At 36.6% G+C, this 60,015-nt stretch overlaps 3 protein-coding genes and 1 long non-coding RNA gene across 5 annotated transcripts; all 4 read left to right on the top strand.

The window, feature by feature from the left end:
- The first annotated feature begins 3,221 nt into the window (after positions 1–3,221).
- On the top strand, positions 3,222–19,638 carry LOC139130223 (sterile alpha motif domain-containing protein 9-like). Of its 2 annotated transcripts, none has more exons than XM_070695973.1 (7): positions 3,222–3,287; positions 6,476–6,569; positions 7,589–7,879; positions 10,451–10,837; positions 11,428–16,494; positions 16,674–16,795; positions 17,157–19,638. In XM_070695973.1, exons 3-5 carry the CDS (start codon positions 7,621–7,623, stop codon positions 13,665–13,667), a joined length of 2,886 nt encoding a protein of 961 aa, XP_070552074.1. In that variant the 5' UTR covers positions 3,222–3,287; positions 6,476–6,569; positions 7,589–7,620; the 3' UTR covers positions 13,668–16,494; positions 16,674–16,795; positions 17,157–19,638. The 2 variants fall into 2 exon arrangements, with proteins under 2 accessions (XP_070552074.1, XP_070552073.1); XM_070695972.1 differs by having other exon boundaries at positions 3,223–3,361.
- LOC139129378 (sterile alpha motif domain-containing protein 9-like) lies at positions 14,185–16,775 on the top strand. The gene is made up of 2 exons (XM_070695012.1): positions 14,185–16,494; positions 16,674–16,775. The coding sequence occupies exons 1-2, from the start codon at positions 14,185–14,187 to the stop codon at positions 16,773–16,775; spliced, it is 2,412 nt and encodes an 803-aa protein (XP_070551113.1).
- Positions 19,639–22,196: 2,558 nt separating the features above from the next.
- On the top strand, positions 22,197–30,543 carry LOC139130222 (uncharacterized). The gene is made up of 3 exons (XM_070695971.1): positions 22,197–22,330; positions 25,546–25,731; positions 28,126–30,543. Exons 1-3 carry the CDS (start codon positions 22,315–22,317, stop codon positions 29,151–29,153), a joined length of 1,230 nt encoding a protein of 409 aa, XP_070552072.1. The 5' UTR covers positions 22,197–22,314; the 3' UTR covers positions 29,154–30,543.
- Positions 30,544–34,554: 4,011 nt separating this feature from the next.
- Positions 34,555–39,023, top strand: LOC139130221 (uncharacterized). The gene is made up of 4 exons (XR_011551820.1): positions 34,555–34,653; positions 35,967–36,003; positions 36,306–36,402; positions 36,823–39,023. It is a non-coding gene; the product is annotated as an uncharacterized lncRNA (long non-coding RNA).
- The last annotated feature ends 20,992 nt before the right edge of the window (positions 39,024–60,015 follow it).

The raw sequence follows: 60,015 nt of genomic DNA, 5'->3' as shown, positions 1-60,015 counted from the left end.
ATAAATGTCTCAGGATTTGAATAAGAGTCTTCAATTTTGCTTATGTTGATTTTAATCATATTTTTGTAATGTCAGTCTTTCAACCCCTGTCATTTAAGGATGAGAATAGATAATACAAAACTAAATTTTAGTTTTTTTCCTTCATATACTCTATCAAGATTAAAAGATTGGTTGGGTTCACCTTTTAGCCTGACAATCAGTCTTAAGTTTGGTGAAGAAGACATGCACATTTTGTAAATGTGTACAAATCAATGAAATTCCAGGCTTCTTTTCTCCAGTTTCCGACTTTTCCAAAAGAGCAATTAACTCAACTTTTCACATTACATTTTTAAATACTACATAACAAATTGAAAATTTATTTCGCAATAAATGTCTCAGGATTTGAATAAGAGTCTTCAATTTTGCTTATGTTGATTTTAATCATATTTTTGTAATGTCAGTCTTTCAACCCCTGTCATTTAAGGATGAGAATAGATAATACAAAACTAAATTTTAGTTTTTTTCCTTCATATACTCTAGTTTCAATGAGATATTTACACCTTTTATCCTTCATTCCTCTACCATACTAAAAAATTGTCTGCATTTTGAATATATAAGTATGAGGGAATTTTCATGTCACGTTTGATTAGGAATATTGCTTCAAAAAAGATGTGTGCTTGTTGAGTAAAACACCGCCTTTAAATTGATCATACTGCTGACATGTGACATAATTTTCATCACCTTTTAATGCCAGAATCAATAAACATTTGCATCATGTCAATAGCCCAGTGCAAGAGGGGCGTAACTCATTTTTGGTCAAAATTGAGTTTTTGATATTTTTTTTGTTCAGGAATGTGAAATGCATCTTTTGTGACAATTTTGAGTAAAAAAAGTAATATCAGTCATGTTGCCATCGGGATGTAACTTGAGTTACGACCCTTTTGCATGAGAAAGTCAGTGCAGTAAGAGCATTACTCTGCACTTACGCCTGTTTTCCACTGTCAAATTGTAAAAATATCAAAATGTAAGGAGCGTAAGTCATGATGAGGTACCGGTACTTCCGTTTTTTGCTAAAAATGCTTGTGCAAGATAGGCATAACTCCAAATTTATTTTCAATTCATATAAAAATTATTTCATAATAATAATCCATTATGACATTTTATATATCTATGACATTACCCTTTACCGATAAAACAAACTTGAACTTTAGGGCATTTAAAACCTTTACTCCACACCTACTCAGTTTGTCAAAAAAATTGAAGTACACCCCTATTGCACTGGGCCATCGACACAATGACTGATTGGAAAGTGATTGATTAAGGAGCAATTTTTCAGTTTCATAATTAAAACAGGATAAGGTCTATACTAGTAATGATCATTTTGTTTGTGCATTCATGTTTTTTCAGTAATTATTTTTCCTTTTTTCAATAAATCAGGTCAGAAATCATTGATCCAACATCTTTCATTGAATTCTTGGAACATTTACGGTGCAGTGACACAACCACACATTTTAATTGCTGATGACAAATTAATTGTTATCATTCAAGATAATATGTCAGAAAATAAAAAAATTAGGCTTTATTCACAAATACTTGGTTTGAATAGAGGAATCAAAATTGAAGTTTTCGTTCGTTTTTAATTCCCCCTCAATACCTGTTAAAAATTTCATATCCCACTCCTCTATATCACCAACAATGTTCAAATTTAGCCTCCCCCCTCCCAATCAGGCAAAAATATTCAACCCCCCACAATTATGACAAACCATTTATTAAGTCAACAATATTGAACTAAAATTTTGAGATCATTTTACCAGTGTTTTGGTTCTTTGAATCAGCTCCAGTTTTTTGTTCCACACACTGTCTTATTGAATATTCGGTATTCACCGTATCAATACAACATTGCTGGCAGTCATTTCGCGATAGGATTCGATATTGCCACTTGACAGCAATTTTGTTGTTTTCGCCGACCCGTTACTCTTTTGTACGGAAATCTTTTTGTCGGATAGTACTAGTTCGTTTGTTTGGGATTGTTGTCAGCTCAGGTATTTATCAAAGAAGCTGAAAATTTGTTGAAGTTGACAGTGCGTATTTGGTAATGATCAAGATGAGGTCGTGACTTGAACGTTATGACGCTTGCACAAATTACATAAAACACCTTTGTTTTTGCCAGTTCGAGCTATTTTGAAACTTTATTTTTTTAAATGTGATTTTTAAAATACGCTCGGTATAAGCAAAGGTCGGTGCCAGAGGAAAGAATGTGTAGCGACATTTCGTCCAACCTACGACTCAGCCCAAAATCAGCTTTCACCGCATTTCTAGTTACGCAAAATATCGAGCCAAAATCAAACCTAGCGTGAAAATAGAAACTGCATCTAGATTCTTCGCTTTCCCTGGTCTTTTGTTGCAATGAAGTGTTTGCTTTTTGCAGTTAGTATAGCTAGGATAATGTCCACTTTCAAAACCCAATCCCATGCATTCCCTGCACACCATACCTTGCAAGGTCTACCAAAATAAAAACCATGCAAATAGCAGGGCTGTATTTATCCCTGTGTACGCTGCAATAACTTATTGGTATTGGTCATGTCTGATTCTCGCTAGTATGAAGTTTGAAATTGGGCTTCGTTCACTTTTTAGCCAACAACAGGATTGGAACTACTTTGGGATTGGATCTTCATATTTTTCAAATTTCTCAAAATCTTAAGTGCCCTATAGCTGAAAGTCTCAATATTACAAAGTACTCATAAAACAAGTGTGCAGCGTAAAATAAAATTAGTTCCAATCGTGTTCAACTTGAAGATGGAATTTTGCCAAGATGAATTGGTTTCTGTGCGAGCGGACAAAGGACGAGAAGTTTAAGACCTGGAAAGAAATATCATAATTATATAAGTACCTTAATTATGGAAACTTGTCCCGTAGTTTTCTTTTAAGTTAAAACTTTTTTGAAGTGACGTCTTCGTTTCCATGTGAAATCAAAGGGACATTTTATTGATTCAGCAAAATCAAAAGTTCAGGATATTAATTAATCGTTTTTTTTCAACTTGTTATATGAGTTACTTTGTGACATGACATCCACCCAAAGGGAAACTAGTGTTCGATTAAGATTTTATAGTTTTGAAATCAAATATTTCTCTCTGTTAAACATTAAAATACATTGCAACGTCCTAGTGTTGTATTTGCTAGCACTAGCTCTGTACCAGGTGACTCCTGGCGACGTTAGTCGTTGACGTCATAACATCGTCGAACGTTGACCCAGGCTCCAGCTGTGATAAATGGAGATGTAATCAGGGGAAGCTTGTCCGACAGCAAAGGTAATAATTCGAGTCGTTTTGCAGGGAGTGATGCGTGTTACAGCATGAATCGGACAACGGAGGCTACAAGTGAGGTAGGTTTGCAAACGTCGAACACCTATTAGACAGGGTTATCAAAAATGTTCAGCTTTAACAAATCACAGCGAAATCACCTGGAGGCCTGCCAAATCAAACCAAAGCCAGCGCCATATTGGAAAACAAGTCTTGTTGCCACTTCCGTCACTTATTCATATCGATATCTACCATGTTACAACTGTATTAATTAAACCAATCGTCACTGATCCATGTCATCTGTGATATGATAGGCACGTTTGGGAATATGAAAATGATTGCCAGTGGACATTCTCTATACAACGAAAAAATAGCTGTTTGTTAACGCATGCGCATATGCTATAGGTATGAAGCTATTTTCTACGAAGACAAAGTGAAAGTTCGTAAAGCACAAAGTAATAACACCACACAAGTATGTATGTATGTATGTATGTATGTATGTATGTATGTATGCATGTACATGCATAGATACAGGTATTATAGTCAAAAGGGTCATAAGACCCGACAGTTGGTGCAAATCAATCGTAACCTATGCACACGTTAACCTTATATTTATATAGATTCATTTTGTGTAACTCCAAAATTGCATTATCAAAAACTGATACATTTACCCTTTCCTGATACACAAACTTTTGAAACTTTGATGACAGTGAAAGAATTATGTGATTTGGTGATACTTAGAACAACTGTCACACGTGAATTTTGCATAACTCCTATTTTATGTTTTTATACACCCCAATTTGTTTATCAGTTTTGGAGTGATCCCCTTTTCGTCGAACCCGCCGCAGATAGTTATGATGGCTTCCCAAAGGCGATAATCTGAGTCAGCAAAGCCAGCTTATGAGAAATGTTGTGTCATATATTTATATATTTAAGAGTAAACATAAAGGAAACAATCATATGCCAAATATCTAGCTATATCAAACTCATCGATATATAAAGGAACCATTTTGGAAAGTGCGAGCTAAGTGAGCAGTCGAAGACTGCCATTTGCAGGATATGAAAGAACGCTTGGATTATTTAAGTATTCTGCCATTTTCAACCAAAACAAAATGCAAATATGTAGGGCGAATTGCCACCATTTTGTCGCTAGAAAAATATTTCTTTCTCAAGCAGCTAACTTTTGTGAAAGGCACTCGGATGGAGGCACTTGGATTATATTTCTAAATGGGACAGTCAGGGTCACCGAATATATCCCGTGAGAAATTGGATTTATAAATATTGTGACCCATAAGCTTATTAAATGATAAGCATGAGGGGTCAATCGAATGTCAAACATCAAACTACCATGATACATGTTATTGTATCAGAATGTGCTGTCAGTGAAAGAGGTCATCAGTTGAAGACAGCCACATGCAGTGTATCTGTGTATTATTAACTAGCCGTCTCAGTGACAGCGTCCTCGTTTGAACTCTGGCAACAACACTTTTTTTCATATTTTGCGCCAGTGTGTTTTCTTCACACCGCCTTAATCGGCTACGTTTCGCCATTTCAAATCGAAGTCATGTCATGAATCATATTTTTCAGTTCATTGAGATGAACGGTAACAGAAATGACATCAAGCACTAAAAGTGTTGCCTAGTGTCAGTGCATTATTTTGTTTCGCACTCAATAAGCGTACCGACTTCTATCGCAGAATGTGATCCATAATTGATAAGCTCTTCTCTTACCGTTTTGAACATGATTTACCGAGTACAAGTGCAATCAGCAAGTCACATTTTACTATTGTTAACATCAATCATTGTGGATGTCGTTTCCTTCTATCACTTATAGGCTTAGCTCGTGGGATTCTGTAAATTAGGCGAATCATTTCTGAAATTCCCACGTTGCTTATGGCAGACTACAATTTGACTAATTTATGTTCATTCTGAAGGGAGAAACTCAAGGCCTAAATTGCGAATTTTGCACCAACACAGGCAATTCTACCCGAAAACAATGACGACAGAATAAACAAATGCCTTCCTGTGCATTGATATCTTGCTCGATGTACACCAATGAACTTCTGTAACCACCAGTTTTCGGTGCTACAAATTGGCACTCTTGCTGCTTTCCGGATAGGTTAATGCAGACCTGTCGGGTTCGGCCTCTGCTATTTTGTCCTCCAGTCAAATTTTTGTGATTCTTTGAATAGAGTACGAGGGCTACATAGTTTATGCGCAGTTCTTATTATAGCTCGTCTCGCGTCGGCAGCGCTTGCTTGTGAACACATGCGGGTCAAAGGTGTCACGATACCTTTTGAAAAGGTCCAGGCCTTTACAATAGTCCAACCACTTGAATGACAACTTAAAACATATGCTCTGGTATAAGCGGCGAAAAGGTCAATGAACTAACCTGTAAACACGGTCCCTCCTCCTTTGTGGAGGGACCGACCGTGCTGTCAATAAGCAGCGTAAACTCACTTGATTTACCTTCCCTCCACAAGGAAAGGTTAATTCAAAGTTGGGAGATAAGATAGCCACCGGGTAGGTATTTACAGAGAGAACTGCATTTTTCAGGAGTGCTTCTCATTTGTTCTAAAGTGGCAGGTTCGGGTAATGCAGTCCACCAGCTCTGATAATGATATTTGGCAGTAGGAGCTTTCGTGAGATGTAACGATTCAAAGCACCACAATGCTTGTAGTAACCCAACACACTCTCTCAACACACGAGCGTTTTATCTATATCTGCACCAATCACACACCTTTAAGCCATGATGTAGGTGGGATAGCCAACGTTAAAGCTGGACTTTGGCTTGACTTACAAACATAGAAACGACTCCAACTATGAAATATATTGAGTTGAACAAAGCTAATGTGGCCCATAAATTTTGCACCTCATAAAAATTATAACTCATTTGTAATATTATGAACCTCACTTTGAAAATAGAAACTCATATTTTTGCTAAGATTAAGGATGTGCATGTGTTGGAATACAATAAAAAACAGCAACATTATCATTAATTCGTAAGTTCCCATGTTTAAATATAACAATGAGTTCTCTCTGCTTTCAGCTGTTGTGTGTATTAAGGCCGAACAAGCAACATGCGTATTACTACGCATGCGTACAACTCAGTGTACTTTGACTCACGTAAGGTCTTGTATTGCTAAAGTTCACCTCATTGGGTATGGGTTACCTTACATGTAACGTCATATTTTACAGATTGACCCAGTTTCTACAGGAAATACTGAAAGTTCGGATGACGTCAGTACCCAACATGAAACCGTCGACAGCGGCACAAGTCTGGCTAAAAAGGGTGAGCTTAAGTATATAGTAACTCACTTCCGAATATTTTAATCCAACATATCATGATTTTAGTGTCATTGGAAGGTTTGATATTATTTTGTCATACTCTATAACTTTGTACTACTTTTCACAGCACATACTTTTAAGACATAGATTTGACATCTTGGGTTGAGGTAGAGTGCGCCTTGGGCTTAAATCTTTACAATACTTTCTGGTTAACTGCATGTAGAAGCAAACTTTGGCATGTGACCCATGATTTCAATAGTAGCTTTGTGGAAAAAATAATTGCAAAGGTTGGAAGTTTCGCCGGGGAATTTTTTTAATTAGTAAAAACATCTGTCGATTTCGAGGTTATTACGGCCTCAGAGGACGAGGAGAGTAGTCCATATCTCGATTGGAAACATCTATATATGCAGAAATATTTTACAGGGAACTCTTTAAGGAAATTGCAGTCAGCAACTGCATTCGGTGGCATATTATTTTTTAATTATCTGAGAAGAGAAATTATTGTTTATAATTTGTATGTGGCCCGAAAAGTCTAGTTGTTATAAAAAACAAAACAGAACAAAACAAAAAGCCGCACCTTTTTGTTTTCCCCAACACGTTGACCATCACACACATAAAAATGAGGGAAAAGTATCCCCAAAATATGACAATGATTATCTTTCAAAACAGTAATTCACAATTTACACATCTCCATTGACTTGCTCAGAGAATCTTTATGCGATTTTTCAATCTTTTGTGAATAGATTATTTCAATTAACATAAATTGCTTTTGCACTTCCTATTAATTTTATGAAAGATGCAACAATCATTTGCTTCATTTGATACACTGAAATGCTAAAATCCGCCCAAAAGTAACATTTTACAATCTTTAGACCGAAAAAGCCTGCTCAAAGCCAACTTTCTCTGGGTCGCGAATATACCAAATCATTTGCTCGTTATTGTGGAGATAATGATTACCAATACAACAGTTTGGTGCCTGACATTCTTGTACTTGCACTTGTCGATTTTACATCTATGCAACAGATCAGCCAATATCTTATTCTGATCGGTCTATCATGGTAGAGAGCACACAATCGCATGGAACCAGTGTAGAGAGTGACAACACATCACCATCTCCACCACAGATGTCTGTAGAATCCAGCACTCTTCAATCGGAAAAGCAGCATAGTCTAACGGAGCCAACATCACTGGACAGTGGAGCCAGTGTGCCTATCGCTGGACCACAACTAGCAACGACTGGTACAACAAACATATACCAAATCCATAAGTCAAATGTCCAAATTGGCGATAAATGCCAGCAGATCAATAACTATGGTAAGTCGCTTCATTTATAATGCTAGGTAGGCCTTGCTGGAATGCACCAATGCAAGAGAACATATTTTTCTAACCGCAAAATTGTACAATTACCGGTAGTTGTACGGTTTTTGTGGATATTTCGATAAATCCAGTCTATTATCTCTAGTCTAAAGTTTAACCAGTCAGTGCCTGAAATATTGGAATACTTGTGATTTTTAGTGACTCATACCCTGTTCTTTGTTTAACATAATTGGAGCTAATGTGGGATAATTCGATCTTCACATTTTTCAATTTTTAAAAAAATATCAGGTGCCCTTTAGCTGCACGTTGCAATATTACAGAGTACTCAAAAACAAGTGTATAACTTAAACAGAAAAAGCAGGTGAGCTTACATTATCAGATTCCAAAGGAATTACTTCAGTAACCAATTATTCCACAGTAGTTCCGATCGTGTTGTTTTAATACTGATTTTAATACTGATTTCTCCTTTGATGAGAGAGCGCCATTATTGAGTCGTCACTGGTAGGTCTTCACATTGTTATGAAGGCTCATATCTACCTTCATGGATTGTGTAGACACGTGCCAACACTATTTATTGTTATATGTTTCATGACATTATTAATGAACACAAAATATGTTCACATTGGTGTTCTTTGAAAACAGTTTTCCATGTTTGGAAATCAAATTTATATCAAGATAGGATAATAATGCCCTCTGTGAGCTATATAAGGTCCCAAAATTGACAGAGTGTCAAAGTGCTCAATCGTGCACTTTGCGGGAATTGGCAAAGTCAGCTTTCAGCGATCTCTTGTGTGTAACATTAAGTCATTGACATTAATGAAATATTCAGAATTTCACTCCTGTAAGTTAAAAACTTTAAAGTCTGCTTCGGAACATTTTATTCCAGAACGATTTTATCACGCAAATGGATTTCACCGCAATGTTAAGTATCGAAAAAATATTCGAGAACTTTTGTTGACATGCAATTTGATTATTTCCAATGACGTAGAATATGCCGCTAGGAGCGCTGGACGTTTACTTCATGATTTGGAGTCAAAACTCGGACATAATTACAATTTCTTACTTCGCCTCGGCTCTTACGCATGATGGATACGATGCTGATACAGTCGATTTGCGATAAGATATGCAGGTCGACCTGCCGGGTATGCAGGCCAAGTAATATGTTATGTGACAATTGTTCAGTATAACTTAGTTGATAGGCTACGCATTCCACTGTATCTATAGCTGGTTAGCTTTTTGTTTTACACCCGACCATCACTTGGATAAGGCAATATACCTCCCTCGGACACTTCGCCTGTAAACGGTCATTTTATGACATGTGATCGTGGTCAAAGTCGAATGTCGATCGTTTGTTAATATGTTGCCCTTCTCGTTCGAAACAGCATAATGAACATAAGCTTTTCTAAGACTAAATATAGACGAGTTCGTAGTGGTTCAGAAGTTGTCAAAAGTTTCTGACAAACATGCCTCGCAAAGCGTGTACGTAATGGTACTTGCAGCATCATATTAAGCACCAGCCCCATAGGTACTTGGAATTGCCGATGTGGTTCATCCTGGTCTTTCTCTTCCATTATTTTACGGTGAACACTTGCCGCACCTGTACTCACTTTTTGCGTTCATTTTGTCATTTTTTCATTATCGCCGCTCACGTTATCATTTTCAACGCTCATTTTGACGCTTAGTTTATCGATTTTGGGGCCCTTACATACTTGCCCCGGTTGCGATTTCATTCCCAGGCTGTCTTCCAGAGGACCGGAACCTGTGGTTGTGATAAACTACGCCCTCTACGTCCATAAACACTAATCACCATTCGTTTTAGTTACCGAAGTGGCGAGGCAATCCAATGTTTACGTTATCGTTATATAACTAACTCACACCAAAATATGTTGCTCTTATCTTCTTAAAAAGTTACACTGTTCGAAATTAGTAGTAGTCATAATTAAAACTATTGGACTGGTGATCTCCTGTGAAATAGCCCCCCCCCCGGTTCATCTTCTTGAAAAAGTAAGATTTCACCGACCTGTTATCCAACTTCATCAAAACCCTTTTCAAATCGGTTATAATTTTGTCCCCTTAAGTAGAAACCAAAGTCACAACATTGTGAAAAGTATGAAACAAAGCATGTATCCTTTTATGACAACGGGAATTAGCTCATATCTGCACATGTGTTTAATATCATATGAATTATTGCACAGTTACAAGTGCTGAAAAACAGAATTTCTTTATGAAGAATATTTTCATAGACATTTGATAACACAACTGTACTTCACAAAATATCTCTCCTGGTATTTCACTCAGCTAATGATTAATGCAGGGGAAATACATTTTTTGATGCGGTTCACTTACACTGGCAGCTCTTTTGGTTGTTTTCTGTTATCTTTTTAATGTAACTTTGTGTTACTGACGTCTGCAAATTTTCCGTGAGTCTGAATGTGAATTCCACAAACGTAATAGGAACACCTTTTAGCCTGTGGTTCTCCTTTTATAGATTCTGACTATTTATGCGCTGCTTCCCAATTGCATCACTGATGTCAACGCATTTAGCTTTTACATCCCTTCATTTTGCAGAAATGCCCCTGAAAGCTGAGCTGAAGTACAAGCATGACAAACAAGCTTCGGACATAATGCTAAGCCGCGCCCAAAAATGGTTTGATGATGCTGCAGACATCAAAAAATACCCTGAGAAATATGAGAAAATCTTAAAAATATTTGAGGGCCTAGGAGCCGTTCTCAAAGACATTGCCCCTGGGTGCCTCGAATTTAAACTTAGCCTTCCAACAGCTACATCGCTCGTATTACTCTGGGATCGGCACCAGGAATTCCTTCCAAGACAACTGGAAACAGTGATGATTACTGAGGAAATCATTAAATCTGTGAATGGTCGACCACTGCAAATATGTATTATCATGGATCAGATAAAGTATAACAGGGGCTTACAATTTTTTGCCACTCAAGGTAAGATGTCTCGAGAGAAATCATCAAATGATAGAACAAATCGAGCTTATTGGCTTATTTTATGAATCACTTTAATAACTGCCATGATCGAACACCTATGTAAGTGTCCTTTATTTTAAATGTTTATTTCTCTAGGATCTGTCAGGATGTAATATCTGACATAATTGCATTTTCGGAATTCCTGTTTTAGCTGGACTTGTATCATTCTAGAAAATAGCATATAAATATAATCCTGAATGAATACTGACACTAAACTATTCAATGAGTAAAGCTCTTTCCATCTTAAATAAATTTTGATATGCATTTGAAAATGTAAGTATTGAGTCATTGGAAGTGCACCATCCGACAGAGGAGCAACAACTGAGACACAACAATTGGGCATAAGCTCACATAATATATAACCTGAAAAATAGGATGAGAGGAAAATTTTTGATTGAGTTTCCATTTTGGGACTCTTTGCATTGTCACTCATAAAGAAGCTTTTGTTTCATTTGAATTGACCTCAGTTTTCAAGCAATGTTGCAGTATTCAATTATTTCCGGTTACTTCATGTATATTCATGCCTTTTGTGCTTCTCTTTCAATAATAAGACAATTTGGCAAAACTGTCTTCAAGAAGGCCAAAGAAGATGAAAGATTGGAATGCTAAAGATGTACGCGATTGGTTGAACGAAATTGGTATTGACACAAAATATGTCAAACGAATATATGAAGAGGAGGTCACTGGCCCAGTACTCATGATGTATAGAGAGAAAGACCTTGAAACAGATTTCGACCTTAAGAAGGGAGCCCTGCGAAACATCATGTATTCAAGGGAAAATCAAATCGAAAATGAGGCCAGACAAAGTCTTCAGGAAACGTCGATAGATAAATCGTGTGAGCAGAGTGTTGTTTCTTTGTCCACCCATGACAAAAAGCACTCCGAAGGCATATGGTCGATTCCATCTGCTGGCGATAGGGAGTTATCATCTGCAGAAGGTGGAGGTGCATTGAAACCTTCAAAATCATTGCCATATAAGGAACATCGTTACCTTTTGCAAGAGGCCACACCCCATTCTTCGACAATTGAAGAGGAAGATCAAAATAAGGCCAGAGATGTCGTAAAGAGAGGGAAAATGACGGCCATATTTGGGAGAGATGAGCAAAGAACTGAACAGTCCGAAAAGCATGACATGGATGTTCAAGAGAAGCATTATGATAAAGGAATTTTAGCCAGTTCTACGAAAGAAAAAGACATGAAAAGTAGCTCCCTTGAAAGCCAAATGGAGGTTCTTGAACTCACTGAGGGAGTAACAGAGATAAGGTCGCCGACGCAATATTCAACAGAGGATAGAAAACTAAAAGAATATGCAACACAGGAAAAGAGACAAGATAACAAATTTCATAGACAAGGAAGAAGCGAGCAAGATCCGACACATGTGCAACCGTTAGATCAAGAAACGAGCTGTATTGATGCCCAAAAAGCCTGTATGTCTGAAAAGATGGTGGATGTCAATATCTTGCAGTCTAAAGATAATGATGATGACGTGAACAAACAGTGCAAATCTTCAACTTCTGTGTCACCAAATAGTGACAAACAAACTCGGAAACATTTAGCTATAGTAAGTCCTTTTGTAGGAGAGCAAGATAAAGGAAATGAAAGTGGACATGCTGGGTCTAGAGACACTGCGGTAGAAGAAAGTGATGATGAGTTTTATCAGAAAATGTTAAGAAGAATGGGGATAAAATCAAGTTCACGTGAAGTATCTTCCAGCCAAACACATGCAAAGAAGACAAGTCTGAAAACAGATCAGAGATTTTCCAAATTGAAAGACCCTAGCAGTAAGCAGCATAAGCCGAATATCTCAAAATCTGATCGTCGCCTGAAGGAACTTTTGTGTGGGGGATCAAAACAAATAGATGCTTCATTGTACCCTCTGCTTGTTATTAATAAGCCTGCTGAGGAGATTTTTAAAGGTGGTGTAGATACGCCTCTGTCAAGAGACCTTCAATTTGTCAGTAGTGTTAAGTGGGTTGGAGTGTTTGACCTTGATGCTGAATCCTATGAAAGTGGTTTGTGTAAGCTATTCAGAAGAAAGAATGACATCAAAGCCCAGTCGCCGGAGACCTTCTGCAACATTTCTGAAGTGGGTTGTTTTCGAGATAGTATGAGGTTTCCTGAAGTGACAACATGGATTTTTGCGAATGGACGTACTGATATGGTAGAAGAAGCCCTTGATAGAAAGCAGTGGAATGCTGTGCGAAGCAATGGTGTTGAAGATGCAATCAGCTTTTTTGCCAAACCAGAAGTTATTCCTGACTTAAAGAGAGCAACAATACTGTTTCTCCTCCTATCAGATAACCTTGGCATCATGTGTGACACATTCCGCAAATTTTATTCAACGTTTGGCATAGAACGTATAACATGTATTGCTGAAAAGGAAGAGTACTTTGTTAAATGGGCAGATGAAATTGAAAAGTGGTGTTGCCGTGAAATGCTTGAAGAAAGAAGTGTTGTAGGCATGTCCTGGCAAGCTGTTAAAGAGAGTGTCATGAGTATTCAGGGAGTCATTCACAAGACAGATGATTATCTCCCTTCTTCGTCTGGCTCAAGTTGTCCTTTATCGGAACGAGACAGGAATAGGTGGTCAGATTTGTCAATCCTGTGCCAAAATGAGTGTGAAAATACAACAATGGCTGACAGTAGTAGCGGTTTTGAAGAATTTGCACAAAGTATGGAGCTTGACTTTTACCGAGGTCATAAAGTCTCATGGTGGAATTTTCACTTAACTGGCAAGAAGTACAACCAGGTTCTGAAAGAGACATTCATGAGCATTACACGATATGGTTGATGCTTCACTCAGAGAGAATCAAGACTCTCTTCCACGTGTAGTGCTACTAAGATTATTTCATCAACCTGGGGCTGGTGGAAGCACTTTAGCAAGACATATCCTTTGGGATTTCCATAAGAAGTTCCGCTGTCTTGTGGTGAACCATATTAGAGTGAAGACATGGGAACAAATTCTTGAGGTGCGCAAATACGGAGAGGTTGATCCCTCTGACTGCAAACCCGTTCTTGTTTTGGTTGAAGATGCCGAAGACACAGAGATCAACGAGCTGATATATCATCTCGAATCAGGTTCAAGGACAACTTCACATCAAGCTGGCTGTCCATTGTTTGTTGTACTGCATTGTAAAAGAGTCCATTCCCCGTATAAACACACGGTGAAGTGCCAGAACACGAGTATAAAGCTGGAACAAGAATTGAGCAGTAGAGAAATAAGATGGTTTGCTGAGAAACATCGAGAGCTAGACACCAAAAAGGCAAAAGGTCTTCAAATATACAGTCCCGATAGACTCGTTTCCTTTATGGTTATGAAGGACAATTTCAAGAGAGATTATGTCGAGAACCTTGTAAGTAGAATACTCCAGGACATACCAAGTGACAAAGGAGAGTCTCATCTTTTGAAGTTCTGTGCCCTGTTGAATAAATATGAGCCAGATGCGTCGATACCGGTTTCTTGCTTGGATGCTATAATGGGAGGTACTTATCTTAAGAGGAAAAGCAAAACACATAAGCAAGACACACAGGAACTTTGGGAGAACCATGTATCTGACTCTGCCCAAATGTTGCTGTTGAAAGTTCATATCATTCATGTAGGAGGAGTGTTTGGTATGAAGATAGTTCACCCAATTGTAGCAGATGAAGTACTGAAACAAACTAAAGAGATACACAATAAAACAACGGCAGATATCGCAGTTGAGTACATACAGTCAGAACTTTTCAAAGGATCACAACACAGCAAGGAGTACCTTGTGCACAAAACTCATGACATGCTTATCCGAAGAAAGAAGGTTGAATTTGGCGATGAGCAAGATTCAGAATTTTCAGAGCTGATTGAAAGTTTATGTGAGGATGCTCGCACTGAAGAAGCTTGCAGGGTTCTTGAATGCAGTTTCAATGTGCTCAAGGAAGCTATGATAGGCCAGCAACTGGCACGGCTCTATTACATTCGAATGAAGACATTTGATAAGGCGCACAAATATGCAGACGAAGCCATCAACCTATTACCAACAAATTCATATCTACTTGACACCAAAGGACAAATATACAAACACGAAATCAAATACAAGTATGAGGAAAAGTACTGTGGTGGTCTAAACGTACTCGGAATGGAAGAAACACATGCAGTCATACAACTCGCCTTTCAAGGTATCAGTTATTTTCGAAAGGCTCAAGAGGCAAACTTGACTGAGAAGAATTCCGAGAACATTGCAGGCTTTGTTGGAGAAGCAGATATCACATTTCTCCTTCTCCGAATATTGCAATCAGTAGAGTTATTCCGTGGCTTGGGCGGATCAGAGCTTCTACGTTCCTATCTCGCTACAGATATAGAACCTGAGCAGCTTGGTCAGTGGGCACAATACCACCGCCAATTCAAAGAACTCCAAGGTCGTATTGAACGTGCCATAGACTGGATCAGTGATTATGTCACTTATTGTAAAGTTGGACTCTACGAATATGTACCACAGGGGTTTTCTAAAGTCGACAGAGTGAAGAGTAGACTGGAACACCTTGATAAGCAGTTTGCAAGATACTTTGGTGAACCTAAGGAATTACCATGCGATGAAAAGGACAGAGTTGTCGAAAATGCTAATGATTGGAGAAGACGACAAGTCCTTCATCTTGGTGGAAACACCTTCCATAAAGTCTTCGACATTGCAAAAGTTGTGAGCCAAACAAATATGCAACAACTGCTCAAAATAAGGCGACTTCTCTCTCTGAACTACCCACAAAGTGCTTCTGATCTCCAAACATTGATATGTGTGAATTTGGCATTATCACCCTTTCGCAAATGGGCTGTTCAATTGCCATCCCTAAAGGACGTTATTGATATGGCAAAGACCCTACATAATTTCAGAGAATATGACAAGCTTTACGCCCCGTACTTTTTGTCTATGTTTCTCTGGCCTCGTGAATCATCTCAAGAAAATGATATAAAAGGATTCCTGGAGTATGCAGACGCACTGAGAACACGATGGGATGCAATGCAGAAGCAGAATGATGACTATCCATTACAGAGTTATTCTTACAGGAGGGCACTGCGAATGAAACCGAGAAAGAGGAAACCGCTGACATATTTCTTTCTTGGAAATGGAAAGGGGTTAGCTGCTTTTGTTCATAACAACGAACTGCATACTAGTGCTGGCAAGGTCGAGAATGAAAGGCAGCAATTCTGGGAGTCTGATATTGTTACTAAAAGACTTGTTCGGATCGAGGGGATGTTGAAAAATAGCGTAACAGCCATAGTTAAAGTAAGCGACGCCGGAAAACCTGTCATGATAAGTGTGCGATTAGCTGTGCCACAGTTGCATATCGTGAGCCAGGAGCCAGTGAGTTTTTACTTAGGTTTCAGCTGGTCAGGACCAACAGCATTTTATGTAATGTCAAGAGATCAGCAATCAATGGCAATGGGTGGATACACTGTGCAGGGAGAAAGTGTGATGCAAAAACGACTATCACCGAGAGAGATAGGAGATAGGCATGGAGATTATTCAACGATGCAGTTCGATTATGAGAGCTACAGGAAAAATCATCTAAAACTCGAGCGGAAATTGAGAGAAATAGAAGAACTTGAAAATAGACAGCGACAAGGAAAGCCATTGGAATCACAACAGGTCTGTTTGATGTGTTATCTCAATTTACAACATAGTATCTGTTACTTGCTCATTTTCGTTCACACCAAGAATTAATGGCAAATAATAGCATATGCAACGTATCATGAATTAGCCAGAAATCAGACAACTAATTTAGGCACGTGAGGTGTTTATACTTAATAAACCTTTATTCTGCACAGGTCGCGAAACTGAAGAAGAAAGACGACATCACAAAGGAACTGATGGAGTTAGAAGACAGCTACAAAAGGCAGATGTATGCAGATGATGATATATACCATTAGCCTCTGTTGCAATGGTGATGGTATGTAAGATTTGAACTCTAACCAAAATTATTAATGCCTTTCATGACCTTGATTTACCTAAGTGATAACAGGAAATTCTTACCATTTTTCTGCAATACGTAAACAATAATCTGAAAATATTGAACAGTCATGCTGATAGGCTGATACTCTTTTTCAAGATTACATAATGCTATACTTACTCTGTGAACATACAATGAATGAACAAGCCGAGTTAAAATTCATCAGTTTGACAATGCTGTGTTATATTAAATGCAATTCCCTCTATTCACATCGATCTTATTATTAATCGAACTTTATCACCTCTGTTCACCAACAAATTTCCAGCAATATGTGATGATCAATACACTTTTCCCTCTTCAGCTTGACACAGATACCGTGTACACAAGAAATCACGAATTTATGGACTGGAGTATAACTTCAACTTTGAAGAGATGCCTACTACGTCCCTTCAATGATGATGATGTTGGCAGAATGATTGGATATAAGACTTCGTGGAAAGTTTGCCATATTAATAGTTAAATATCGTTGATGTCAATTTAGTGAAGTATTTATATCATTATAAGACGAGAGTAGGTACAGTTATCCGAAGGTCAGACACTATCAGCTTTTAAATTGTACTTGCTCCTAGACCATTGTTCTTGTTATTTTGATTTTAGCCTAGTGAACTTGAATTATCAGCAGTGCACACAGGATTTCTAAATAATGTTGCATTATGGCTGAATGACCTTGCACTGGTCGAAGAATTATCGTACATTGGATTAACTTGACCAACACAGACTGTGAAAAAGCTAAGGGACACTCATGCTTTTCAAGCAAATCGTCATGTTTTATTATATAGTCTAGCAATCCCCGCAACACTTAAATATGTGCTGACGTGGTCATTACGTCAATTTATGTATTTGCTTGCCTCGACGACAAAAATGCTAGGAAATTAATTATGCTTCATACATAAACAAGCCGTTTTTTATGATGTCAATAGAATTTCATTAAAAATTTCCGCGTTCATTTTTTGAAATATAGACATTTGTAGCGATATCAATTTACAACGGTCAAGTTAAATCCTTTCGTGGTGTCCGATGCGACAGCGGAAGACAGCGCTGAATTATAACGGTAGTAAAACAGGGCAAATGTCAGACAATCAATCGCTATTCACATTTCCTCTGCGAAGTTTTCCTCAAATTTAAATAAATTAAGAGCCTAGAAGCTTATCAAAAGGTACATAATCCTGAAAAAAAACAAAGTAAACTTGCATAATTTCCACAGAAAGAGCGCAAGAGCTATCACATCAGACGAGTCGGTCGTTCCCGAAAACCATTGCTCAAGGATTCCACTTCATGACACAATGTGACCAACAGCAACAGCAAGACGTTTCGGAAAATTATGTTTATTTGTTATGGTACTTGAAGGAATCTCTGTTTCAAAATCTGATTCGCTTTATAGTGTTCCATGAAAGTATTTACGTAATGACTGTCACGAGGGACCAATGCGCGGCCGTGACGCAGTACTGTACATTCACCCCTGTTACTGTAGTTAAAAACGGTACATTCATCCGAAGTTTTGGTGGTCAGATTGAGTCGTACGAAATCTGAAACTTAATTAACACCGGACTTAACCTCTGCCAAATAAATATATTTTGATAGACTATAAGAATTAGGACCTATCTTCACGAAATGTTCATGTCAGACATGAAATTCGATCACGATAGAAATAGCGGCCGCCGTACTGTTTTGTTGCATTGACGATCACAAGAACATTACATTTGGCGCGAGCTGTCAAGCCGTGAAACGACAAGATGATATGTTTAATTCTACAGAGTAGAAACGTTGCCTGTGGTTTTTATAATGAAAATATATGCTATTATTCGGAAGAAGTGATTTCTGCATTACTCAAACATGTCTGTTACAAGATTCTAGAGCTTGATGTTTCCCGGATTTTCATAACTCAGAATCTAACACTACAGAGTGTTGAGAGTCAGCTCCTGTTATAGCTTTTATGATATTCTAACTATGTTGGGTATTTAAGATAGCTTGGCAAATATACCCTTGGCATGAATAACACCTATCATTTTAGTGTGGGAGAAGGATATACAAACTTACCGATGCTGATGTAAATTGGTTTAATTTATGTACCTTAAACAATGTCAGTCGTAAATTTCTGCTCATTTTGTCTTTGAAAAACTTCTATTACTGTAACAGTCTTTCATAACTATACAATATTACAAATAACTGAATTTTTTCGATTTTGGTTTCCAAACTAAGATGCAGTACTTCCACATATACACATATTAATACTAAAAATCAAGTCAGTCCTGTTTGTGGACTTTTTATAAAGATGACATTCAAGCTTTGATCTTCGATTTTAGAAAGGGGAGAAAACTATAAAAATCATGATTGGAATTAATTTGAGATAATTGGATGATGAAATAATGTCGGTGTAATCTGCAAATGTAAGCTCATCTGTTTTTAGTTTCAAGTTATACACTTGTTGTTAAAGTAATTTGTAATATTGCAACATTTTTATCTACAATGAACCCAATACTTTTGAGAAATTTGAAAAATATGAATATTAAATTATCTTTAATTAGTTCCAATCGTGTTAATTATTCACTACTGAAATATTTTACAATTAATCAAAACAAGCTATAGGACAGCAACATTTCAAAAAAGCTAAAAGAAAAGGTTTGACAACAGAGTTTGTAGTGAATATTTTATAAATTAAGAATGTGCAAACATGCAAGTATGTGCCACATATAATTGCTTACACATGTTTATTTCATTTAAATATAACATAATGGCAACGGAGCTTTGAAGTATGATATTAAATGTCTGCCCTATTTCACACACATCGGGTCTCTACATATCTCTCGTTTATATTCTCTATATACCAAGGCACAGGTTGGGAACGTTGATATTCACGTACTATTTTGACCTCAATTTCAGCACCAAGTTGAGAAAGTGTCGATTTTGTTTATCAAGTTTATAACTTCAAAGTCGTTTGGAATAAAGGACGAGGATATCTTCCCTCGCTGCACTAGAACCAGCTGATCTATTTTGGCTACCGCTCGTTTAAATTTTGATGAGTCGTTTGTTGTTACAGTTATATTAGGAAACTTTTGTAAAGAACGAGTTGAGAGTATACTATGTATTAACCCTTTTAGTGCTGTAATTTTTCCCTTCAAGAATTTAGTGCAACATTTTACGAATTTCACTATTTTTTTCTGTAACTAGTTTCATAATTTTGAACCAACATTTCATTGGCTGCAGTTTTTTGTCAAAAGTTTGGTTAAAATCTGAAAAGAATACACTGGTCTATATTCTATAAATGTGACAAAAGGTTAAACATACAGGCATATACACCTATAGAGCAATACCCTTATTGTCTCTTATTTAATCAAATCTTGCATTTAATGACTCAGCAAAACTAAGTAAGCGAAATCAACAATACACGAGTGGGTGATTTGATTAATCTTGAGGTACTTCAATATAGCTATCTTTATTAATGTAGGTTTTCAAGTTATTGGCTCAAAAAGCAAAATGCTGAGTATAGTGTTGCTTATCTGGATTATTTCTTTTGAAATGCAATTTCAGAGAACTCCTCTGAACTTCATTATCATTGATAGACAGCACCATTATTAAAAGTTGTTTGTAAATTAAGTATACAATCTCCATCGATCTCCATCCTTTGGTTACGATCATTATCTGACCTACGTTTTCTGCTGAAGACCCTGACGGATGACGTCATCGACATATTGTACTTTATCAATCTATCTATCTAGCAAATTTGTATAGCGCTAAATTTCCAAAGATAAACAATGCTCAGTGGCGCTACCGTTACACATCGAAAATGCTCTCTGCAGCTTTTAAGCGTCTTTTGAAAATGTTGACATTAGGAGAGGTTTTTATGTCCAGGGGTAAAGAGTTCTAAAGGACAGGAGCTGCTGCAGAGAAGGAGCGGTGACCATAGGTAGTCAGATTCCATCTAGGTGTGTGCAGAAGGCATTTATCAGATGAACGAAGAACACGTGATGAAGCAAAAGGTGTCATCAAATTCCTGAGATATTGTGGAGCTTGTCCATTCACGGCTTTGTAGGTAATCAGTAGAAGTTTGTAAACAATGCGATGATGTACTGGAAGCCAGTGAAGCTGCATAAGGGGATAATGTGGTCCGATTTCTTAGTCTTTGTAACAATTCTAGCTGCTGTGTTTTGAGCATGTTGTAACCGCTGTAACTGTGTATCAGGCAAGCCATACAGTAGAGCATTACAGTAGTGAAGCTTTGAGGATATAACTGCGTGGACGAGGGTGGCACAGGAATCTCTGGACAAGTACTTTCTGATACGACCAATTTTGCGGAGGAGGAAGTGAATAGCACTGCAGGTGGAACCGATATGTTGTTGAAATGTATGGTTTTCATCAAATATTACACCGATGTTCCTCGCAAATGAAGTGGTCTCAATAACACTGGAACAGATGTTGATGTCAGTGAACGGCGCTGGCAAATGGTCAAACTTAGAGCGAATCAAAATGACCTTATTCTATTTGTTTGCATAACAATACAATATCGGTCACATCTGGGACACACGGATCGCCAAGTTTTATTTCAAATTCGGTTAAGGATTCAAAAATCGCAAAATCACGTAGACGCTAGAAACCGAGAACAATTGTAACAGTGGACAAAGTCATGATAGGGCTTGCAACTATGGGCGTCTTTTATGCCGTAAATTATTATTTATACAACCAGTCAATAATTCGATTTACTATACATAGAATTAGGTCTCACTGCAGAGCTAGATTAGTCTCAAGTTTGTTCGGTCTATATTTTGCCATTGACACAGAACCTTTAGACACTAATGATAAATCCAAATGCTTGATAAATCTGCGCAAGCGCAGTTTCAAAACTATTTGACCCCCGCCTTTGACATGAATGAGTCATCGGTTTTCCCCCTTGTTCTATTTTTACGTAAATGTATTACTGGCTGCACATTAAGCAACGGCTAAGAATACATGTCTTTCTATCTGAAAGAATCGTTAGTGAAATATTTTAAATGAGCTACTATTTGTCAGTGCTCTGTGATAATGAAATATGCACTTACCAGAGCACGAGACAAACGGTTAACAATGGCGATACGACATTGAAAAGTCGACATAAAGAAACAATAAAAACTTGGTACAGATTTTGACTTCCCTTTCCACACCCATTGTTTTACATTTATTATAATCAACAACTATAATTGTCACATAAGTCATCGAAAGAAACATTATCGTCTTGCGCTTAAAATTTATTTTACATTTTACCGGACAATAGAAAGGCTTCACAGAGTATAGGAAAGTCAATCTTTTGCAACGCAAATGCATTCAGTGACACAGATACATCAATTATGTTATAACATCCTGTGATCTCCGATCACGTTGACGTTGCGAACAGGCTTATAAATAGACCAACGGCTGTGATCGACCTTATCAAGACGAGTCGCTGCTGTTTCAGTTTGAGCTGCCAACTTTCATCAAAAGGTTTTCCGATGGGGGACCAAAACGGTGAGTGAGCATTAAATATCGAAAATTTCGTAAACGTTAGAATCATGGGCGTTGCCGTTCGTCTCGACATGTACTCAAAGCACCAACATTTGCCAGTTACTATTTTATGAAATACTTAGTCACTTCCTTGTCTACGGTGACCTCTCTTTCATTGACGTCGTCAATTTCATCCTTGCATATTTATCGAAATCAAGAAATTCAATGATGAAATTCCTAACTTAACATCTTCACACCAGTTCAACCTTTATCGTGGGGTATGTACAGATACCACTGCGTTCGACTTAAATTGCCATCGCGAAAGTGAAAGCAATACTTAGAGTTAAATAATAATGCCTTCGATGCAACATTTGATTCGGCATGTAGCGTTTTCGATTCTTAATTTACTATACTTCAGACCAAGGTGTAAATACATAAATAAAGAGTGTACTGGTACTGATACCTATGATACATGTGTATTCGATCACAAAAATAAAACAACGAAAACAGAAAAGAGACAGCAAAAGCTTTTTAAGCAATCGGAAAATCATCGCCCAGAGCAAGGACTGTTTACGCGAAGAATTAATGACAGACTTAGTGACTATGACAGTTGAAGCGGCCGACAAAAGGTTAGAGCGCTGAGAGGGCCGATAGCAAATCATATGTTTTAATATATATTGTCCTATTAACTCCATCTATCTATTTAATTAAGTAATGAGTTCTAACTTATATGGAAATGCTGTATATATGTACGCATTAAGCTTCTTTCCTATTTGAGGGGCCTCTATTGGCACTAGCAAAAGTCACCACATTTTTTATTGTTTTACCATGGCCAGACCTATCTCTCTTCAAATCGGAATGACATAGACACGCACGCTGATAGAATACTATATCAGGGTGTCGGTAAAGCCAATTCGTCTTTTCGAATGAACGAGAAATAACGCTGACGTTAATAGAGAATGGGCCCTTCAACTAGCACAGTCGCTTTATGTGAAGAGAAAGTGTAATAATGGTATTCATAATCATTGGTAAAACGAGATAAATGAATAAATACAGGATTCACTTGTCAGGCTGGGTTCACGAAAATTGGGGGGAGGGGGAGGTCGGAAGATTTGCGTTTGAAATCTTAGTTTTAGACTCCCCTTAGTACCCTAAAAAATTTAAGCCCCTCCTCCCGTCTATATTATAAACATTTTTCCAATTTTTCAAGTCCCCCATCATCATATAGCCCCATATTTACTAGGAGTGCATGAATAGTAAAAATAAACATGTATTGCGTAGTTCTGCTCACAGATGTTTGACATGAATTCTTATCAGAAGGTTGTAGAGTCATATTACTGAATCAAATTCTTGAATTAGTTTTAAATGCACGGGTTGACTTTGGATTTATCAGCCTAAGCCAACTTGAGTTTAACAAACTCTGGCAAGACCAGCCGAAAAGCACACCAAATGACAATCATGAGAGCGTATGCAAAATGTGAATTCCAAGCTACATTTTGTAAAACTGTGAAAAAAACTGAGCGTAGTGACTTACCGAATTTGTTTTTTCAAAAGTACAAGACATAAAAGACTTAAATGCTACTGATATAAATGTTTTACAAAATTAACAATAATGAAAGATTAAAATATTCCATCAAATAATCATTCCATTTATTTACACATTGTTCACTTAGAGTCTTTACTGTTTAAAGTTTTTTTCACGATTGTGCTATTGTACGATGAGATTTGAAAATTTTATTCACTGCATAAAATTGAAATGATTTGTTAGTTATATACATTGAATTTAAGTGATTTTGTATAAAATCATGCAGTTTGACCCAATTTTTTCTCTCCAATATTGATTATTATCATATGCACGAATTCAAAAATCAATGGAAACTGTTAAGTCTCCTAGTCGTCCATGTGTTGCTATCTAGCCTGATCTTGTGTTCATGTATGTTTCCCTGTCAATTGAGCGTCCTCTGACCTAAACACTTTTACAACTATATCAGAGTCAGAGCTATCACTGTTACTACTGGTATGCAGTGACAGCTAAACTACATGAGAGGCAGAGCTGCGTACCGTCACTGCCGTTATGCAGTGACAGTGACACTGCCCGTAGGTAGTAGCTGTATATTAACTTTGATAATTTTGACAATAATTTTGTTCAGTTTATACAACCTCGTTCTTGTTAACTCCGTACAGCATGGTGTGCTGTCTGGTATTTAGCTTGCGAACACAAACTGTGTACCATGTACCTTGCATTTGTATTGTCGACAAATAATTTATGCAATGTATCAAATACAGTTTCTTGGTGTCTCTCTAAACACACAATATTCAGTTTGTCAATAAAGCCTGACATTCATTCATATTTGAGATTTGTCGAAGCTAAAGCCATTAAATGCAACAAAACGAGTCTAGATTTTGTTTAATTATTACTAGCATTAGAACCATTGGATGACATCTAAATGATGAGAACAAAAGTATTTTCAGGTTACCCCGCCCTATAGGCAGAGCAAAACTTTCAAGTCCCTTCCCCCTCGACTACCCCAAGAATTTTCGCGTTCCCCCTTGTACTCCTTCAGCCCCCTCACCAATGTGAACGCAGTCTGATAAAAAGAGTAGTGTAAACGTTCAGGATTTTGCTATTAGAACTACCTTGCTTCGGCATTGGCTTACCATTTACCAAATCAGCGTCGTCACATGTTGTCTTTAGTGACTTATCCGTGTAATTCTCGATCACGGGCGCTGAACTTCTAGTCGACGGAGATCCTTCAATAATTTGATTTTAGTTCCTAAAGGGAGAATGCGCCTCGGAGAGAGTTTATATTGGGAATCTAAAACGCTTTCAAATCCTTTGTGGTCCACCACTTGTTGAGGTTACAGCTAAATCTCTTGGTGTATAAAAACTTTTCACCATCTTTGTTCCGTGGAGTTTGCGGCCAATTTGATTTTAAAATATCGGTAAATTTTGGGTATTTGTTTCTCTAGTACCAAAATATGCAGTGTGACCCCCGATGTTTATTCTTGATTTCGAAAAAGAATGCTCGAAATATTCCTTTAGGAAGTTCAACTTTTTTTATGGCATAAGACATACATGTTTATATAATGTAATACTACAATAACCACCCTCTTCAGCTAGTATAATCAATTTGAGGATAAATTAGTTTGTACAACAATGGCCCGTGGCTCATACAGTACTTCTTCATTAACTGGAGATATTATTTTTTTATGTTCGTCGTCATCTGTTTTATTATCAGGACTAGCGATTAAATTGATTCCGGAAGAAAATAACGAACCAAGCCGCTCCGCTAAAGCAATATTTTTCCTTCTTGGATATTCGGGATGGAAGAACAAACGGCGCTGTGTGACACACTACCAAGTAGCTGACGGAAATGACGACTGCGAAATTTGTCGCGACCTGTCACAAAGTGTGATCCAACAAGGTTAGCTTCTTCGCCATATTTTGCCGCTGAAGTTCTATCATTAGTATTTAAGCTATTTTAGCGACAAACCACACCCAGCGATGGTATACCGCGAGATTTTGACCAGTTCACGACACATATGCACGAACGATATGCTAAGTGTAACAATATATTGAAATTATGGCGTGGGACCTCAAAAATGATCTAGCTCTTGCCAAAAACTCTCACGTGTGACAGCCGTTCTATATCGGAAATATACTACGGTCATTCTCCCTTGTCGACCAATCAGATCGCTGTATTTGCGCCAATAATATACTTGTATGATAGCTATTTAATTTCACCCAGACAATACTCATGTTTCTCATCATTTACTTCGAAAATGCACCTGGCAAGAAATTTGATGAGGATAAAAATCAACTGAGCCACATCACTAAATGCATATATAATCTTTCGGAATGCAATAAGGTGTGATCAATAACACTGCAGCAGTTTTCAAGACTTACACTGCAGTGCTAGCAAAGGGACGTATGTGAGACAAATGGCAATAGGCGACATTACTATTTTATTACTATCTACTATTTACTGATTCATTCGAATAAACAATTTATTGATACACGCTTCAGGCAAAAGCCATGTCATTACACTATGTGGGTCATTTTTAGCTCACGTGTGTAAACACGTGGGCTATTGTCATAGCGATGTCTGTCTGTCTGTCCGTGTGTGAGTGTGTGTGTGTGTTAGTGTGTGTGTGTGTGTGTGTGTGTGTGTGTGTGTGTCTGTCTGTCTGTCTGTTTACACGATAACTCAAAAACGCCTGAACGGATTCAAGTCAGATTTGGTACACAGGTACCATATGCTACTTGCAAGAACTGATTAGATTTTGGTTAGTGTGGCTTGCATATTAATGAAGTTATGCAATATCGTTTTTTCCGTACAATGGTTTCCCTATGGAGACGGTAATTACAGTGTAGACATATATCAAGAAATACTGCACAAAATTTCATGAAACTTTTCACAGATGACAATCTAAGAACATTATGATGATACTGTGAGTGTCATGTCAATTATCTTCTCATTTGCATATTTAATGAACTTTTGTTATTAGTGAGATAACTCTGAATTTCCTGCATTAAACTTGATGATACTTGCAACAAATATTGATCTGATATATATCTAATTATATTTAGAAGCATTAGGAAGTGTCAAGTTGATAAATAGCTCATTTGCATATTTTATGAAGGTCTGTAATTAGTCATATAACTCCGTTATAACTTCACCAAATGTGATGAAATCTGCTGCAGATACTGATCCGACTGATATCTAACTGTAGTGTAAAGCATTTAGTAGTGTGAAATTAATTAAGGGTTCATTTGCATATTTAATGAACTTTGTAATTATGTATATAACTTTGAAATTACGGCACCCAAGTCAGTGAAATTAGGTACAGATATTGATTTGATAAATATCTAATAGTACTATTTGGCAGTGTCAAGTTAACAAATAGCTCATTTGCATATTTTATGAAGTTTAGTAATTAGTGATATAACTCCAAAATAACTGCACCAAATGTGATGAAATCTGCTGCAGATACTGATCCGACAGATATCTAATTGTGGTGTAGAGCATTTAGTTGTGTGAAGTTAATTAAGGGTTCATTTGCATATTAAATTAACTTTGTAATTAGTGATATTACTCCAAAATTAAAGCATTAAATTTGATGAAACTTGCTACAGATGTTGATCTGATAAATATCCAATCGTACTGAGAAGCATTGAGCAGTGTCAAGTTAATAATCAGCTCAAATTGCATATTCCATGAAGTCTTATAATTAGTCATATAACTCCGAAATAACTGCATCAAATGTGATGAAACTGCTGCACATACTGATACGACAGATATCTAACTTTGTTGTAAAGCATTTAGTAGTATAAAGTTAATTAAGGGTTCATTTGCATATTTATTAAACTTTGTAATTAGGTAGACAACTCTAAAATTTCGGCACTAAAATTTTGTGAAACGTGCTACAGATATTGATTTGATGAATATTAAATTGTGCTATGAATCATTGAACAGTGTCAAGTTAATGTAGGGTTTATTTGCATATTTAATGAACTTTGTAATAAGTGACATTACTCTAAAATTACAGCATTAAATTAAATAAAACGTGCTACAAATGTTGATCTGATGGATATCTAATTGTCCCCAGTGTCAAATTAATTGACAGCTCATTCGCATATTAAATAAAGTTTTGTATTAGTGATTAAACTCTGAGAGTACTGTGCGAAGTTGAAAAAAACCTGCTACATATAGTGATAACATATATCTCATTGTTCTGTGAAGGGTACTACTATTGATGACCCTGTTGTAAAACACGTGAGCATATTCAGTTCATATCTGGTCATGTTTATTTTATAGGTGATGGACAAGTACTGAGGAAACCTCGAAGATATGGTTCATTGGCCTGGCTACTCTTGTTAGCGACCCTACATTTAGTGAACTGTATTCAAAAGCTCGTATACCGATGGATGCAGAAAGAAGAAATCCTGTACCTATTATCATATCTTTCATTCTTTGTCCCACGCTTTTTCATTCTTTGTGTGCTCCTTTCGCCCAGACTGTCAAAGTGCAAACCCATGGCCACGGGCACACTCCATGCACTATCGGACGACTTCGTATTCTACTCACTTAAGCAAACAGTCTGTAATGTGTTTGATTATATGTTTTTTGGCATTCCACTGACAATATTAGTATTAATGATTGTTGCGTTTGAAGTCAGTATTCCAATAACAAGTGGATGTATTATAGATGGCTGGGGTTTTGTGGCATTTGTAGTACAAACACTGGGTGTTATTGTATTTTCAATATTCTGGTTTTTAATACTAGGGTTGCAAAGGTCAGTGGAGGTAGATTGTAACAGAATGATAAATTTTCTGCACGATCACCGACAAGATAAATCTCTCTGTTCTAGAAGAATTTTAGAAAGTTACTTATACTTTACAAGGCTGAACAATGTCGTATCTGTGTGTATGGTTGTTACGATTGCATTGAATATTTTTCAGATATTCTGTCACATGTATTGGAACTACAATATTTTTGTGCGTCAGACGGACAATCCACAGGCTATTGTGATTAATGTGATCATGTGGTTAGAGATATTTATATATTTTGCTTTACCATTTTATTCTGTTGGTTTGCACACCTGCATCGGTCACACCTGGGACGCCCTCATCGTCAAGATCGATAGTGAATTCGATTGGGATTCATACATCGCAAAATCAGTTAGACGCCTTAAACCTACATCAAGTTTGGACAACCTCATGATAGGGCTTGCAGTTATCAGTGTCTTCTTTGCTGTGAATTTTCCATTTCAGTGTGACCAGTACTGGAGAGAAGACTCGATATGTTCAACAATAAATGCAACAGATTTCAATGTAACATGTTAAGAAACTAAACACGACAACTTGTAGATGTGGTTAGAATGCTGTGGCCAGACCCATGTTTTATTGGAGACTGAAATTTAGTCACTATTAGCATAGTTTTGACTTAAGTAACATTGAATATGCACAGAGTGCGATGTTTGTGTTTCAAGAAAAGCTAAGTCGTTGAGTAGATTTTAAAAACATAAGCTCATAGAAAAATATGAAAGTTCAAAAATTCAATGATGAAAAACGAAATTTAATCTCCAGAGACACTTTGTTTTTTTAAATGTCTGTGTATTATTTGGATTGTTTGATTTCTGATCCTTGAAATGCAAATTTATACCCAAAAGAGGAACACTTAAAAATTATATTTGATGAAATCAGATCGTGTTGAATAATGTGATGCAAAGATAACTCTTTCCTTAGTCGAATGGTTACATGCTATACATATAGCTCACCCATGTAGAGTAACCCTTTGTAATACCGGACTACTTTTAACAATAAACGGAGAATCGCCGTCAAGAAAGGATGAAGCGTGAAATGTGCTTTTCAGGCATAGTGGTCAGATATTAACCCTTTCAGTGCTATGATTTTTCCCACCAAAATTTTAGTGCAACATTTTTACCAATTTTTGTGGATTTTTCTGTTATTGTTTTATAATTTTGGACCAAATGGACATCACGTTTTATTTTCTCTAGTTTGTTATCAAATTTCTGACAAAAATCTGAAAAAAATTGACAGGAGTATATTTTCTAACTGTGACAAAAGTTGACTTTGGCGCTCAAAGGGTTGATAAACCTTATGCATAGCATGTTTTTCTGCTGCAAGTCAAAATGTAGTAGTGTTGGTATCAGTTTCCTGAAGAGAAACCAAGTTATTAAGTAAAACACCATGAATTCTTTGTAACAGTTGTAGATGTCATAATGGTTGAAAACAGGGAAGCTCGCATTTGATTCTTTAATCTTGCAGGTTAAAACACTATTCTGTTACATGTGCGTTTTTTAAAAATTAAATGTTGCAATATATCATTATAAATCTATTGAATAAAACAATCGACATAAAAATAATCCAAAGAAAAATAAACAAGAAAATGTGGAAACATAATACAATTTTACAAAGTCTTACGTTTTAGAAAATCACTGACAATATATTGTTCTATTAGTACTTTATAGTTATTTAATTCGTTTCTCAAAATCATTTACTCAAAGTATTCAATTATTTTGCAATTATCGGATATTTTGTATCAGTATTTCATGAATTGTTATGATTTTGTAATTATTTGCTATGTTACCATTTCACTGACATGGCAATTGTAATCATCGATAACGATAATTTCACTATGTTTAATAGCATATACCTAAGTTATCATAATTTTGTGATAAACTTGCGATGAATATACTATATAACATGATATTAAGGTCAGTGTGCAACATCTTGGGAAAGCTGTAGGTGATGTGTTGTGTTGTAATGATTCATCAATATTTATCATGCTAAGTTCTTCTCTCATGGTCTTGTCAAACCAGCGAGGCACAACATGTTCCTACTTTGCATGTTATGAAAGACTTGGTCATGTGAAGGCCATTGGAAGACGTTTTACTCTAAGCATGACTTTTGTTGACTCAACCTGCTGCAGCTTACCATGTAGAGCTGGTAAATATAAATGCGTAGGTTTTTGAATCCTTGTCTTTTTCTTGACTGGCGTGCCATATAGGAAAGTGCTAGGCGTGATAAGATCAATGCTAATAAAATTTAGCCAGCCAGTGAGCCTCACGATTCAGATATGCAACTTTTACCATTGGTTTTTATTATGAAATGCAAACTGTTGGAATAATCCATTGTAAACATGTTCTCAGTATCTTTTAAAACCGCTCTTTCATTGTCATCGGCGTCTTCTTCGCTGTGAATTTTCCGACACGTTGTGACCAGTAATGGAGAGAAGACTCGACATGTTCGATACCAAATGCAACATATTTCAATGCAACAATTTGTCAATAACCTGATAAGGATATCGCCATATTGGCTGGAAAGTACTAAGGCGGTATTTTTACAAGCTCAATAAGCGTTCAACGTGTACAAAGTCTATTTAACATTTTCGAGTTATATGTTCCTTTTTTTAAAAAGTATAGGCCTGTGATCTCTTAAAAGCCTTACATCAATGACCAACCAACAACCAACCAACCAATCAATAAGTCAGTCTATTTATTCGTCGATGTATCCATTAACCCCCAAAATAATCAAGCAACCAGTAAGTCAATCATTTAATCGCTCAATCAATCCATCCATCCATCCATCCATCCATCCATCTATCGATTCATCTATCCATTAATCGGTCATTCAATCAGGCAGTCACCAGTCAGTCAATCAGTCAGTTGGTCAGTCAGTCGGTTAATCAATCAATCAATCAGTCAATCGATCATTTACATTTTTTAAAGTTTTATCACATAGTCAGTATATATTATGTCGATACGATAAACAACCCAGAAAGTTATATTGGGAAGTTGACTAAGAGTTGTATATGTAGCAACGCAAATAAGAGCCAACCAAGTTATTGCATTTGTAAATCACAAGGAAACGCCATTTTCCTTATTAAATCTGCCATCATAAATATTTACCTGCTTGAGCCTTTAGGAATGGAAGGTTATGTAAATTCTCGTAGGACCACAGACCAACACATAAAATAAATATATATGAAAGGCGATATATACAATTACTATTGAGTTCTAAAAATTTGATAGTCAAGTTTTGATGTCATGTTTCCGAGGAATATCGCGAAAAGTTGAAACTGATTTTGCGAAGTTCAGTTGTTGTAATGTTTATGTTTTTCCTTGTCACTTGTTTTGTTTAGAAAATACACCGTTTTGTTCTTACCCGATAAGGCAATTGATATGTTAGTTCTCAACTTTCTAAACTTATGTATGACCGTCAAAAGTTTATGTCGTTATACAATCATATTTAATATACGTCTGTTAATAAGGATCTAAAATATCCAAGGGCGCACCTAGTACATCTCAATTGATCCTGGCCTGGTATAACTCTAATCAAGCTAGCAATGCTATGAGGAATCCATTGCGCTCAGATTGCCCTGACCCAAGCGCGATTGAAAGCCACAGCATTGCCAGTCGTCTTTTCTGTGCCATGCCTGTAGGGATACAAACAAGTGCCACTACAAACAAAACGTACTGAAAAAAAACGATTTTCAAGCTATTGGAGAAAAAGTCACTTTTACAGCTCGGCCACCCCACAGGTAAACTGGCGTGGATATGTGTGAATGCCTCACTGTAAATATCTGGCACATCCATTTTTGACGACATTTAGAGAGCAGTTATCATATCTTCTAATCAGTACGCAGAACGTGTCACTGATAGCCAGACTGAACCCTGTGTAATTTCTATGAAGCAGAAAGACTTTCTTTAGAGAACAAGAACATCGATTGTTCCTACCTATTATGCAGATGTAATTTGGTCTATCAAGATTATCATTGTGAATGTGAGCTTTGTTGCATTTCCAGTAGAGGTGTCTCGCATTTTGTAGAATAAAATACATAAAAAGGTATATTTTGAATGAGTAATGGCGCTGTTATTTGGCCTTTGTCTATAGAAATTCAGAATTCACTCAATAAATAATCCATATGACACCCTCTTTGCATATCAATTTTTGTAATGCCTTTGTAATCACATAATTGTTAATTTCTATTTGTTATTAACTCGTACATAAACGACGACTATATAAGTTGATTTCAAGCACTATGTTTACAAAGGATAATTGATCGCTGTCATATTTTCAACCGCTATTCGTAGATGGGGATTCCCCATTAAACAGGTGTTTCCGGTTATTGATCGCAGACGTCATGTCATCGCTATTTTTAGACGGGGATTCCCCGTCCAACAGCCTATGAACGGCCTTACAATCACAAACTGCATTTGTTATTTATTGTGATATCGGACTATAAAAAATGCCTAGGGGTATATTCCAACAAACCTAATCTAGAGTTTTACATGATTTGATATTCTAAAAAAGATTAACTTACACTGAGAAAACATGGCGCAGACACTGTTGTGTAATCCAAAGTGCAGAATATATGGTGTCAATCGGATTTTAACTCACAACATTCGGCAGCCAGAAATATGTCAACAAGAATGTCGACCAAAGCAACAAAATTGAAGTGAGCCACAGTTGCATTTAACATAGGAAGTCATTAGGAAATCAATAATAAGGGGGTAATCGCCAAAAACAAACCGTAACGACCATGACCGTATGATGTACACAGTGAACATTATGTAAAGTAAATTGTGATCACGATATATATATATATATATTATATATATATATATATATATATATATATATATATATATATATATATATATATATATATATATATATATATAATATATATATATATATACTGCAGATATCCTTGAGGATATTGCAGTGCTTGATGCCAAAAGCAGAGCGACATAAATAATAACAATGTACTTCAAGTACAAATAGTTGTCGGTTACTTAAGATTCATGCTTCTAGCAACTTGATGCTATTTTATTTATTGACAATGATACAACAAAGTTTTGGCTCTTGTTACTGAGAGACCAAAGTTCAGTGCTTTTCTCCCCGAATTTCAAAGTTTTGCCGCTTCTATTGAAAGAATATAATATGTTGTGTTCTCTGCTTGTTTGACTTTCAAGTTTTCTCCTTTTTTGTGAAATAAAAGTTAGGATTTGTGATCTACGTGTATTGCTTCAGCGTTTTGTTTTCCGTGGGCGAGTGAATGAGCTCGAGCGAAGATGATGACCTCATACAATTTACATATGAATAGACGTGTGTTAGCCAAGCCAATCCGAGACCTCATACAGAAACGTAATGGCGGCGAATCACTGGGATTTTCTTATGTAATATTAGTGCACTTCGCGATGCATTTTGCTAAATTAGAAGAATATATGTATTAATAACCGAACCCCATGAACTTGCCCATCATTTTGAGGGATACTGAAGTTATTTTTACTCGTGATACGGCATATCTTGCTGTAATTTTCACTCGCTTCGCTCTTCAGTATCCCTCAAAATGCTGTGCGAGCTCATGGGGTTCTGTCATATTATTTACATAACTCCATAAGGATCGCAGAGCTTACAATAATAATGATTGAGCAACCTGCCACGACAGACCACTGAGCTATTCTATTCTCTACCTGCTTTACGGTAGTTCGCTGTCAGTTTCTGTACACGGATGAGATGCTAACACTCAATGGCCGCATTTGCCAAATTCCATAACTTAACCATTACATTACCTGCAAGTTATGGTTCGAATATACGAATAGCATATTGTTTCAATTTTTCGAATGAAAATTAACTATATTTTGATTTTATGACACCCCTATCACACTGTGGTATAGCCGCTGTTTACAATGTACTGGGCCACGCAGTGACACGGTGAATATTATAAATTTAGACAAATAGGCAGCAACTTCAACAGAGCCTGATCACTCTTCAACGTCAAGGAAAGTCGAGGCAACGAGGACCCAAATACGAGGTAATGTTATTTCTTATTACTCTCTGAGGCTATCGAAACATACACATTGAATTTTTTACGTGATATTTTGCAATGCACCCCAAATTATTATCGTTTTTTGGTCATTGAATTTTAATGTGAAAACATGATTTTGCGTTTATAATTATGAAAATGTAATTATAATTTTAATGTCCTGCCTTTTACATTATTCTCAAAAGTTTAATTGATTTTACAAAATCAATGAAAATGTCAACTTTGACTTCCGTGTAGAGTGTGGAAAATATTCATTTACTTCTCTGACATACATTTTGCATCGTAGTTGTTGTATGCACTGCAGCAGCTTTGAATGCAACGGCCCTGGACGTTAGTGACAAATAGAGAAGTATATTTCAAGTACTTAGTTGATTGCAGGTTACATTTCGAAATTCATCGCTATTTTTAGATGGGTATTTCCCGGTTAACAAGTAATCACGTACCTCCGAAATGCACAGAACAGGGGCAGGAGAACCGTCATAGATAGGCCTATCGTATCGGGGTTATTGGGCAGCTCGTATTTTTGAAAGCAGTCACACTCAGAATTTACAAGATTTGAGGTATTTAATCAGTGTACAAGAGTTTGTCATATGTTAGCAATTCCCAATACTGTAAACTACTTTTTATTATTATTTGGGTTGCTGCCAAACGGCCGAAAAATATTTGTCAATAGTTTCTTTGTCAGTCGACAAATTTTCCTTGTGATAAAATATTTTACAGAGACCATACAATATAAGGAATTACTTTTAAAAAATGACATCAAACAGTTACCTTTTACTGCAGCTTTTGATTATCAACATTGGAGACGGCATGCATTCTTTGATTAGCAATCCCTCTTGATTTAAGTTGAAGACTGCATTAACACTCTGTATCTGTCTTGTCTTGAGGAAATGGTGACATCTATCTGTGAGTGGTATCCACACTCCAATGCAGAAACGTAACTGAAGTTTTACTTTGTTTTATCTGGTGCCGTGTAATACAAGACACGTGCATGCTGTGCTGAATATGACACGATACCAGTACATTAAAAGCAAATCCACCGATCGCATTCAATGAGACCTGAAAATAGCAATACTATATTCGCACAGTCTCGTACATTAGGAGCATTCGCCAGCAACTACTTGAAGTTAATGTTAACTTTTTTAGCGAAGGCATTTCGCATTTTCTGTTTTCTTAATAATGGAACAACAACAGTACTGATGTTGAAAACACGACATCATTGGACATTATTCAACGGCCTAGTTGAAATTGTCATTTTCAATGTTTACCTTTGTCATATCCTACAGCATACAGAGATACAGGAAAATGGAAGCGTCATATGAATATCCAATAATTTTTGTAAGTCAAACTTATAATAGAGTAAAGATCATATCGATAAATCTTACTACGATAAACTTCACTATTGTTAACTAAAATGATCGCATTCGGAGAACGGAATTATTGTAAGCAGACGAAATATGCTAATGAATCGAATCTCCTCAAGCAATCCTCAATTGTTTACCGGTTGTTTAATAAGAAATCATTAGACGTACATTAGGTAAAGTCGATATGTACTATATGTTATTTATTGCGTCATTTAATCTCTAGGAAATGCAATTTACTGTATTCAATCTGCTCTCAAAATATTTTATGTTTTCCAGAACAATGGATTTTTTTATCATCCGACTCTCACGTCGCCTTATGCGATGCGAAGATTACAATGGAAGAAGCCAAAATTACATTTCCCACATCGTTTCAGTACGTATCTGTTTATGTTACCATCTTTTTCTGGAGTTACCATTATCATCATAATTGAAACACAGAAAGTGTTTTGCATAAAAGCAAAATAATATTGGCATCAGCATATGGGAATATCAAAATCATGATCGTTGGCTATTTTAAATACTGCAAATTTCACCAGAATTTAATATAGTAAAAGTACTACCATTTCTATGTCAACTTCTTATACGAAGGAGTTCACGTTATCACTGTCACGTTATCTTTTGTTTTCCACTCACAACTTTGTGTCGATACAATTTTAATTCGAACCGTTGCAAAAACATAAAAAACCTCGTGTGTAGGGTTTTAAAATGAGGCAGATACTGTTATAACAAACGTAGACTGGTGATATCAGCCACACGATGTAACACATATTTTTTGCATGATCTTTCTTAACAGAGTACCACAACTTTCCACGTGTATATGCCGGTAGAGTGCCGTACGAAGAAACACTTCGATTACGTCGCCATGAGAGAAGAAATGCAGGAAATATTCAACATTTCCCCAATGCAAAGATTTTTGCATTTTGAAAACTTACTTAGCCGTGATAATTTAAGTATTATAGAAAATTTATACTCTCAGATAGTAACAAAATAAAACAAAAAATCAAGAAAAATATGTTTCCATAGTAACCAGAGCTCCGCTGCAGCCCTTGGTGTAATCAACCAACGTGCATCGGCATCACGTATTGAATCACACATCCAGTGTTATTACATATACATAATTCATGTCCTGTTGACATCTCGCGACAACAATGTTCATATGATGGTAGGCACGTATCGACAGTTTACGAAACTGGAAATTCCACGCATATTGTGCAATCTGTGTGATGAATTTCAAATGTACGTCCTGGAATGGAATAGTCAATAATGGGCACTCAACCAGCAGTTTCTCTTGACAAAAGTTCAACGAGTTGACTGCAAATTACAACAAGCTGACTACAACAAAGGCTGCTGGTTGACCTACTTTTATAAAGTTTGTTAAAAGGCCTGTTCAACCTAGTGTTTACACATTTTGTGTGTACCGTTATCGTTTACTTATCGTTTATCGATTATTTTTCAAAACTTGAGTTTGTGTTGTAAATTGCATTTCTGAGTAGTATTCTTGGTATATAAAATATCTAATAAAAATCTCTATTTCCCCGATTGTTCGCAGTATAAGCATCAGACAAGTGTCATGATGTAACTATGTTTATTAATTATGATAAGACGACAGAGTAGAAAATATACAGATTGACGGAAGAGACCATTGACATTGTTTTGAATTAAAGATTAAACATATTTACTCAAGTACAGCAACAGAAAGTAGACATCTTAGTACTATTGATTTCAATGCTGCTTTACATAATGATATGTACTTTGTGTTGCACCATTACTTAAGCCTAGCTTGCGGATCATTCAAATCCACTTCTGTTTAACTGAAAAAGAGGGAGTTTGCTTGAAAACTATATTCTCTGTTATTTTCCAATATAAGTTATGATAATCATTTTGAACGTTTTTTTGGTCTTTAAATAACATTCTCTTGTTAGATTTCATGTAGCTTTATGCATATATAACGCCAGTAGATCAGCTACAAAGCTCAAAGTCTTTGTTACACATTAAATAATGCTTCCCCCATTTCACAAAGGTAAAGTTGGTTGACAGAGCATGAAATAAATAACGAAAGATTCAAAATATCTGTTGGACTCCTGTGTCTTTGATTAATCATCATTGACCTTACGGGGTATTAATTGATATTGCAATTTGGACTTGAATTTCAAACTGAAATGGTAGAGACTACTTTTATCGCAATTTTGAACCAATGACCTAGAAATTATTTAAAATAGGTGTTACCAAAATGATACAGACATGATACGGAAAACGACAAGTAAAGAGAAAAGTATTCAAATAACTATTTAAATTAACGAACAAACTTTTCCGGGTGGTAGCAGGGGGATGATAACGCGAGTGATTACATATTCAAATTTGGAGACGCCAGGGTCCGCGTCACAGTCTGTCGATTGTTTTCGTGTTAACTAGAATAATAACGTACAGCATATTGCAGCTGTGCTACTTCAGTTTTGCTTGTTCAAGTTGCCCAAACAAAATGCTTACTTGCCTTTTGCAGAGATGTCCCTGAAAGCTAAATTGAAGTACAAACATGACAAATGAGCATCGTGCATAATATTAAGGCGCGCATAAAAATGATTTGATGATGCCGCAAACATCAAAGAGTACCATGAGAAATACGAGAAAATCTTTAAAATATTTGAGGGCATAGGAGCCGTGCTGAATGAGATTGCTCCTCCTTCCCGGTTGTCATCACTCCTTAGCACAATTTTTTGTGAGTACAGCGAGTCCAAGGGTGCCTCTAATTTAAACCTAGCTTATCAACAGCTACATCACTCGTCTTACTCTTGGATCGGCACTAAGAATTTCTCCCGAGACAACTGGCAACAGTTCTGATTACAGGGGTAATCATTAGAAGGACAATTTCAAGGGAGATTATGTCGAGAATCCCGTAAGAAGAATACTCCAGGACATACCAAGTTACAAAGGAGAGTCTTATCGTTTGAAGTTCTGTGCCCTGTTGAATAAATATAAGCCATATGCATCGATAGTAGTTTTTTGCTCGGATGCTATAATTGGGGGAGAGTCCTTATCTTATGAGGACAAGCGAAAAACTCAGCAACGCACACAGGAACTTTGGGAGAACTATACATCTGATTCTGCACAAATTTTGTTGTTGAAAGTTCATATCATTCATGTAGGGGAAGTGTTTAGTATGAAAATAGTTCACCCAGTTGTTGCAGATGAAGTACTGAAACAAATTAAAGAGACACATTGTAAAACTTGTGAGTTAAACAAATATGCATCAACTGCTAAAATTTAGGCGCCTTCTAGATCTAGCTCTAAAGCGCCTTCTATCTAAAGTGCTTGTGATCTTCAAACATTGATATGTGTAAATTTGGCATTATCAACGTTTTGCAAATGGAATGTTCCATTGCCATCCTTAACCCTTTCCCACCATGGTTTGTTCCAAATCCATTGTTTTCTATGGTAAAGTTGGACCTGTATACAGGGAACTGGGGGTGAAAGGGTTAAAGAAGTGATTGATACGTACTTTATTCATTATGAATTCGATTTCCGAATAAATCATTTTAGAAACGATTCCTTGAATAGCTATTCCATTTTTTGTTTGCAGAAGTTAAAGTATCATGACCTGGCCTCTAATATACCATAATGACTAAGAAAACTTATCATCACTAAAAAAAAATACTTTTTACATACAAAAGAAATTGAAGAATGCGACTAGGAGCCAGAATTTCGAGCCCTGAAAATTTTAGAATTCTTTCCTTGTCTACAAGTTATGGGACTCATTTTAAAGATCTTGGAGTAAGGAAAACTTTTCACTGTCCTATATTTTCGAAAATTGACACTTCCATTTGTCTCCACAGAGTTAACACAGAGATGACGGCAATTCTGAATATCAGATATTGACAATGTTAGGATCTGTGTTTATCTGACATTAAAGTTTACCCGGAGACCCTCGATTTTTATTCTTGATTTGGTAAGAGAATGGTTTATCGTTTCATTTAGGAAAGTTTGAGTAAAAATTGAAACCTTTCTCTTTTGAGACGCATACTACTACCCTCAGCGCAACGATAACCTCAAATTGGTTTAGACCAAGGACTAAAGACGACACAGAGTAAGAAAGTAGAATAGTTTTCAAAATTTCAGTGTCAGTAATCCTACCACAATCACACTTATTGCTATGCGATATGAAAAGACATGACCTTGTAAATCCGAAAACGATGATGAATTAATATTAAAGCTTACTCTTGAGGGCACGGTTGTATAGTACTGTACAATTTGTGCATGGAAGATGTACAGGGACCTCTTTCATCTCATGTAGTCTCCAAGGCTGTCACGGCAATGTGACACTGCAATATCGCGCATGGGTTTCATCGAGTAAATTTTTTCAAGGGGAATAGCCGTTCGTTTGAGTTAATGATCACCAATAAAATTAATAAAACAAAATTGAAACATTTGTTGAAGTGATATTTGAGATTCATATGCCAACATGCAATTTTATTCAATTTTGTTCCAAAGGACCCATTTCCATAAAGACAGTTTTGTAACGTTTATTTGTCATGGTAATACTTAATAAACTACATTTTCCGAGGTTTGTTGCCATATTATATGCATTTTAATGGAGTTATTTTGAATTTTATTGTGTGCCAGGAAGATCATTGGTGAACTTCATTTTATTGTACATAGAATTATATGTCACTACAAAGCTGCACTGGCCACAAAATTATTAAGTACATGTTTCGGTATGGTCTTCTATGACTGATCGAACTGAAGAAACAAAACCTATAGACGCTAACGACAAATTCCAATACCTGATAAGTCTGCGCAAGCGCAATACAAACTACCCTTTGACCCCGCCTTTGAAATGTGTTAGTCATCGGCGGGTTTTCCCCATCCTACTTTTTTGTTCCCGAGAGTTGAATGACTATCTCTGACCCTGCGCATTGAGCAAGGGCTAGAATTGCCATTCGTCCTTTCTAACGGTCACGTAATTGCTAATTAAACACGTTAAGTGCAACATTACGTTTAATTGCTCTGTAAAATTGAAATACGCTCTAATCTTGTTTTGATGTCGATGACTCGAAAGAATCAACGTATTTTACAACGACGTCAAGATTTCGACTTTCGACTTCGAATTCTTCAACACTAATTGCTTTTCGGATAATTTAATGAACGATCACAGTGGTTACACAACTCACTGATAGAAATATTATGACATTGCCGTACGGAATATCTTCTTAAATTTCTTTTTCCTTTCTGCCGGAACGTTCTGTGCTTCACAAAGTAAGATCTTTTGCACGGAGAACTATTTCAATGACACGTATATTAAATAAATTATGTTATGAGATCACATGAGATCCGATCACGTCGCGTACAAGCCATAGATAGAACAACGGTTCGGATCGACCTTAAGACCGATTGCGGGTGTGTCAGTAACGTTTGAGCTGCAATCTTGCGTTTCAAGGCGTTCCGATGGGGGACGAAACAGGCGAGTGACCCTAAGATATCGAAATTTTCTTATACAAGAAAATCCTTTGCGTTGCTGTTTGTCCAGAGATGACTATACGCAAAGTACCAAATTTGCATGTCCGCATTCGGTGAAATACTGAGTTTCTTCCGAGTAACGACCATTCTGTAAACGACGACCTCACGTTGTCTTTTATTATCCTTCAGCGTCATTTTATCGTCGCATGTCCATCAAAATCAATGAGTTCCTCAATTCATGTCTTGGCATGGGAGAGTGTAAAATTTATCATAATGCATGCGCAGATACAACTGCGTTCGCCTTAATTGCAAGAGTGAAAGTGAAAGTAATATTTAGTGGTGAATAATTTTGCTGTCGATGGGATAATTGATTCTTTAATTGTACGTGACAGTCTGGGATGATAAATTTATTACACTTTTCTGTAGCCCAAGCTGTAAATACACACATAAGGCCTGAGAGAACAATAAAACTGTTGAAGGAAAATAAATCAGAGATATAACTTCACATGTAATCTATTTTCCCGGAACATCTACCATATATATAATTTAAATGAAGCAAATATTTAAGTAAATATTAAACGCCACGCGCACACTGGTATACACGAAATTTGGGTAAAATGTGCGATATTGGACTCCCGGGCGCGCGACTGCTATTTAAAGCGACTTGCACTCAAATCGATAGCCGCCGGCGAAGGGGTCATATCTATTTTATCATGTCAACATTTGTATTTACTAGGCTAAATAGTTGTTTCCACTGTAGTTTGATCACAAAAAACGGAGAAAGTAGAGTTTGATAAAGCAATCTTCATCGTACGGAAAATTCGGCGCCCTAGACCAAGCGTTGATGCGAAAGATTCACAGAAGGCTTCTAGGATATGGCAGCTAAAGCAGCTGACAAAGAGTGTCAGCGCTGAGTTAGCGGAGAGCAAACCAAATGTTCTGGTGCTATATTGCCCTAAATCCATCTATTTAATGATTTCAGTAATTTTAACGCCAATTTGTTGTTTGGATATCGAAATGCTCTGTGTCCGCAATCTTCTTTGAGAGTTACGTTAGCGCAGTAAACGTGCTATGTCGCCTCTTGTCAACATTTTAATGCTCGATCGAGGACGATCACTCAATATTTCATTCAGCCCCTTCCCGCCCTCCTGTTTTTGGTGCTAAACTACAGATGAAACAATTTTGTTTATGCCATAAACACAAATAATTCTTTAACATGACATAATACTAAAATAGCAATAACCCCCCCCCCCCCCGCAGCGAGTACTCAGTATACGCTCAATACGAGTATAATTGTGTCTATATGGCACTCGCCTAGGCTCGTATAATATGTAGTTGCTCCCAAATCACGAGTATACCCGTTTGGGCGGTGTGAATACCTAAATGAAATTGCAATAATGATTTATTTTGTTTGTGGTCGTTTTTTATTGTCAGAACTAGAAATTCAGTTGATTCCGACAGAAAATCGACCACGTCACTTTGCCAGAGCCATATTCCTCTTTCTTGGATATTCCGAATGGAAGAACAAACGGCGCTGTGTAAGACACTATGAAGTAGCAGAGGGAAATGAAGCCTGCGACATTTGTCGCGACCTGTCACAGTGTATCAGCTTACGAACTTACGGAACCAATTTGCGAGTCGACGACCACGACGCTCGCCAAGACATGTCACAAGGTATCGTCCGACAAGGTTAGTCATAGTTTATATTTGCCATATGACCTTCGCCATATTTTGTCGCTGACGTGTCACCGTTGTTACTCAAAATATCTCAGAATATAATACAGACAGTAACATCCCTTTCATCGTTTCCAGAAACTTTGATGAGGATAGAATCAACGAAACGAAAGCGATTAATTCCTGTGTAATCCTTGAGAACCTTTCATGGTGTGGCCGATAACACTGCACCATGTTTTCAAGACATGCATTGCAATGTTAACATGCCAGCTGTACCCAACGCATGGCCTAAACCCTGATCAGACACGAAATTCCTACAGATTGCTAACGGCTCGAAACAATATATTAAAACACACTAAGCCAAATAGCGCATGTCACTAAAATGTGTCCTCTTCTTGTTTATTTTAGGTGACGGACCCGTACTGAGGAGCCCTCGAAGATATGGTGCACTGGCCTGGCTATCGCTGTTAGTTGCCCTGCATTTATTGAACTGTATTCAAAAGTTCGTATTCCGATGGATGCAGAAAGAAGAAATCTTGTATCTATTGTCATTTCTCTCATTCTTTGTTCCACGCTTTTTTATTCTTTGTATTCTCCATTTACCCAGACTGTCAAAGTGCGTATCCATGGCTACGGGCACACTCCATGCACTATCGGACGACTTTGTATGCCACTCACTTAAGCAAGCGCGTTTTTTTGTGATTGATTATTTGTTTTTTGGCGTGCCACTGACGGTGTTAGTGTTACTGATTGTTGCGTTTGAAGTCAGTATTCCCATAACAAGTGGATGTATTATAGACGGCTGGGGTTTCGTGGCATTTGTGGTACAAACAGGTGGTATCATTTTATTTTCAATATTTTGGTTTTTAATATTGGGGTTGCGAAGGTCAGTGGAGGTAGATTGTAACAGAATGATAAAGTTTCTAAATGATCAATGGCAAGACCAGTCTCTTTGTTCTAGAAGAATTTTTGAAAGTTACATATACTTTACAAGGCTGAACAATGTCGTGTCTGTGTGTATGGTAGTCACAATTGCATTAAATATATTTCAAATCTTTTGTCATATGTATTGGAACTATAATATTTTTGTTCATTACAGTGACAATCCACAGGCTATTTTGATAAATGTGATAATGTGGTTTGTGATACTTATATATTTCGCTTTACCATTTTATTCTGTTGGTTTGCATACCAATGTCGGTCACATCTGGGACGCCCTCATCGTCAAGATCGATAGTGAATTCGATTGGGATTCCCACATCGCGAAATCAGTCAGACGCCTTAAACCCACATCAAGTTTGGACAACCTCATGATAGGGCTTGCAGTTATTAGTGTCTTCTTTGCTGTGAATTTTCCGACACAGTGTGACCAGTACTGGAGAGAAGACTCCATATGTTCAATACCAAATGCAACATATTTCAATGCAACAATTTATCAGTGACCTGATAAGGATATTGCCAGATATAGGCTGTCAACCATTAACGCGATATATTTAAAAGCTCAATAAGCAGCCAACGTTTACAGGGTACATTAAATATTTTCGAGTTTTTTGTTCCATTTAAACAATTTATCATGGTGACCTCCTGATAAGCTTTTAAATACGTTAAATATGAAGTGTATTCAACAAGTAAATAGTGAGTGGGGGCTATAAGTGCACAATGTGTTGTTGACGGATGGATTTTATTCTTGACATGATTTCCTTTTCTAATAAATATTGGCTATTACATACAATATGTTTCGGTATTAACAAGGTATGAAAAACAAGAAAATAGGAAAACCTTAACATTTATCATTCAATATATAATTAAATCAACTAGATATTTATACAGTAAAAATATATCAATTACGAAAAGTAGAATTCAGCCTTGAGTGATAGTTTGTCTTTTTGGAGTGATGTAGATTTTATATTATACCAGGTGGATTGTTGTGTTTAATGACACACTGTTCTAAGTAGATGGAAAGTTAATATAAACTTTTAAACCGCGTTAATTTTAAATAAAGTATGCATTGAGTTTACCACTAAATTCTTGTGTGATTTTTTTTTTATTTCACTCAAAAATATTCCTGTGCTTCAATGTCCTCCCCGCTATTGCGATTTGTAGTATGATCATCACGAAGGGCCCTATTAATGGATAAAAGATTTCCAACGGGAGCATTCTGATTGATAAATTGCCAGTGTGTAGTTTTTTGTTTTTGTTTTTTTTTTGGGGGGGAAGTGGGTTGAGCCCGACAATACGAATTTTACTATCAATATCCATTGATGACAACGTTTCAGTTTTGTTCGCCTGACGTTCGAAAGACTTGTCAAATCTTCTGGACTTAAATATATATTTATTTTTGTCAATCGATGATACAAGTGTAATGTCGTAAAGAATCTATCTTTATCGTACATATAAAGTACAGTAATTGAGAAACTCGCAGTGCCATAAGTGATGTTAAGGGGTAAAAAATGATGAATGTATTCATGATAGAAAACTTGAGGAAATCAGATCGACAAAACCAAATGACAAATTCCTTTGTTATTTTTATTACGCATAATTTATTTATTTTTATTTACGCTGAACAGTTAAATTTTTATACGCATTCTCGGAAGATCTATTGCGTCACTATACAACACGCATGAATGCTTATAACATTTAAATTTCATCCTCACTGATACATATCCTCATCTCAATAAAGTGTACCATTTCGGTCAACAGGGGGGTTATTGAATGTTATTCAATCAATTAATCTTTAGTACACAACATGATACTTTCAAGTATATTATAACACAAAATAGGTGGTCATTAATATTATAAAGCATGCACAACTTTAAGATGCCAGAAAATATGTCTCTTGCCTTTCATACTACATATTCGGAAAGCTCTGTGACCTTGAAAGTATGCAGGTGTCCTCATGCTTATATTTCCTGTTTCCTTTCTGGTTGTAACTCTGTACCAACTTTAAAACGACTGTATATCTTAGTGAATGAAGTAAAGTCATATTACTACGTGCCAGTATCTCAAATATTAATTGTCTTAAAACACGTAAGATTTTACACACACACACACACACACACACACACACGCGCACACACATATATATATAATATATATATATATATATATATATATATATATATATATATATATATATATATATAATTATATGTTTGTGCGTGTGTGTATGTAAACTCTCGAGTTGATATAACCTATGCAAAATCGATGACTGCCCTCGCCTTTAGTGTCTTTCATCATAGATTCAAAATACTATTTACGACGAACATTCGAAGTAAGACCGGGCACATAATTTTTACTTAGTTATTTATCTATTTAAATCATGCTCCAGGCCCATAGAAATATAGAAAAAAAATCAATAGAGTGGTCGTAGAAAGTACATATCTTCACACGCAAAAACAGAGAGTAGAAAAGTTGCTAGTAGATAATATTGCTCAAAAGCACTGACCACAATCTATATAATATGTACAATCATAAATATTTTGGACGCATAAGTTTGTCCATAAATCTTGACGGGCATTTGATTTACTTACACGTGATAGTATCCTCGAAAAAGAGACTTCTAAATAGTTGCATTTAAAAGATATCCTACTGTAACTATTTTCAACGATGCCGTGTTCTATATGGCTTTTACTCATAAAATAATTTATATAATTAAGGTTGGACCAATAAAGTCAGAGAATCAAGATAATGGAAGTGCAAAAATATTGAGTGTTTAATGATAACAATATATTGTTGGACCATCTTGGACAGCGTTTAGTGGTTGACCAGATATCAGGAGAGTATTAGTCACCATCGACCACGCTACGCTGAGCAAATTTCACCCAAATATTCCCCCTAATGATAAAATTAAATCACGAGTTAGTGTGCCCCCCCCAGATTATAGTCATAATTGACCGCATATGGTTACTCATGATCTTTTGACGGCTGTTTTATATCAATACCAAATGTAGACGTCGAGATCTTATACAGACTTTTTATCGATTGCAAGGGAGCTCGTCTTGCTAGTTTTAATCTCTACTCGTGTATGTCTTACACAAATGTTCAAATGTAGCAAGCAGAGCGATATGTTTGGAACTGTCAAATTTATACAACATATGTAAAAAGAAATCAGCGGGTAGGGATCGTGCATGATTTACAATTGGAAGTGTCAATTATGCAATTTGTTTGTTTGTTTATTTTTCTTTTCACTACTTGTTTCGATCGCCGAGCTCATTGCTGGGTCAGCGGATATGTTGCGAGTATTATTAAATATGGGAAAAATGGGAAAAAAGATCTTGCTGTAAAGCTTTGTACACATTTCTTGTCGAATGGGAAAGTAAAGTAATCAGACACTCTAGCCATATGAAAGCTTATACGTAATTTGAAAATTATGGTGCAAAACGCCATAAGCGTCATGTATTTTGCGTCGTCATTTTGCTTGCAGATGTGTTGTTTGTACTGTCCTTGGAATAAGAATTATTTTCCTGCAAAGTAAAACATTCCTGATATCACAAACATGTAAATAGTCATGATAAACAGTTAAAAGCAGTTAAAATGATCAAATAGTTAAATATAATTAGCAATAACAGTACCAGCAAAGACAAAAACTATCATAATCACCAGCTTCCTCGATAATGCTTTAATCGTTTATGTTATTAAGTATGTTGAAACATATTGCATAATTACATGAAGTAACAAAGATTCCTTTCTGTACCTAGCATTTTACACTTAAGTTCCTCAACTCCTGGTGCATGGATTGCAGGGATGGGCGTAAAATTGGACGCCATTTCCAACATGACAACATCATTTCATATCTGTTTGAGTAATACGCAAAATGTTACTAGACCTATTCCCGGTTATCCCACAATGCATCGCCGTGGATGTATCAAACAGTATACACACACAAAACAACAAAAACATACTGATTGTGTGTTGTACAACAAATTATTACAGAAATGACACAAATTTGCAGTTCCAAAAAGTGGCTCTTGTATTTTGTATCCATGCGCGACGAAAATATAGATCAGGAAGCAACCTGCCATAGTGTTCTATGAGTAACATACCCTGATATACCCTGCGGGGAATAAGTAACGTACACTTTGTATACTCTAGAGGGCACTGCAACATGGAACCGGTAAAGAACTATTTTCGATAGAAAAATATTTATAATGCAGTAATATTCAAATACAGCCATATCTATTTATATGTATTTCTTACATGCTTTCACAACAATATGGCTGACCATACGATGTCCTTTTTCTAGCAGTGCTAAGAGATCACTTTGGGGTGTATTTTTGTAAGGATGTCGACCTACAATGTAAAAGAAATAGCAAGAGGGATACGTTATCATTCTTGCCATTCAAACGATTTTTCTGGTGGGTCTGTTAATAAAATCAATTGCATGAAGAGTTCTATTACGAGAAGGTTGTTTTTAAATTTCGTGATAGTTATATCTCTAAAGTTCAATTATCAAAAGGTTTAGTTCACATATCGAGGAACATTTTGAGAGACGCTATCGTAACACACTAAAGGGAAGAATACGCCAGATGTTTATTATTATTATTATTATTATTATTATTATTATTAATCCTATATAACTACTCTCTTTTTTGTCTAAACGTGGGTTAATTCAAGTTTCTTGACCCTATTCAATTGGAGTACGGCAATACGGCTAACTCGCCTGCCTCATCACGGATTTTTCCCCCTTTACACGAACATGACGAATTTTGAATATTTCGTGCTAATGTTCAGGTCCTTTAAATTTCTCCGACGTTCTAATGTATTCTAATGCGAATAATTTACTTAGAGGATATCTAACAAAAAATAAAGGGGCCATTCTTCGACAAGTTGTGACTGCAAGGTCTGCAGATTATCTTGGTTGTGAAACAGACGGCAAAGATAAGCCATACTGCCGCAAACATTGCGACCACCATGTTTAATATTACATAAAACATGCATTTAATGTTTTGAATGTACTAATGTGATTCTTATAATCGATTGTTACCAAGAGAAAATATCTCCCAGAGAACAACGCCAAACGACCACACATCTGTCTTCAACGTGAAGGTTTTATGTGTCAACGATTCAGGTGCCATCCATTGGTATGGGATCATCTTTATGATAATTAAAAGAATAAATAGAAAGAAAAGCAAGGAAGAAAAAAGCAAGAAAGAAAATATGAAAGACAGAAAGAAAGAAAGAAAGAAAGAAAGAAAAGAAAGACAGAGAAGAAAGAGATAAAACAGAAAAGTAAAAACAAAAGAAAAGAAAGAAAGAGAAAGAACGAACTAAAAATCATGTAGTAAAATAAGATTTTAATTCTGTTTTGCATATTTACTTCTACGAGTGTAGCTTTACATTTTTGCTATAACTTTATTGCGCATACACGTTTTTGCCTCAAAATGAGTTCAGAAAGTGTTATTAATCGGCTAAATATTCATCGCGTGAACATACATTTATATATATATATGATAAGTTTCCTGCTATCACTTAGATTAAACACGTGAACTTGTTATTGTTGATCGTGATTATTAAATTATACACTTTTCCATTGATTTTCCATTTATGTACAGGACTTTGCAAATGCACGAAAATACGGCTGAAGCGACGAATCTTAATATCATATTTATTTTAGACTCAGCTTGAAGCAAAAGCATATCCAAAAGGTCAAACAAGATTTGAAATGATCGTATTCAATACAAATGATGTTGAACAGACAATAATTTCCTCAGTAAAGTAAATATTACTCTTCGTAAATAAACAATGAATGCACGATTAACCAACAAACTTCCTAACTGACATACTTAGAGAGTGGCTGAGTGGGAGCGCGACCGTGACTGATTGACGAGCCAAGTAAATAAATAAAGTAACCTCTTTACATTAATGAACGAATAATTACCCTGTTTGTTTCGAAAAACTGTTCGTCACTCATCACACCACTGGCGTAGCTGAAGTTCGATATCTTGCACATACCTCCTTCACATACCAACACATGTTCTGCCGCAAGATATCGATGAACAATCTATCATATGAGAAACAAACAAACAAACAAAGACATAGACAGACGGATAGGGAGATAAACAAAACTAGGGTCAAATAATCCTTTCCAGAAAAAACAGCTCTCGATTCAGTTTCTCTTCTCCTGAAGTGTTTGCCTTGTTACGATTTATCTGCCATTATACAGCTGAAAATTAGAATTTTATGACATAAGCTATCTGAGTTTTCACTTCATAATCTCTTATTGATTTTCTTTTGTAAATATAAATGGTATAGGCTTAGTATGCCATGAAATGACCATTTGGATGCCAACGAATCTGTTCATAAAATACGTGGAGTTTTAGTCTTCACATAAAGCACACTTCCTTATCTCATTACCTTGTTTCTTTGTAGATGTTTCGTCCCGCTAGCGACGTCTGCAGCAAACACCATCAGTTGTCTTATTGAGGACTCCTGCTTACCAGCTGCAAAGAATTGACGATTTTCTTCCAGGTGTGTCTTCAGATTACCATACGAAGCAAACTCCATGATTAAAGACACAGGACCTGCGTAATTTGAAACTTTTAGTAACGTTTCAAACGAAGTGTCATTTCAGGGAAAATGTTTCTTGCTATAATTCATTAACGATATTAAAGAAATGTTACGCATAAAGGAACTCAAATATTGCTAAATGACTAAATTACAGTATGCTTCTTCAACTTGTGTTTCTACATATTCCAATCTTTCTGTGTCAGTGATTGTCTGTTTGTGTAGATGTAATATCATTCTCACCTTCTTTGGTACAGTAGCCCAACATTTTTATCACATTTTCCACCCCGTGAAGTTTCTTCATCAGCTGTATTTCCTGTATCATATTGCTCCGAGTCGACGTCCCAGGATTCATTGGCTCTGTGTGAATGTATCCATAATTACAGTTAATGATTAAAGTTAATATTTACTTCAGCACATATATTATCACTTTCCGAACACAAACCATCCTATGATAAATTCAACTGTACTTTAATCTGCTCATTTCTTACCTATCTCAGTTTTAATGGCGACAACACTTTGTCCATCTTTACCATCTATAAACCAAGCCTCGCCTTTGACGATTCGATAGAATCTACTGATCCATAGGGTGTCTGTTATATGCAGGCGGTCTCGTGGAAATTCAAATACAAACTGTCCAGGTTTCGTGTAAGTCTGGGACGCCCTCCTGACGTCGAGGTCTGTATAAGCATCGGATGTCTGGAATGTGATGCAAAGAGATTGCCAGACTATAAACGCAATCCATAACGACGTATGTTTCGTAATTGACAGTGGTTGTGTAGTAGATAAGGGCATTACAGAGTCGACTATTGTATATTTTAGAAACCGAAATAGAATGGTGTCATCTAATTGCAGTTTTAACTATCAACACATACAAAATAGTTATTTTTTATTAAAAAAACTAATAAAAAAAGCTGAAATATCGTTTGACCGTGATTGCTTTCCTTGATTATATACCTTTGATGTAAATATGGTTTAGAGCTTTTTTCCTTTGCAATGAATTGTGATTCTGTGGAGTTACTAAATACCTTTGGGTGTGGAATCTTATTTGACAAAAAAAACAAAAAAAAAAAACAAAACAAACAAACAACACAACAACAACAACAAATACATCAAGCGAACAATATTCTATTTGTATCTCACTTGTTGATCATCAGAGGATGTACCATCGCTTTCTTCGTCTCCTGTATAGACAGTTCTTAAAGGAATGCTCTCACTGTTGCCCGGTTCCCGTGTTTTAGATACACCAAGGCGCCTGCGTTCTGTAGAGTGGCTTCTTAATATATCTTGTTGTTAAACGATTGATATATTATTATATGGAATTACAGTACAACACACATAAGAACGTTTGGAAAGAAGCCAAAAGATTTGGAGTATCAATTTATCATGTAATTACTGCCATAGACAAATATCATCTAAGTTATTTTGTCATCAGTTATAAAGTGAAATAATTAGACTAGATATTTTTATTGGTTTTTGTACTCACGTAAATTACCATTGTTGTAACATCGGATCATGTAAACCACTGCAACGATTGTCCCAACTACAGCTACAGTAGAGCAGCTAGCGATAATGAGCAGCGTTACATTCTGTTGTGTAGATGTTGAGTTGGTACCTGCTAAGAAAGTATCAAGAGCGCAAAATAATTTCGAAATTCTAGCTTAAAGATTATGAACAGTTGAGTGTGTCGTACAAATTAGAGAGAATAAAGCTAATATGTTGCATTTAAGCATGATTCACATTGATTTTGACATCAGTGAGAGACATCAGTGAGTGGTATGCCCAACGCCATTAGTGGTTTACACATTACCACCCAGAAGGCCATATATTCGAGATTGCTTTCGCTGATGCACAAGATGTTTAACACAAGTCCATTCGGAATAAATATAACAAATATCACCAGAAGAACGACTTATGATCAGAACACAATGAAAGACATCCATTGGAGTAAGAAACACGACGGTCATAATAAACGCACAAAATATGCAAAATTGGAGTGTGAAATTGTTATATTTTTCGGCTTTATTAATTACCTATATATACTATCATATTTGTATTTTATTGATGTATGTTAGACGAAGGCTATGATTTTATTATTACTCAAGCAAATTAAGATTTGTCTTTTACTGCTACAATTTGAAAACACTGACTTCTAAAATTTGTGTCTTCTTGAATTTATGTCTAAGGATGGGCCACAAGAATGAAAGTGCCCGTTACGATGAAAAAAGTGATACAAGTATGACAGTTTAGACATTCCGATTAAAACGACGGACGTTTTTATTAAGAAATTAACAAATGCTTGAACTGTACCATTATTATATGGTAATCTTAACGTTATCGTCCGGCTTCTGCTTATTCCGATCCTATTCTTGCTAACAACTGTTATTTTGTAGTAGGAACCTTGAACCAAGTCAGTGATGTTCACAGACATGTCCCCTTGTTCATTATCATAAATTTGTCTGGTAGTTTCTTTGGCACCATCAGGCAATTCCACGTACTCCACGTAGAATGTCTGTTTATCACCGCCGTTAAAGCCCGGCTCCAATGAATATTAACAACGCCAGCCTTCACGTTAATTGTGACGTCAGACACTGCATCTGGAGCAGCTACGGTGCAAGAACCATAATTGAGAGATAAGAAATAAAACAAACAAACAAATGAATGAACATATGTTCAAAATAAATATGAACATGTCATACGCGATTTTTAGCTGGGCGGATACTTTATTATTGGTTCTTGAGGAAGAAAGTTGACGATATATCAAGAAGACATCACGTTGTGCAAAGTACACAGGCCCTTCTACGTCTAAGTGAAGAACAGGTGAGTATATTTAACTTACTCTTTCCAAGGAGTTCAATTGTAATGTTGACTACACCATGTTTATTACTACTTCTGCAATAATACATCCCATAATCACTACTGCCAACGTCTTCAATGTACAGCGTGCTCTCTAGAATTGTATTCGTTGGGTCTTCTTTGACATATCGTCTGTTATTACCAGGTGGTAACTCATTTCCGTATCGGTCATACCATTGTATCGACGGGGGTGGATTCCCATTCACCTGACACTGTAAAGAAGCAGTTCCACCACTATCCACTGCTACTTTGTTGTTATACCCTTCGCCTATTGCAAATGGAGGATCTCAAAAATAAAGAATCATGATACACGTTATTCTTTTTGTAAAAAAATAAATGATAACGAATTTCGACAATTTCCGACCAATGTTTACAAACACACTGTTCCTACTTACATTGTACGTCCAATTCTAGTTTCGGTGACTCATATGTTTGTCCGTAAAAATGCCGGTTGATAGCAGCACACATGAATGAAACGTTGCGGTCTTTATGTCCCAAGTTGATCTCAAGCCTTTGTTCCGCAATGGTGCCGCTGAAGATTCCCTGCCTGTGGTTTACTTGATCTGTTGACTGTATGTCTAAACCATCCATGTACCACGATATATCGGCCGGAGGATTACTGCTACACGAAGTGCACTGCAGCACTAACCGGAAATTGACGACAATATAGTTTTCCTCAGTCGATGTTGTTAACCTTGTGGAGCAATTATCAGGTTGGCTTGGCGGAACTGCAGGTAAGTGATAAAACGAAAAAAAGCACATTTAAATCTTCAAACTGACTGATCTAATTCAGGCGAGTATGATCACTCATTTTAATAGATCTCCTCAATTGATCTTGAATTATTCAATGACAAACAAATAGCTGTGGTTATGATGTTTGAAGTAATTCCCTTTCATTATAAGGGATCGTATCCTTACAGAATATGGACAGTGAAATTTCCCTTGAAAACACATCTTGCGCGTCAGGGAGATCCGGACTCTTGGCCGAACATTGTATCTTTGCTGCATTATCGTAAGGTTTCGGTTTAATATGTATAATTTCTTTCGATGTGAATCCGCGGTGACCGCTGCTTTCCGCGTTAAATGATGATATGTTGATAACACCATCATGGCCCTCTAAAGGTGAACCGTTCTTATACCACGTGATGGCTGAACCTGGGTTACTTGGGCTTGTTCTGCACGTAAGCATCAAAACCTCGCCTGTCTTCACTGTTGTGTTTCCTGTTAGAAAAACCTCTGTCGACGTATCTTTAATGAAAAGAAGCAACAAACAAACAAATTTAAACTATAGGGTCACCGTGCTGTTATAAAAATCTAACACATGATAAATGATATAGGTTAAATTCCAGTAAATATTACAACTTTTGCGCCGTATACCGAAAGACTATATTTTCAAGGTGTATTGAATATAAGTTATTTGTGCACACGCAACATTGATTTTAAGGCTAAACTATAGTTTAGAAAAACATTACAATATATAAATAAATATTATATATTTTATATATATTATATATATATATATATATATATATATATATATATAATTTTGTTTCTTATTAATTGTTTTATTCCATTCTTTTATCAATATAACAATCTGTTGTCCGTCTGTCTGTCTCTTTTGTTGATTAATGTACTTACACAGTATATCAAGGTATGTATAATTCCATCCATGTCCGCTTCCACCTATTTCCTCACAAAAAGTGTTACTAGTTGTACAGTTGTAAACCCCTTATCTGATTTCTGCACATTTTGCAATTTTAGCTTACGTCCATTAACCACAGCACCGGTGGGCGTAATCCATTTAACACTGTCAATCTCAGGAACAGCCTTTGCACCACATTTCAAAGACGTATCGTCTCCTTGTTTTACTCGTTGAACCGGAAGTGTTTCGACCTTAGGGCCAACTAAGGACACGCACAGAAAACGCCACACACACAAACAAATAAATCAAAATACATATAAGATCTAAACCCTCAACATAACTAACTTTTTATTGTTTATTGTGATTAAATACAGAAAAGTAATTTAAAGTTTAACAAACGTAATTTGCAAAGAGAGTTCGGACTCCACAGATGGTACTTACACTCTACACGTACAACCGTGTGACTAAAACTCCTTCCTTGATCTCCATTGAAATAAGTGTTGTGGACTTTACACGTAAAGACTCCGCTGTGTTTCTTTGAATCAACGTTCTCGATTATCAGCGGGTTATGCCTGATAAACAAATCGCTTCCTGGAATTTTCCACTTAATAACAGCCAGCTTCGGGTTACCGGGTATATACCCACATTCTATTTTAAGTGTTCCTTCCTCCTTAACGCATATATTTAACCGAGAAAATGCTGTTGGTGGATCTGTAATTATGACAATAACAATGATTATAATAACGATCATCCTCATCTTTATCATCATCATCATCATCATCATCATCATCAACAACAACAACAACAACAACATCAGCAACATTATCGGTATCATCAACAAAATCATTAATGAAGAAATCGAGACCATTTGGTTTCTTTTTTCCCACGTTGATCAAAATAAACAGGAAAAGTTTGTTTAGGAAAACCGAGAAGTAAGCAAGACTCGTCATACTATGACTGGCACTGGACGAGACGATCGTAACCACTGCTGACAGTAATGCATGTTTTGGACACTGTAAACATGTGTAAAAATACACCTGTGTGTGTGACATATTGAGTTTTATCGTACAGTAAGTTTCGGTACTAGGACGCAAAGTGAAATAACATTGACGCGGAGTACATCGACCTTTGGTACCGGAGTTATTTTGATGCTATTTGACCTTTGACCTCGTAAAGCTTTACGTCCACAGAGGAAAAAAGAAAAACAAGATTTCAGCATTGTTTTTTGAAAATATGTACATCGAACAGTCGTACGCATCGCAGTGAATAGTTTCAAAGTCCAAAACCTGTGACTTTATAAAACACAATTTCTCTAGCACGTGCACAACGCTGCGTGGCTTGATTTTCAATATGCCCACTTGGACGAGCAATCTGCACACAGAGCTTGAAGGGCGGTGTGGGCCAGCATTGTGGTGGATAATTCTAACAAAGCTAGAGGGTCTTCAAGATTGTTACAATCTCTGTAAGGAGATTGTTCTACGAGTTGAACGCCATTCCAGTCTCCTCGCGATCACGCGACGAGGTGTACGGGATGACAGGCCATTGTAGACACGCTGAAAGTTCGACTTTTCTGGTAAAATAGGACGACAATCGTGTATCTCATGGTAATAAGGTTGTCCACAAAATACCCGGGATTTATGTCCTAGTACATCGTACACTTCGCCATTGTCCTCTACGAGAGAATACACCCGCTGTACGATATACTCGGACATAAATCATGTTATTTTGTGAATAACAATAAACGTATTTCCCATACGTCGTTGCACACTGATTTGCGATCAAGATATTGCTACATGGTGAAATAAACGCATGTCGACTTGTCAGTCCAAAAGATTTTTGCGAGACTTAAATGTACCGAGCCAAAACCGTCATAAACGTGTTGAAGGTGCACATATAGAGGAGAAACGTATCCATGTTTTTGTCTTGGAACGACCACTCACTACGATATTCAGGGGTCAACAATACTATCCGTTCGTCAGTCCCAAAGTGATATGAATTTACAAAATGATGATACAGTCCTGTAAATATGGTGAAAAAAGAAAAGCGCATTGGCAGAATAAAGTGAAGTAACAGAAGGTAGAATATTGAAACAGGCTTTACTTCATAGTAATTTTAAATGTGCAACTTTCGCTTATACATATAATAGGATACATAAAAATTTATGCATCCATTTCTCAAACCGACTCTGAATAAACATGAAAATCAGAAAGCAAGATTCCACCGGCAGCTTAAAGAAGCACTCCCACTTAGTAACATTTTTAAAACACATGCCAACGGTCGATATTTGAGGTGGTGATTGCGCGCGGATCGCGAGATATCGATAAAACATGTCATTTCCCGAGCGTATTTTTCACATCCCGAAGTTTTACGATCGTTTCTGATTTTGACCCGAAATCCCCCGAAGGTTTGTTGTTGTGCTGATTGACGATATTCTAGGGAGTCTACAATAAGTTCGAACGACGCAATTAATTTACTTCCCACAGCAAAGACTTTATACACAGAATTATGCCATTACCTCAGTTAAGTTTTGTAAAACTTCTATTTAGTTTTCGTCGTTTTCATTATTCTAAATCACTTGTACTATATTTTTATTCAATACCACATAAACATCAGTTTTTACGTGTCAAATATTAGCCGCCTCCGATGACAACATTTTGTCGTTTGCCACACAGCGAGTGGTATGCGTCTCTGCATACCACTCGGCGGCCGCTATGTATCAACCGCACGTGACTGTGCTAGTCACCTATGCGAATTCTGGTGGAATCAAACTTTGTTTTCTGTTTTTTCTCAGAGTCAGTAAGACTCGGCTTTCCCCAGGCGGCATGACCGATCACCGACGCGAGTGGTACTGTGGCATACAGCAGCGTAAGTGTAGACTCGTACTCCATAGCTTAGTTGACAATGGCCCCAGTGTCGAACGTTCGATGTTCGGAAGCTGAATTTATGAGGGCCAACGGAATTAAAAGTTTTACTTTTTTGAGGACATGTTTTTATCGATATCTCGTGCTCCACGCGCAATCGCTTTAAAGTGGCACTCCCACTTGGTAACATTTTTAAAGCACATTTTTTTAATGCCAACGGTCGATATTTGACGTGGCGACTGCGCGCGGATCGCGAGATATCGATAAAAACATGTCTTCAAAAAATAAAAGTTTGAATTCCGGTGGCCCACCTAAATTCAGCTTCCGAACATCGAACGTTCGGCACTGGGGCCATTGTCAACTAAGCTATGGAGTACGAGTCTCTACTGACGCTGCTGTACGCCACAGTATGCGTCGGTGATCGGTCATGTCCCGTGGGAGAAAGCTGAGTCTTACTGACTTGGCGTATAAACGAAAAACAATTTTTGCTGATTCCACCAGAATTCGCATAGGTACGTGACTAGCACAGTTATGTGTGGTTGATACATAGCGGCCGCGGCGAGGTATGCATAGACGCATACCACGCGCGGCGTGCTGTGTGGCAGACGACAAAATGTAGTCATCGGAGGCGGCTAATATTTGACACGTAAAAAAACGGATGTTTATGTGGTATTGGTTAAAAATATAATACAACTGATTTAGAATAATGAAAACGACAAAAACTAAGGAGAAGTTTTAAAAAACTTACCTTAGGTAAAGGCATAATGCTGTATACAAAGTCTTTGCAGTGGGAAGTAAATCAATCGCGTCGTTCGAACTTATTGTAGACTCCCTAGAATATCGTCAATCAGCACAACAACAAACCTTCGGGGGATTTCGGCTGAAAATCAGAAACGATCGTAAACCTTCGGAATGTGAAAAATACGCTCGTGAAATGACATGTTTTTATGGATATCTTGCAATCCGCGCGCAGTCGCCACCTCAAATATCGACCGTTGGCATTAAAAAATGTGTTTTAAAAATGTTACCAAGTGGGAGTGCCTCTTTAATGTCATTATAATTAACGATTGTCGCAATCAGAAGAATAGCATTCTCTGCTGCCTTAAATATTCCTTGCCGTAGTCTCTACGGTAGGGTATGGCTCATTTTCAGGTTACACAATCAGGTCACAGGATTTATCACAAGAACTTCAAAGTTAAATTATGTGTTTCAAAGAATAAATCATATCTTCTGCCTATAAGAAATGTATTTGAACATGAAACGTCTAGATGTGAGAAGTATTGTGAACAAGGTACTGGTGCACAAGCGAAAGTTCGAATTCTTGATAGTGGTCACTGATATATACACCTAAATTTAACTTTTGCAGGTTGCTTTAGAAGTTACCTCGTACAACATAGACATGTGATAACAATATGTTTATTTACAAATCGAATTGTATCACAAACAAAGAAATAAACAAAGAAGCAAACATACAAAACAAACAAACAAACAAACAAGAACAGACACAAGAACAAACAAGCAAACATAATAAATAATAAATAAATAGATATTTGAAATAAATGAATGAACAAATAAATAAATAAATAAATAAACCAGATATCGAAAACATTTAGTTAATGTTTGTAGTTCCTCTTTATATCAATAACATCGACGCTCAATGTTCAATATGGTTGAATAAACTTATCGTAAAACTTACATTGAACATCTGGTGTAATACTATTTGAACAAGAAATGGACGAGGAACTTCTACTGTGTTCTAATCTGCAGCTGAAAGGAACACCATGATCGTCTCTTGTTATTGTTGTCTTGATATCGAGGGGACTGTTGCCACTGTCCAGTTTAGTTCCGTTTTTATACCACACTAGTCTGCCTGGTGGCGTGATATTTTCAGTCTTCAGACTACACCGTAATGTTACCTCAGTGTTCTCGATGACTTCACTATGTTGGCCTATACCATTGACTGTTTTGCACACAGGATCGGCGGGATCTGTTAATGTCA

The sequence above is a fragment of the Ptychodera flava genome, chromosome 3 (assembly GCF_041260155.1).
Source record: "Ptychodera flava strain L36383 chromosome 3, AS_Pfla_20210202, whole genome shotgun sequence".
Classification (NCBI taxonomy): Eukaryota; Metazoa; Hemichordata; class Enteropneusta; family Ptychoderidae; genus Ptychodera; species Ptychodera flava.
The sequence above is the reverse complement of the archived record's forward strand: the minus strand, read 5'-3'. Positions and strand labels throughout refer to the sequence as shown.

What these genes read in the sequence shown, in the direction of transcription:
- LOC139130223 (XM_070695972.1), top strand. Translation starts at nt 3,332, where the DNA reads ATGAATCGGACAACGGAGGCTACAAGTGAG. An exon ending in CAACGGAGGCTACAAGTGAG is followed by an intron (nt 3,362 to 6,475) that starts GTAGGTTTGCAA and finishes CATATTTTACAG; the next exon opens with ATTGACCCAGTTTCTACAGG. An exon ending in ACAATTTTTTGCCACTCAAG is followed by an intron (nt 10,838 to 11,427) that starts GTAAGATGTCTC and finishes TTCAATAATAAG; the next exon opens with ACAATTTGGCAAAACTGTCT.
- LOC139129378 (XM_070695012.1), top strand. Translation starts at nt 14,185, where the DNA reads ATGGTTATGAAGGACAATTTCAAGAGAGATTATGTCGAGAACCTTGTA. An exon ending in AGCCATTGGAATCACAACAG is followed by an intron (nt 16,495 to 16,673) that starts GTCTGTTTGATG and finishes TATTCTGCACAG; the next exon opens with GTCGCGAAACTGAAGAAGAA.
- LOC139130222 (XM_070695971.1), top strand. An exon ending in ACAAAGTGTGATCCAACAAG is followed by an intron (nt 25,732 to 28,125) that starts GTTAGCTTCTTC and finishes TTTATTTTATAG; the next exon opens with GTGATGGACAAGTACTGAGG.